The sequence below is a fragment of the Hyperolius riggenbachi genome, chromosome 2 (genome assembly GCF_040937935.1).
Source record: "Hyperolius riggenbachi isolate aHypRig1 chromosome 2, aHypRig1.pri, whole genome shotgun sequence".
NCBI lineage: Eukaryota > Metazoa > Chordata > Amphibia > Anura > Hyperoliidae > Hyperolius > Hyperolius riggenbachi.
The window spans coordinates 537,667,088-537,732,756 of NC_090647.1; the positions used below are offsets into that span (position 1 = coordinate 537,667,088).

The 65,669-nt window shown below is 43.3% G+C and overlaps 1 protein-coding gene across 1 annotated transcript; it reads right to left on the reverse strand.

Annotated features, from left to right (window-relative positions):
* Nucleotides 1-3,956: 3,956 nt before the first annotated feature.
* On the reverse strand, nucleotides 3,957-60,339 carry TRPV1 (transient receptor potential cation channel subfamily V member 1). Its single transcript, XM_068266391.1, has 15 exons — nucleotides 60,023-60,339; nucleotides 53,615-53,784; nucleotides 52,801-52,953; nucleotides 47,123-47,263; nucleotides 44,630-44,928; nucleotides 41,839-42,015; nucleotides 38,985-39,143; nucleotides 38,807-38,890; nucleotides 32,938-33,008; nucleotides 22,891-23,056; nucleotides 20,541-20,607; nucleotides 13,535-13,848; nucleotides 6,822-6,949; nucleotides 5,007-5,122; nucleotides 3,957-4,114 (listed from the first exon to the last, which is right to left on the reverse strand). The coding sequence occupies exons 1-15, from the start codon at nucleotides 60,337-60,339 to the stop codon at nucleotides 3,957-3,959; spliced, it is 2,520 nt and encodes an 839-aa protein (XP_068122492.1).
* Between the last annotated feature and the right edge of the window lie 5,330 nt (nucleotides 60,340-65,669).

Consider the following 65,669-nt stretch of genomic DNA (forward strand, 5'->3'; position numbering starts at 1 on the left):
TTAGTTTAATATATTAAAAAACAGCTTTTATTTTCATGAAAAAACAAAAAAATACAACATGTTTCGCGGGCAAGCCCGCTTCCTCAGGCATATTGTTTAGAGTATCTTTTTCCAAACCTTGGTACCTCCATCCAGTTTGCCTGAGGAAGCAGGCTTGCTCATCTCACATTTTGGAGTTTTTTTTAAATGAAAATAAAACCTATTTTTTTTAATATTAGTCTAATCGAGTCCAACTTCTTGGAGAGAAGTCCACCACTACCTCCCTTTTAACCTGATACTAATATAGTTTATGCTGGTGCCTCTGTTACACTGTTTCATCTCAACTTTGTTATCCACCCTTGGTGGAGGGTCGATGTCCCCTTTCCTACACTACAGAGAGTGACTTCTTATTAACCCAAGAGGGATCAGGTTTATTCTCCCCACTGCCATTTACAGTGGTTACCTTGGAAGTAACCTACGCTTGTGAGTATTATTCTCCACAGTTCTACAAATACAGTACGTGTTACATTACATGCTACACCAAACTGGCCTCTCAGTGTCCCTTGTGCCCCTTGTTTGTTTTCTTTTTTGAAAGTGTTCCTTCCTGAAAGAAGTGCCTTCTGCTAAATTTGACCTTTTTAACCAGCTTGGTGCTGAATTTCAGAAAATGCCCTATAGATGCAGACTGCGAGCTGGGAGGTAAGGGTCAGGAAATGGATAAGGAAAGTGACATAGGGAGGACACTGTGGCTGAATGGTTGAGGGTGAATAGTTGAGGGTCAGGAGAGGGGTAAGGGAGGTGACATAGGGAGGACGCTGTGGCTGAATGGTTGAGGGTGGAGTAGTTGAGGGCCAGGAGATGATTAAGGGAAATGACATAGGGAGGAGGCTGTAGTAGTATTGATAGTTGAGGGGTGGGTGAGGGAGGTGATATGGGGAGGACACTGTGGCTGGATAGACAAAGTGGTGGGTGAACAGTCACCCTGGAACGAAAAAACAGAGACACCGGAAGCCCAAACGGTGCAGAACGTCACAAATGATAGCAAAACAATATAAACAGGGTACTCACAAAGGGAGGTTGCAAGGGGGCAACCACCCACTGCAGGCAGGTAGAGATCAATAAACCGGACTCCACTTGGGGTCCAGGCTAGCCAGAGATGGTCACACTTTTTGAGATAAAGGCCCTACGGGCCATAAATGGGTTCCAAGTGTATCCCCTACACTAAGCTGGGGGGTATACAATGCACAAACAGAATACAAAAGTGCCCAGAAAATGATTAAATGAATTTAAAACAATAAAATAAATAAAGTTTGAGGTGGCTTACCTCAATGAAGACAAATTCATATAAAAAATGAACTTTAATAGCAGTTTAGTAGCACTGGCAATGCATTTCATGGTTCCCACTTCCTCAGGCCAAGTCAAGTGCCTCACTGTGTTAAGAGCCAAGATTTGAGTGCCTTTGAAGCCTTGTCTTCATTGAGGTAAGCCACCTCAAACTTTATTTATTTTATTGTTTTTAATTCATTTTATCATTTTCTGGACACCTTTTCATCCTGTTTATGCACTGTGGCTGGATGGTTGAGGGGTGGGTAGTTGAGGGTCAGGAGAGGGGTAAGGGAAGTGACATGGGGAGGACGCTGTGTCTGGATGGTTGAGGGGTGGGTAGTTGAGGGTCAGGAGAGGGATGAGGGAGGTGACATGGGGAGGACACTGTGGCTGGATGGTTGAGGGGTGGGTAGTTGAGGGTCAGGAGAGGGATGAGGGAGGTGACATGGGGAGGACACTGTGGCTGGATGGTTGAGGGGTGGGTAGTTGAGGGTCAGGAGAGGGATGAGGGAGGTGACATAGGGAGGACACTGTGGCTTGATGGATGGTTGAGAGATGGTAGGGTTTAACTCCGTGTCTAGTTACCTTTATCTCTGTGGTCTGGAAGATTAGAACAGGAAAGTTGAAACTTCGAGAACTCCTTTAATAAATTATTATTTCAAATTTTTAAGACACTTTTTGACAACAAAACAGACAATGTCATCTTTGAGGTGTTGTTTCTACCTTGAATTCAGGACTTAAAGTTAATCTTCTTGATTTATTTTAATTATTTTCATCTTCCTGGGAGGTGAAAGGTATTACGCTGAAAAAGTGAAAAATAGAAAAGGCACATGGAAAGTTTTGTGTATCGCAGTTCATTAAATGTAATGATTCTCTTTGGCACTCCTGGAAACTAAACTTCAAGAAAACCTGGATCACTAACAGAAGAGATAAATAATTATATCCATAGTTTTGATCCTAAATATGACTTTCCTAAAATCCAATAGTCTTACTTTGGATTGAAATGTTTAAACTTCCTCTGGGGAACTGCATGAATTTTCTACTAATGTCCTTTCAGCTCCCATGCTAATCCATTAAGAAGGTTTTTTTTTTAATTCCAGCCACTCTACAGATTTATGAGCTTTATGACCTCTAATTAGTTATTAATAAGAGTTGTTCGGCTGGATTCTTAACCCTTACAGTGAGAAAAAAAGAAAAAGGCGCACAGTCTAGTTTTAGGGAGGATTTGGACTCTACATTCACAGTGCTTATCTCACCATGATACATGTCACTTCAGAGTCACATTCAGTGTCTCGTCCCTTGGACTTAGTACCTTGAGGACTATCTGTGATGTGGAGTAGAAGTAGTGAAACTAGGTGCCAGATGGTAATGGATCAGGCTCTAGATGCCAGCTTGGTATGCAAAGTTTATGAAATGTAAATTAAAAGTATATGTTGTCTTTGAACACAACAACAATGAAACATTTGTAAAGTACTTTTCTCCCGTAGGACCCAAAGCGCATACGCTTGCCTCAGATCAGTACATAGTGATGTGAACAGGGGAAAAGGTTATGTGATCAATATTTCCCACCTTCATTACAGTTGAAAGCCTTTTGTGCAGGACAGAAGTTGCAAAGTACCCCCTGTTAAGGATTATCTCACCTTAAGTACCTCTTGACACTAATGTATTTGAATGCATGCATATAGATGCTTTACAAACATTCCCTTAAGTTTTTAATGAACTTAAATAGCTACTCAGGTTCATTTAAAGATAATGGCTTTTTTTAAATCTGTGAATTGTGATTGGCCTCTTGCAGATTTGGTGATTGAATGCATGTAGGTATGGTGACTGGACTCTTGTAAGTATGGTGATTAGACTCTTGCAGGTGTGGTGATTGGACTCTTGCAGGTATGGTGATATAACTTTTGTAAAAATGGTGATTGGACTCTTGTAGGTATGGTGATTAGGTGTGGTGATTGGACTCTTGTAGGTATGGTGATTGGACTCTTGTAGGTGCGGTGATTGGACTCTTGTAGGTATGGTGATTGGACTCTTGTAGGTGCAGTGATTGGACTCTTGTAGGTATGGTGATTGGACTCTTGTAGGTGCAGTGATTGGACTCTTGTAGGTATGGTGATTGGACTCTTGTAGGTATGGTGATTGGACTCTTGTAGGTGCGGTGATTGGACTCTTGTAGGTATAGTGAATGGACTCTTGTAGGTATGGTGATTGGACTCTTGTAGGTGCAGTGATTGGACTCTTGTAGGTGTGGTGATTGCACTCTTGTAGGTGTGGTGATTGGAATCTTGTAGGTATGGTGATTGCACTCTTGTAGGTACTGTATGGTGATTGGAGTCTTTTAGGTAAGGTGATTGGACTCTTGTAGGTGTGGTGATTGGATTCTTGTAGGTATGGTGATTAAAATATTCCAAATAAGTTTGATATTATGTTTTCACCTTTTCAACCCCTTTTGAATAGTGCTGAAATAGATAAAAATGCAAAGTGCTCAAATAGATAAAATGAAAAATATTCTCATGGGAGAAACCTTAGGTAAAAGTTCATTCAATAAAGACCTGAGTCTGGCATATAGCCAAATTAATTATAATACATTTAGGTACATCATATTTTATAGGGTGGTGTAGCTAGACACATGACACATTGGTCTGGCTGGTCTACACAGGCTTAGGTCTCTCATCTTCATTGGTCTCCTGTTCGGTCACACTCTCAGAGATTGGTTGAAGCTGCACGTTGGTCTCCCCGGGTTCCTTCACCCTCTTTCCTTTGATGCTGAACTCTCTGATGTGCGGAACTAAAGTCTTCCATGTCTTTCCTGTAACAGAAATGTGTTACTAGAGCTAAGGTTAAAGTGAATATGCAACAAACTAGTCCAACCTCACTATTGGCTCATTAGAGGGAACAAGCACAACTTTATTTCCTGGTTTCAAATAGCTACTATTCAGGTGCAGAACTCTCAAGGCGACGTGACCGCGACGGGAGCGTGCGTAGCCGGGCCGCACATGCGCAGTTGGCTCCGGACTGGATGACTTTCCAGGGCCAATTGCGGAGAAACGGAGAGCGTGGACGCCATAGGAGCGATCAGGCCGGAGGGGGCAGGAGGAAGCCCCAGGTATGTAAATTTTATGGCAGGGGCTGCAAATCAGGTTCCCTTTAACCAGTATACTATCCAGCCACTGAGCCTGTCAGTTACATCTTAGTTACTATTTAAGGCGTGGATTCATCCTATAGGTAGTAAGCAATTTGCTAATATTGATACAAGTATGTCCTTAGCAGTGAGTAGACAGAAGTGACCAGTAGGGATGATCAATGCAATGCAAATATTTCCCAGTTCATCTAGGGTTATGTAAGTTTTTATGCAAATATATGCAGCTTGCAAATGGACCAATCAATTTAAACCTTGATGGGACTTGATTGGTCTATTTTCAAGCATAAAAATTGACAATCCTGCATGAACTCAGAAATGTTTAGATCTCATTGATCGTCCCTAGTGAGTAGTGACCACTCTCTCTGAATACACTTTACCCAGTATTCTGTTCAGAGTACTTTACGTTCTTTTGAACAATGTGTAAATAATGCACACAATGCACCTGCTGTTCTGTGTGCCTTCAGGAAGTACATAATAGTAATCATACAGTTATTAGGTTATTAGTCATACTACAGGTCACATTGCATGGTATGACACATAGTTACAGGCTGTTCCTCACCTCTGGTTATTCTAATTGAAGAATTGAAGGAACTTTTCATTAGTCCGGAGTTCCCAGGATCCTCGTTGATTATCCCCAAGTTTGAATTCCACTTAGTCCAATTAACCTCATCTACTCTGCAAAAAAACAAAACAAAAAATAATACATTACTACAACTGATAAATGAAAAACACCTTGATGATTTATAAAAAAATGTTTTAACCGCTTTCAGATGGCAGTTATTGAAATCTATTTGGAGGCTGTTATTCCTGAATAACCTTGCATGCGAGGAACGCAAAGAAGGCTAAAACATAACTTTTAATTAATATATTAACCGCTTCGCATCCAGACCTTGTTTCCCACTTATGGACCAGAGCAGTTTTGACAGTTTAGCTGTGTCCTTATTTAATCAAAAATAACTTTATCCCTACTTATGACACAGAAATGAAATATATATAGTTTTTTTCAAGACAAACTAGACTTTCATTGTGTGCCATTTTTCCCTCAAACTATTTTGTTTTCTATGAATTTTAATGGGAAAACCAGGAAATAAAAATAGAAAAAAACACATTATTTCTCAGTTTTACCAAATCCAGTTTAAAAATAAAAAGTGCTACTGTAGATAAAAAAACACACATTTTGTTTGGCTATTCTTACCGCTTATCACAAAACTTAGATTATGTTCCTGTCACAATTTATGGTGAAGATATTTGATTCTGAAATAATGCTACGGAATGTACTTTTCACTATGAACTGAGAAAATAAAATAATTTTTAATGGTAAAAATCAATCTCATTAGCTCAGGAAACATATATTCCCATTCACCAATTAGTGCTGCATCAGATAGTGCCAGAAATGTGCACAGGAGCAAGCTCAATCCTGCACAGCACTGCTTCTGCTACAAGACGTATATCTACTGACTGGTGGCTTAGATGAAGTCACAGAGGACGTAGATATACTGTAGTGGTGGATAAAGTGGTTAAAAAGTACCCAAGATGACACTGTAGTGCTGCTAACAAACAAAAAAATAGTAAAGTAGTATGGAGGAGAAGAACCCTGTTTTTTGAGGGTTCGAAACATGTAGGGTTGTATACAAGGGGGCATTTTGTATTTACTATGCATTGCGAAAGGTTAGCCTAATCCCAATTGACAATATAGTGGATTAGTCCAAACAGCTCTCTCCTCCATACTGCTTCACTATTTACAATGTTGTATGTTAGCAGCACTACTTGTCATGGTCCTCTCGAGTACTTTTTAATATATTAATTAAAAGTTACTGTATGTTTTAGCCTTCATCGTATTCCTCGCATGCAAGGTTATTCAGTTTATTTTGAATTCAGGTGTGTGTAATTTATTTTTTTTAGGCTGTTATTCCTGCCAGGGCATAGATTTCATTCACTAACCGCCGCCACACGCTTTCACTGCTTTCATCGCTCCCAGCGATCGTGTCGCTGTCTCTCCACCGCAGCTACTCGCCGAGTCGCCCTGCTGTCTGTATAACAATGGAGCTCCGTGAGCCGGCTAGGAGCTGATTTAATTGGCTCCTGACTCTCTAATAAATGTGAGCCAATCTCATTTTTTCCTGCAGTTTGTCCTGGTTTCTAATAGCTGTAGAAGCTGGTGTGAATGTAATGAACTGTGACTCTCTAAACAGTTTGAAGCGCAGTGTCCTATCTCACCTACGTGTTAGTACCCGGTTGGTGAGTTGGGCGCAGGGCGAGCCAAATGATGGCTCACCCCGCTGCAGCTAAACTCCCCACCTCGGAGGAAGGTGTCATTTGGGGGTCCAGTGATTGACAGAGCCCCAAGCTGTTCATTATAATATTTAACACTTACCTGAAGCACCATCGGTAATCTTCCTTCCCATCCGGTGTCAGTCCCACCAGTACAGACTTTCCAGATCGGAATCTGTTCGTGAAGTAGGTTGACAAACTTTTTTCAATGTCCAGAATAGTGATTGCCCTCTGTGTGAATAAATAAATACAAATCATGTACCAGTCTGCATTGGGTACAAGTATAGGGAACTACGCATGCAGCAGTCTGCATCAGGGACAAGTATAGGGAACTACGCATGCACCAGTCTGCATCAGGGACAAGTATAGGGAACTACGCATGCACCAGTCTGCACTGGGGACAAGTATAGGGAACTACGCATGCACCAGTCTGCACTGGGGACAAGTATAGGGAACTACGCATGCAGCAGTCTGCATCAGGGACAAGTATAGGGAACTACGCATGCACCAGTCTGCATCAGGGACAAATATAGGGAACTACGCATGCACCAGTCTGCATCAGGGACAAGTATAGGGAACTACGCATGCAGCAGTCTGCATCAGGGACAAGTATAGGGAACTACGCATGCACCAGTCTGCATCAGGGACCAATATAGTGAACTATGCATGACCCAGTCTGCATCAGGGACAAGTATAGGGAACTATGCATGGACCAGTCTGCATCAGGGACAAGTATAGGGAATTACGCATGCACCAGTCTGCACTGGGGACAAGTATAGGGAACTACGCATGAACCAGTGTGCACTGGGGACAAGTATAGGGAACTACGCATGCACCAGTCTGCATCAGGGACAAGTATAGGGAACTACGTATGCACCAGTCTGCATCAGGGACAAGTATAGGGAACTACGCATGCAGCAGTCTGCATCAGGGACAAGTAAAGGGAACTATTCATGCACCAGTGTGCACTGGGGACAAGTATAGGGAATTACGTATGCAGCAGTCTGCATCAGGGACAAGTATAGGGAATTACGCATGCACCAGTCTGCACTGGGGACAAGTATAGGGAACTACGCATGAACCAGTGTGCACTGGGGACAAGTATAGGGAACTACGCATGCACCAGTCTGCATCAGGGACAAGTATAGGGAACTACGCATGCACCAGTCTGCATCAGGGACAAGTAAAGGGAACTACTCATGCACCAGTCTGCATCAGGGACAAGTATAGGGAACTACGCATGCAGCAGTCTGCACTGGGGACAAGTATAGGGAATTACGTATGCAGCAGTCTGCATCAGGGACAAGTAAAGGGAACTACTCATGCACCAGTGTGCACTGGGGACAAGTAAAGGGAACTACTCATGCACCAGTGTGCACTGGGGACAAGTATAGGGAATTACGTATGCAGCAGTCTGCACTGGGGACAAGTATAGGGAATTACGTATGCACCAGTCTGCATCAGGGACAAGTATAGGGAACTACGCATGCACCAGTCTGCACTGGGGACAAGTATAGGGAACTACGCATGCACCAGTCTGCACTGGGGACAAGTATAGGGAACTACGCATGCAGCAGTCTGCATCAGGGACAAGTATAGGGAACTACGCATGCACCAGTCTGCATCAGGGACAAGTATAGGGAACTACGCATGCACCAGTCTGCATTGGGTACAAGTATAGGGAACTACGCATGCAGCAGTCTGCATCAGGGACAAGTATAGGGAACTACGCATGCACCAGTCTGCATCAGGGACAAGTATAGGGAACTACGCATGCACCAGTCTGCACTGGGGACAAGTATAGGGAACTACGCATGCACCAGTCTGCACTGGGGACAAGTATAGGGAACTACGCATGCAGCAGTCTGCATCAGGGACAAGTATAGGGAACTACGCATGCACCAGTCTGCATCAGGGACAAATATAGGGAACTACGCATGCACCAGTCTGCATCAGGGACAAGTATAGGGAACTACGCATGCAGCAGTCTGCATCAGGGACAAGTATAGGGAACTACGCATGCAGCAGTCTGCATCAGGGACAAGTATAGGGAACTACGCATGCACCAGTCTGCATCAGGGACCAATATAGTGAACTATGCATGACCCAGTCTGCATCAGGGACAAGTATAGGGAACTACGCATGGACCAGTCTGCATCAGGGACAAGTATAGGGAATTACGCATGCACCAGTCTGCACTGGGGACAAGTATAGGGAACTACGCATGAACCAGTGTGCACTGGGGACAAGTATAGGGAACTACGCATGCACCAGTCTGCATCAGGGACAAGTATAGGGAACTACGCATGCACCAGTCTGCATCAGGGACAAGTATAGGGAACTACGTATGCACCAGTCTGCATCAGGGACAAGTATAGGGAACTACGCATGCAGCAGTCTGCATCAGGGACAAGTAAAGGGAACTACTCATGCACCAGTGTGCACTGGGGACAAGTATAGGGAATTACGTATGCAGCAGTCTGCACTGGGGACAAGTATAGGGAATTACGTATGCAGCAGTCTGCATCAGGGACAAGTATAGGGAATTACGCATGCACCAGTCTGCACTGGGGACAAGTATAGGGAACTACGCATGAACCAGTGTGCACTGGGGACAAGTATAGGGAACTACGCATGCACCAGTCTGCATCAGGGACAAGTATAGGGAACTACGCATGCACCAGTCTGCATCAGGGACAAGTAAAGGGAACTACTCATGCACCAGTGTGCACTGGGGACAAGTATAGGGAATTACGTATGCAGCAGTCTGCATCAGGGACAAGTAAAGGGAACTACTCATGCACCAGTGTGCACTGGGGACAAGTAAAGGGAACTACTCATGCACCAGTGTGCACTGGGGACAAGTATAGGGAATTACGTATGCAGCAGTCTGCACTGGGGACAAGTATAGGGAATTACGTATGCACCAGTCTGCATCAGGGACAAGTATAGGGAACTACGCATGCACCAGTCTGCATCAGGGACTAGTATAGGGAACTACGCATGCACCAGTCTGCATCAGGGACAAGTATAGGGAACTACGCATGCACCAGTCTGCATCAGGGCAAGTATAGGGAACTACGCATGCACCAGTCTGCATCAGGGACAAGTATAGGGAACTACGCATGCACCAGTCTGCATCAGGGCAAGTATAGGGAACTACGCATGCACCAGTCTGCATCAGGGACAAGTATAGGGAACTACGCATGCACCAGTCTGCATCAGGGCAAGTATAGGGAACTACGCATGCACCAGTCTGCATCAGGGACAAGTATAGGGAACTACGCACGCACCAGTCTGCATCAGGGCAAGTATAGGGAACTACGCATGCACCAGTCTGCATCAGGGACAAGTATAGGGAACTACGCATGCACCAGTCTGCATCAGGGCAAGTATAGGGAACTACGCATGCACCAGTCTGCATCAGGGACTAGTATAGGGAACTACGCATGCACCAGTCTGCATCAGGGACAAGTATAGGGAACTATGCATGCACCAGTCTGCATCAGGGCAAGTATAGGGAACTACGCATGCACCAGTCTGCATCAGGGCAAGTATAGGGAACTACGCATGCACCAGTCTGCATCAGGGCAAGTATAGGGAACTACGCATGCACCAGTCTGCATCAGGGACAAGTATAGGGAACTACGCATGCACCAGTCTGCATCAGGACAAGTATAGGGAACTACACATGCACCAGTCTGCATCAGGACAAGTATAGGGAACTACGCATGCAGCAGTCTGCATCAGGGACAAGTATAGGGAACTACGTATGCACCAGTCTGCATCAGGGACAAATATAGGGAACTACGCATGCACCAGTCTGCATCAGGGACAAGTGTAGGGAACTACGCATGCAGCAGTCTGCACTGGGGACAAGTATAGGGAACTACGCATGCACCAGTCTGCATCAGGGACAAGTATAGGGAATTACGCACGCAGCAGTCTGCATCAGGGACAAGTATAGGGAACTACGCATGCACCAGTCTGCATCAGGGACAAGTATAGGGAACTACGCATGCACCAGTCTGCATCAGGGACCAGTATAGGGAACTACGCATGCACCAGTCTGCATCAGGGACAAGTATAGGGAATTACGCATGCAGCAGTCTGCATCAGGGACAAGTATAGGGAATTACGCATGCACCAGTCTGCACTGGGGACAAGTATAGGGAACTACGCATGCAGCAGTCTGCATAAGGGACAAGTATAGGGAACTATGCATGCACCAGTCTGCACTGGGGACAAGTATAGGAAATTACGCATGCACCAGTCTGCCGAGCGATTACGTTTAAAAAAAAAACGGTATTATACTTACCGGGTCTCTGCATTTCCTTCTTCTATCCGTAGCCCCACCCCCTAAAGGAAGAGGTCACAGGCGCTTTTCTGATTGGTTATAGAGAAGCACCTATGACCTCTTCCTTTAGGGGGTGGGACAACGGATGGAAGAAGGACGCCCGGTAAGTAAAATAAAGTAAAACAAACTCGAATCACTGATTGGAAGTGTTGTACAGTTTACTGCTTCCAAGCATGGGGGAATTGCTGTTTAAAATGCGATTTTAAAGCCCTGCGGCGATTCCTAGTGGGTTTCTAGCTAGGACAACTGAAGTGAGAGGCAGGGGTGCTTCTAGCCATTTTGTCACTCCAGGTGCCCCCCCCCCCCTCCACACCCCCCCCCCCCCCCCCCAGTGAAAATAATAATGCGGCAGCATTTCACCAGAAAATAATCATAATTCGGCAGCGTTTCGTTAGAAAATAATCCGAATGCGGCATAGTTTCACCAGAAAATACACGTATTGCGGAAGCATTTCACCACAAAATAATCATAATGCGGTAATGTATCACCAGAAAGTAACGTAATGCGGCAATGTATCACCCAAAAATAATCATAATGTGGCAGAGTTTCACCATTAAATAATCGTAATATGGGAGCATTTAACCAGAAAATAATTGTAATGCGGCAATGTTTCACCAGAAAATAAATGCAATGCCGCAGCGTTTCACCATAAATTACACTTATTGTGGCAGTGTTTCATCAGAAAATACACATAATGTGGGCAACATTTCAGCAGAAAATACACATAGGCAGGGCTCCCCCCCCCCTTCCCATTAGTTCCCTCTAATAGCTCTGGTGCTGCACCTGTAAAAAAAAAAAAAGCATGTACTCACCTGCGGAAGACTCCTCTCCCGCCGCACAGCTCCCCTGATGATCTTCCGTTAGCACTCCGGCTGCAAAACTCCCGCACTGACAGGCAGGAAGAGCAGGGCTACAGGAAGATGGCGCCGAAGCCTTGCACTGGAGACACAAATAGTCTCCTGTGCAGGGCTTTGAATAAAATTTTCCCATAGCCCTGCTCTGCCTGCCGGAAACCACAGACTCCGCAGGCTGGAGAGGTGAGCTGCGGCCTATTAGACGCTGCAAGCCATTTCACCACCTGGAGGGGGAGACCATCTGGTGGCGACCGCCTGGTCAGCCTTGTGCACCAGGGGCCTCTGGTGAGGAGAATATGGAGGTTGCCATATTTATTTCCTCTTAAACAATACCAGTTGCCTGGCAGCCCTGCTGAGCTATTTGCCTGCAGTAGTGTGAATAACACCAGAGACAAGCATGCAGCTAATCTTGTCAGATCTGACAATAACGTCAGAAACACCTGATCTGCTGCATGCTTGTTCAGGGTCTATGGCTTAAAGTATTAGAGGCAGAGGATCAGCAGGATAGCCAGGGAACTGGTATTGCTTAAAAGGAAATAAAATATGGCAGCCTCCATATTCCCCTCACTTCAGTTGTCCTTTAACCACTTGCCGACCGCGCACTCATACCGTGCGTCGGCAAAGTGGCAGCTGCAGGACCAGCGACGCACATCTGCGTCGCCGGCTGCAGGCTAATTAATCAGGTAACAGCTGCTCACGCGAGCGGCTGCTTCCTGTCAATTCACGGCGGGGGGCTCCGTAAATAGCCTGCGGGCTGCCGATCGTGGCTCGCAGGCTAAATGTAAACACAAGCGGAAATAATCCGCTTTGTTTACATTTGTACAACGCTGCTAACAGTAGCAGCATTGTACTAGATCAGCGATCCCCGGCCAATCAGCGGCCGGGGATCGCTGTCACATGACAGGCAGGAGCCTGTTAGAGGCTGCACAGGACAGATCCGTTTCTGTGCAGCCTCCGATCTCCGGGGCAGGGAGGGAGGAGAGGGAGAGGGGGAATCCTGTGGTGGAGGGGGCTTTGAGGTGCCCTCGCCAGCCACACGCAGGCAAGAGCAATCAGACCCCCCCCAGCACATCATCCCCCTAGTGGGGAAAAAAGGGGGGCGATCTGGTCGCTCTGCCTGTTGTTTGATCTGTGCTGGGGGCTGTAGAGCCCACCCAGCACAGATCTTGTAAATGAGCGCTGGTCCTTAAGGGCCCTTTTCCACTAGCGGCGTTTGCGATGCTGAATCGCAAAATCGCAAACCGCTAGTGATTTTGAAAACGCTACGGTTTGCTTTTTAACATAGGAATCGCAATAGGTAATTTCCACTACCGCGATTCGTTTTTGACTCAAACGCGATCGCACCGCGGAGCGATCTTTGCCGCGATTTTGCTATGCAGTGCATTGCATAGCAAAATCGTGAACGCAATCGCCGGGAAGTTTCCTGCACTGGCGATTCAGCAATCGCTAGCGTTTAGCGCGAACGCTCGCGATTGCTAGTGGAAAAGGGCCCTCAGGGGGGGTAAAGGCTGGGTCCTCAAGTGGTTAACAAAGTAAGCACAACATTTTCAGATGTTACGCAACTGTATTCAGATAAATGGCGTATTGTATGGAAATCTTCAGTACTTGCAGTTTCCAGATGCCTTTGCTCTCCTGAGCGATCTTGTTCACCGTCTCTCCCATCAGCGCTATCAGCATGTTCAGCAGCAGGATGTAGGTGAGTATGACATAGGTGATAAGCAGGAAGATGAAGATAGTCTTGTATCTGTAGTTCTCCGTGAACTCCAGGTCTCCCATGCCGATGGCAAACTTAAATAGCTCCTGGCTGGTGTAGTACAAATTGTTGTAAGAGGCAGAATCGGCTTTGCAGCCCCACCGCTTTGACATTGAGGTAGATGTTTCATTCCTGCTTTCACTATCTTCAATAAGAGTCACCAGTGCTGTTAGATAGAAATTGACACAGATCAACACAGAACTCAGTAAGGGCACTTAGCCAATGGTCTCCTAATTACAGTTTTATGTTCCATTATTGCCCGATGAAGCGGGATCAAACCTGCGAAACGTGTTGCACTTTGGAGCGGTTGATAAAACTTATTGTTGACCAGTAATGAACTTGTGCAGGGGTCTCAAACTCAATTTACCTGGGGGCCGCCGGAGGCAAAGTTAGGATGAGGCTGGGCCGCATAAGGGATTTCACAAGAAAAGTCAATCAGCAGCTCCCGCCAATGCCCCCCTCCCCCACACCCCCAGAATCCCCCCCCCCCCCCCGCTTCCCCTCCCTCTTGTCCCTTGCATTGATTTTTATTTCAAAATCAAATTCACACTGATGCAAACTATTTTGCCTAATTTACCTTATAGTTCGCTTCAGTGCTCCCATTACAAGTAATCCGCCGTGTCCCCGCCGCAAAACGAGGGCTGCAGAGCCCCCAAATTGCCCGGGGGGGGGGGAATCCGCCGGCATTTCCTGGAAGGGGCAGAGCTTTCAGCTTCAGCTTTGACCCTCCTGACGTCAATCGCGGCGCATCGCCGCCTCTCCCCGTTCCTCTCTGTGAAGGAAGAGTGAGAGGGGCGGGCAGAGGCGGCGATGCGCCGCGATTGACGTCAGGAGGGGCAAAGCTGAAGCTGAAAGCTCTGCCCCTTCCAGGAAATACCGGCGGATTGCCCCCCCCCCCCCCGGGCGATTTGGGGGCTCTGCAGCCCTCGTTTAGCGGCGGGGATGCGGCGGATTACTTGGGAGCAATGAAGCGAACTATAAGGAAGCTTTTGCCGGCGCGGGCCACAAAATATTGTATCGAGGGCCGCAAATGGCCCGCGGGCCGCGAGTTTGAGACCCCTGATCTTGTGTCTTCCTGGAAGAGGTAAGCCTGCCACTACCTCCTCTTTTTTAAATGGTTTTGAACTAATCTTATCCTTTTTGGCGCCTCTGTTACAAACGTCAGTATATTGTCTAATCCACCCTTGGTGGAGGGGTGTTACCACATTCTTCCTATCTACAGAGACTTCATCGGTGGGGTCTAATCTCCTCCTCCGCCATTACAGTGGCTGCCTATGTGGTGACCCTGGTTTGTGAGTATATTTGCATATACTTTCTATACGAATACTCTTGGTTTTCAAACATACTATACTATATTGGGCTCTCGCTGTCCCCCCTTTTGTGTTAGATAGAAATAGAGGTTAACTTAAGTGCTAATTGAGATAATGTCCAATAGGATGTATGGATAGAAACGTATGTTTGACCACCCCCATGTTCTTTGGGGCTTCTGGGAAATTAACAAGTTTATGATTCAGGGGCCAGATTTTCAGTCTCAGTCTCTTTTTAAACGATCTAATTTATAGCGAAAAATCGTTTGAGCAATCAGATAAATATGATCGGAGGTAAAATCGTTCACTACACCATTAACAAACCAATCTTTGCTTCCTATCTATCACCACCAACAAGAAAATCCAAATTTTTGTTTGGCGAAAATTCAATTTTTTTTATAATCACTTGTAATAGATTGTGCCCATCAATGGAAATTATTTACAACCAATCCAACCACAATTTTTGATCGCTCTAACGATTTTTCGGTAGAAATCGGACCGTTAGTGGCCACCTTTAGGTAACGATCCAATTTCTAGTGAAAAATCGTTCGAGTGATCAGAAATTCTGATTGAAAGAAAAATCGTTCACTACACCATCAACGATCCACTCCTTGCTTCCTATCTGTCACAACCAACAAGAAAATCCACATTTTGATTTGACAAAAATCCAATCGGACGACTATTTTTATTATCGTTCATAATCGATTGTGCCCATCAACAGAGATTGTTTACAACCAATCCGACCAGAATTTCTGATCGCTCAATGGATTTTTCACTAGAAATTGGACCGTTAGTGGCCACCATTAGCCCCTAAACTCTCCTAGTTGTTCTGGGTCACCATGAGCTATCTGGGTATTCTGTAGATCAGGTCTTCTAGTACCCACACCAATGAGCTCTGCTGAGACATATAATGCCTGGTACACACCATTAGGTTTAGTCAATCAGTTTCGCATTTCCAAACGGAAATCCGCATTTGTGCATCAGAATGCGGAAATACTAGTGCAGTAAGTGGATTTCCGCTGAAACTGCGGTAAAATACGTTTACTGATATGCGGTAATTTTATCTTCAATCAGAAGACTCAGAATGAATAAACCATTCAGAGAATGTGGATTTAGGCGAAAATTTTGGCAGAAAATCTGCATTAGTGATATTCGGTAATAAGACAATGGATGATATGCGTTATCCGCTTTTAACGATATTCGGTAATTTTAAGCCAACCAGAAGACTTTGAATGAATAACCCAATCAGAGAATAACACCAGAAACAAGCATGCGGCTAATCTTGTCAGATCTGACAATAATGTCAGAAACACCTGATCTGCTGCATGCTTGTTCAGGGTCTATGGCTAAAAGTATTAGAGGCAGAGGATCAACAGTATAGCCAGGCAACTGGTATCTGGGCAGTAGCAGCGGCTTTATAGCTACGCCTCGGGGGGAGAACTGTTCCCGTTCCAGGGGCATAGATACTCGGCTCAGGCTTTTCAAGCGCGGTGCTCGTGCATGCACACCCGTGCTTGCCCCCGTGACCGGCAGTAACAGGACAGATTGGTGAATGGGAACATCTAAGTGCCGGATTTATGAATAATCTCTGCTATAACAAACAGCAGAGGTTATTCATTAGAGAAATGTAAAACAACTTTTGAGCTCGTTTTAGAATGTTGACATCTAGTGGACATATATAATAGTGCACTAAACTATTATACAGTAGCAATAAAAAATATGTGAACCCTTTGGAATTATATGGATTTCTGCACAAACTGGTCATAAATTGTGATCTGATCTTCATCTAAGTCACAACAATAGACGTTCACAGTCTGCTTAAAGAGGAGCTGTTAGGTATAGGGTCTCAGAGAAAATAAACACATATATCAGTAGCTAAAGATTGGCTGTACTTACATTACATATGCATTTCACTGTCCACGTTTGGATTTCACAGAATTTGTATATAGTATATGCAGAGAATGATGCTCCTGACAGCTCATGGCAGGTTCCATGTTTGTGAAGCCAAATGTGTCGTCATGTCCTGCCTGCTTCTGATCACAGAGGAGCTCGTACAGAATAACACTAGTTTGCAGTGAATATTAATGAGCCATGTGGCTAGGAACAATAGCGGACTCCTGCAGTGTACGCTGCCCCGAGATTTATCTGTGCTGTGGCTGGACTGAGTTTTAGAAGCTGCTGAAACTTGATCCCGTCTTCTCCTTAGCAGCCGAGGGGAGGGCCCCAGAATGCTTTGCAGTATGTTATGCGGCTTGCGTCCTGCTTAGCTCTAAGCTTTGCTGATAAGCATACATCAAAGGTAAGAGAGATCTTTATCTTCAGTAATGTCTTTTTGGCTTCCTTCTAAACTGTTTAACACAGGAGACTAGAGGTTTAAATTAGCTTCTGCAGCCTGACAGTTACTCTTTAAACTAATACCACACAAACAATCAAATGTTTCCATGTTTTATTGAACACATCATGTAAACATTCACGGTGCAGGTGGAAAAGAGTATGTGAAACCCTAGACTAATGACATCTTCAAGAGCTAATTGGAGCAATGTGTCTGCCAACTGGAGTCCAATAAATGAGATGAGATTGGAGGTGTTGGTTACAGCTGCCCTGCCCTATAAAAACATACACCAGTGTCGGGTTTGCTTTTCCCAAGAAACATTGCCTGATGTGAATGATGCCTTGCACAAAAGAGCTTTTAGAAGACCTACGATTAAGAATTGTTGACTTGCATAAAGCTGGAAAGGGTTATAAAAGTATCTCTAAAAGTCTTGCTGTTCATCAGTCCATGGAAAGACACACTATATATGGAGAAAGTTCAGCTTTACTGCTACTCTCCCTAGGAGTGGCCATCCTGTAAAGATGACTGCAAGAGCATAGTGCAGAATGTTCAATGAGGTGAAGAAGAATCCTAGAGTGTCAGCTAAAGACTAACAAAAGTTACTGTCATATGCTAACATCCCTGTTAGCGAATCTATGATATGTACAACACTAAACAAGAAAGAAGTACGTGGGAGTATACCACAGAGAAAGCCACTGCTGTCCAAAGTTATTGCTGCCAAAGGAGGTTCAACCAGTTATTAAATCCAAGGGTTCACATACCTTTTCCACCTGCACTGTGAATGCTTACATGGTGTGTTCAATAAAAACATGGAAAAATTTCCTTATTTGTGTGGTATTAGTTTAAGCAGACTGTGATTGTCTATTGTTGTGACTTAGATGAAGATCCGATCCCATTTTATGACCAATTTGTGCAGAAATTCATATAATTCCAAAGGATTCACATACTTTGTATCCGGTTCAGCACCACAGTGTCGAAAACCTCATGCATCCGAGCCATGTTTACCTCCCATTCATTCGCCAATAACTTTATCACTACTTATCACAATGAATTGATCTATATCTCGTTTTTTCCGCCACTAATTAGGCTTTCTTTGGGTGGTACATTTTGCTAAGAATTATTTTTTTCAAAATCCATTTTAACAGAAAAATTAAGAAAGAAATGAAAAAAATAATTTTTTCTCAGTTTTTGGCCATTATAGCTTGAAATTAATATACGCTACCGTAATTAAAGATAATGTATTTTATTTGCCAATTTGTATCGCTTATTACACCATTTAACCACTTGCCGACCGCGCACTCATACCGCGCGTCGGCAAAGTGGCAGCTGCAGGACCAGCGACGCAGTTCTGCGTCGCCGGCTGCAGGCTAATTAATCAGGAAGCAGCCGCTCGCGCGAGGGGCTGCTTCCTGTCAATTCACGGCGGGGGGCTCCGTGAATAGCCTGCGGGCCGCCGATTGCGGCTCGCAGGCTAAATGTAAACACAAGCGGAAATAATCCGCTTTGTTTACATCCGTACAACGCTGCTAACAGTAGCAGCATTGTACCAGATCAGCGATCCCCGGCCAGGCAATCAGCGGCCGGGGATCGCTGTCACATGACAGGCAGGAGCCTGTTAGAGGCTGCACAGGACAGATCCGTTCCTGTGCAGCCTCGGATCTCCGGGGAAGGGAGGGAGGAGAGGGAGGGGGGGAATTTCGCCGCGGAGGGGGGCTTTGAGGTGCCCGCCCGCAACACCCAGGCAGGCAGGAGCGATCAGACCCCCCCAGCACATCATCCCCCTAGTGGGGAAAAAAGGGGGGCGATCTGGTCGCTCTGCCTGCACCCTGATCTGTGCTGGGGGCTGCACAGCCCACCCAGCACAGATCAGCTAAAACAGCGCTGGTCCTTAAGGGGGGGTAAAGGGTGGGTCCTCAAGTGGTTAAATTATGTCCCTATCACAGTTTATGGCGCCAATATTTTATTTAGAAATAAAGGTGCATTATTTCAATTTGCGTCCATCACTATTTACAAGCTTATAATTTAAAATAATATAATAATATACTCTCTTGGCATACATATTTAAAAAGTTCAGACCCTTAGGCAACTATTTATGTTGTTGTTTTTTATTGTAATTTTCTTTTTTTTTATTAAAAAATGTATTTTGGTAATTTTGGGTGTGGGAGGGAAACAGCTAATTTTAAATGAATAATAATGTAATTGTTTAATAAAAAATGTGTGTGCGTGCAGTTTACTATTTGGCCACAAGATGGCCACAGTCAAAAAAGTCCTGGATGCGAACGAGCTCGCATCCAGGAACTAAAAAGAAGACGGAGAAGTTTCCTGGGGGCAGAAATACCGCGCTCTCTGAATAGAAAGCGTCGGTTTTTCTGTGGGGAAGTTAGATCGGTGAATGGGAATTATATTCCCATTCGCTAACGGCGGGCGGCGTGAGCGGGCACGGGAGCGCGCTAGATCGCGCGCACCACGCGGGAACAGCAGCAGTGCCTGTCTGGACGAGCATAGTGGTCCAGATAGGATGAACTGGGTATTGTTACTGTATTTCTCCACTTAAAATAAAACCCTACACATATAAATAAAAATACAGTTAACCTCTTTCTGTCCCCAATAGTTAAAAAAAAAATGTAAAAAATGCCAAAGTGACAGAATTTAAAAGCGAATACATGAATTCTTATGTTAGAGACTCAGTTTTTTATATATGTATACCATAAGGGTATGCATGGGCATAGCAATCACCCCTGCAGCCCCTGCCATCAGCAGCCAGGGGGGCCAAGACGTTTTGGGCCCCTCCACCTCCCTCTCCCCAACCTTAAGGGCAGCCAATCAGAAAAGAAACCTCCCCACTCACTCACAACAACCGTGTGCCGGAGCGTGTGTAGTGATTTCCTGCTTCCAGAGGCTGCTTCACAGCAGAACACACTCTGCTGCTACTCCCCGGCACGAAACCAGTAGGGTTCAAGGTCAAAGGGGGCCCCATGCTATCATTTTTGCAGGGGGGGCCTTGTAAGTCTAGTTACGCCCCTGAGGGTATGTTACTGTTATTTTTGCAAGTACAGGCTCGTAATTATTGACCAGGTACAGTGAAAAAGCAAAAAAATAAAAATAAAATGTACCTTTATTTCCAAATAAACTAGTGGTTGAAAGAAAATAAATATGGCAGCCTCCGTATCCCTCTATCTTCAGTTGCCCTTGAATGATACAGTGTAATGAGCCTCCTACCTGCAGCAAATCCAATAAGGAACAGAATGTAGACAAACATGAAGCGAAGCAGATCCCTCATGATCATCTGCAAAGGCAAAATGTAACAGATGTTGACTTACCACACTTAGCCCGGTTAGCTTTAATCAAAAATTTTGTGACAATGCTTTTAAGTTTTAGGAAGCTCATTCCCCAGCACATAACACTTCACCTGACCCCACCCACATCCTCCCTCTGCTAAAAGATATTAACTCCTTGTGGCCAGAATTGCAGCTCAGCACTCTCATCTTTCTATACACCTCCACACTGCTCAAAACATGCTGTGTGGTCCTTAACAGTTAAAATGCTGCGCACTTCCTGCGCACAGCAACTTTACTGAAGCTTAATAAATATGGCCGAATGATTGGTGCATCAGAACTGACAGCACTACACATAGGCCCTCATTCACCAAACAAAGGGTGCTCAGGCATGCGCAGTACGGAGCGGCCCATCTTTGGAAGCCCTAGTGCTCCGAAGACTTCCAAAGACTCCCTTCGGCAGCGGAGACAGCAGCATTTGACCAAATTGGTCGAATGCTGCTACGGGGAAGCCAGCACTACAACGGGGACCAATAGAGGAGAGGGAAGGCTCTATAGCACCCAGAGCCGCCCTCTCCTTAGATAAGTATCTGGCTTTTTTTTTTTTTTTTTTAACCTGCCTGGCGTTCTATTAAGATCGCCAGGCAGGCTGCGGGAGGGTTTTTTTTTAATAAAAAAAAAACTATTTCATGCAGCCAACTGAAAGTTGGCTGCATGAAAGCCCACTAGAGGGCGCTCCGGAGGCGATCTTCCGATCGCCTCCGGCGCCCAGAATAAACAAGGAAGGCCGCAATGAGCGGCCTTCCTTGTTTTGCTTATATCGTCGCCATAGCGACGAGCGGAGTGACGTCATCGACGTCAGCCGACGTCGTGACGTCAGCCGCCTCCGATCCAGCCCTTAGCGCTGGCCGGAACTTTTTGTTCCGGCTGCGCAGGGCTCAGGCGGCTAGGGGGGCCCTCTTTCGCCGCTGCTCGCGGCGAATCGCCGCAGAGCGGCGGCGATCAGGCAGCACACGCGGCTGGCAAAGTGCCGGCTGCGTGTGCTGCTTTTTATTTCAGCCAAATCGGCCCAGCAGGGCCTGAGCGGCAGCCTCCGGCGGTACTGGACGAGCTGAGCTCGTCCAGACCGCCCAGCAGGTTAAAGGTCGGTTCATTCACTTTAGAGCCAAGGTGATCCCAGGGTGAAGAAATGATGGAAAGCTATAAACTGTGGTAGAAGACCAATACAGCATTTAATCACTTTCCTAGGACCCCCCCCCCCAAGAAAAGAATGTTACTGGATTTGGGCTTTAAAGGTAAATTTGAACCCAACCATAAGGGACTTTGTCAGAACTACATAGTTACACAGTTACATAGTTATTTTGGTTGAAAAAAGACATACGTCCATCGAGTTCAACCAGAGAACAAAGTACAACACCAGCCCACTCCCTCACATATCCCTGCTGATCCAGAGGAAGGCGGAAAAACCCTTACAAGGCATGGTCCAATTAGCCCCAAAAGGGAAAAATTCCTTCCTGACTCCAGATGGCAATCAGATAAATGTCCTGGATCAACATCATTAGGCATTACCTAGTAATTGTAGCCATGGATGTCTTTCAACGCAAGGAAAGCATCTAAGCCCCCTTTAAATGCAGGTATAGAGTTTGCCATAACGACTTCCTGTGGCAATGCATTCCACATCTTAATCACTCTTACTGTAAAGAACCCTTTCCTAAATAAATGGCTAAAACATTTTTTACTCCATGCGCAGATCATGTCCTCTAGTCCTTTGAGAAGGCCTAGGGACAAAAAGCTCATCCGCCAAGCTATTATATTGCCCTCTGATGTATTTATACATGTTAATTAGATCCCCTCTAAGGCATCTTTTCTCTAGACTAAATAAACCCAGTTTATCTAACCTTTCTTGGTAAGCGAGACCTTCCATCCCACGTATCAATTTTGCTGCTCGTCTCTGCACCTGCTCTAAAACTGCAATATCTTTTTTGTAATGTGGTGCCCAGAACTGAATTCCATATTTCAGATGTGGCCTTACTAGAGAGTTAAACAGGGGCAATATTATGCTCGCATCTCGAGTTTTTATTTCCCTTTTAATGCATCCCAAAATTTTGTTAGCTTTAGCTGCAGCGGCTTGGCATTGAGTACGATTATTTAACTTGTTGTCGATGAGTACTCCTAAGTCCTTCTCCAAGTTTGATGTCCCCAACTGTATCCCATTTATTTTATATGGTGCTAGACCATTGGTACGACCAAAATACGACTAAAATATGAAAACCAGATAAAATGACCTTACTGACCTTCTCAATCATCACGGAGTAGATCCCCATCTGCTGGAACCCCCTGGTGTAGTACAGTATATTGATCCAGCTCATGGCCAGACAGATGACCATTAAGGCCACATATTCACGTCTCCCAAGAAAGTACAGAATGGTGGAAATCAACACGAAGAGAGACTGGCAGAAGCTGGGGAGGTAAAATAGACATAATGAATGAGAATTCTATGGGGTTCAATTTCCAATGCAATATACAGTCTATACTGACTGATTTATAATCCTTCCTGATGTAGGCAAAACCCTGCTGGCGTTATTTACTATAGGATTGCATAAGGTTGCCTTCAGCATGGCGTTCACAGACCTGTGATGTTGCATCACATATAAACCATCCATTCACCAGCCACAGCTATGACTTGGTATACCCCAAGCAATGACCGGGTCACCAACAAATAACAGACAATGCTATTTTAGGGCTGTTGTATACTTAAAGTAGTAGGAAACTCAGCATTTCTTCTTTGCTCTGAAAGATTATTTACAGCCTTAAACCTACTACCACAAACAAAAATTGTAGCAGAACAGCATTCAAACAGTTAAACACAGCACTTTTGGGTTGATTTAGTGCAAGTTAATTTGAAGGAGCGCGAGTGAAAATCAGTGTGCGCATACTAATGGTCGCGTGGTCCTCTCTGTGTAGCGCGCAATCGTAACTTAATTTCCAGGCGATAGCATGTAGCTCAAACGCAAAATTCCACTAGCGCGGCCACTACGTTAATTAACATACCGGTAGTAGCGGCTGCACTAGTAAACTATTGTGAGAGGACCGCACGTAGCATGCGCATGCTAATTTTAACTCGTGCTTCTTCAAATTCACTCGCACTAACGGGCATGTTACTTTTAATGAGTCGACCCCTTTGTTTTTCAGTGGAAATCTCCTTGCTTCAGTGGGCAGCTTCTGGCCGCATCCCAAGAGGTAATAACATTATCTTTTGTTTACGTTCCTTTGTCAGATACATTTTGTAAACATTAGCAAAGTGCTGAAACTAAGCTCTCTCTGCTTCTAGTATGTGTGCAGTTGAGAAGTGATCACTAGATAGATAATATATAAATACAGCAGCTATGCAATAAAATGCAATGGCAGCTTTCAGAGCAGATAAACTGTACTTTGGGAACTTATAAATTGTAAACAGACAAAATGACTTGTGCACAAATGCAAATATGGCAGCTTTATGGGTAATAAAAAGTAGGAAAACACATTTTATAGCATGTTATGTCAGAGTATTATCCCACTTTAACTGTCCCTCAGAGGGGCTCACAATCCCTGCCCAGAGGAAATCCAAGCAGACATGGGGAGAACATACAAACTACATGCAGACGGTGTAGTATGGATACAGAGGCGCCAAAAGGAAAAAAGTATCTAAAAAGTTTAAAACATGAGGAGGCAGTGGTGGACTTACCTCCTCCAAGCAGGCACAAAAATTGCCAATGTGTTTGTCAAATACAAGTTTATTTACATACTTCGGGGGACAATGCAACGCGTTTTGCAGGTTTGATCCCGCTTCATCAGGCAATAACAAGTAACGGAGCAATAGCATATGTGGTCAGTAGAAGAGCCAGGCACCTCTGTGTCTAGTACCTTATATTGGGAGACAGTACTCTGGTTGGGATATGAACTGGGGACCCAGTGCTGCAATGCAAGAGTGCTAACCACTAAGGGTGCATACACACATCACACCATAGTTTTTGGAAAATGAAAGATCACAGACCAATCTTACCCCCTTCCATGTAGTATGAGAGCCAGACCTACACAGTCTATTCTATGGAGCTGAACTCCACATCAGATAGAAATCTTTGCAAGATGCTGCACACACAGATGCTGTACAGACACAAAAGATCAGTATCTGCAAAAGATCTGTTCCTGACAAAGATCCGTTCCTGCAAAATGCATTCATAGTCTATGAGATTTGCAGATCATCATACACACCTTGTTTAACTGACATTTGCAGATACTGATCTTTTGTGTCTGTACAGCATCTGTGTGTGCCGCATCTTGCAAAGATTTTATCTGATGGGGAGTTCAGCTCCATAGAATAGACTGTGTAGGTATGGCTCTCATACTACATAAAGGGTGGTAAGATTGGTCTGTGATCTTTCATTTTCCAAAGACTATGGTCTGATGTGTGTATGAGCCTTAAGCCACCATGCTGCTTGTATGTACAATATTGTAACAACAAAATAGCAATAACAAAAACAGTACTGTATAATTTGTTCATGGAGGCAACTTTGTTTGTATGTAAAGCTTAGTTTGTATGTATAAAACGTTGTTTTAAATTAGGCACTGCCTGTAATTTATAGTTATTTTTAATTTTTTTTATCTAAAAATGCCCTATATTGAATAGACTGTGAAAAGTTCATGCACCCCTGGGCCCCCAAGTAAATACCTCCCCAGGTACCCATAGTGCCGCGGAAGATGTCGCTAAATTAATCAATAATAATAATACTCTATGTTCAGAACCAATTTACAAAATGTTGTATCCAAGTAAACATTGTAAGCAGAAGAGAATGTAGAACTGTCGCCATCTGCTGGCTGAAAATAATATGGCCCTTATAATGTTTTATGCTGCTTTTTGCTTATAAGGAATGTGGGTTTTCTTTCTATTTTTTCCTTACCAAACTTTTTTCATTTATTTATTTCTTGCATTTAACACTAATACAAATAATCATCCTACCTAATAATTTCCCTGTGTCGCTGCGCCCAGCAGTTTTGCAGCGTCCCTGTGTCCCTGGTATTTTGTTACTGCGCATGTGCATCGCATAATGACGCAATAAGGAAAAGCCCCCTAGTGGCGGCGCCTCCTAATGCGTCATCATGCGACGCATGAGAAGCCGCCGGGGATCAGTGAACGGAGCGAGAGGACGGGCCGCGCAGCTTCCGGGCAGCACGATGGGAACTTCTACCACCGTGGAAGAGGTGAGATGTCCTCTATGTACCTTCCATTGCATTAAAAACGGGAGCAATGGTGGCTGTCCCAACTTAAGGACAGATTCAGGTTAAGAACGAGCCAACAGTCCCTATCTCGTTCGTTAACTGAGGACTACCTGTAGATTTCCTTTAAAAGGTTTACTTGGTAATAATATTGTACTTTTTGTCATGGTACACAGTGGTGTATGGATTTTAAGAAATACATTTTGTGGTCATTTCATGTTCACTTTTGAAATGCTCTCAACCAATCAATGAGGAGCAGGAATGTGGGAGGGGAGATGACACGCTTCCCTCTCTCTCTCTGTCTTTGGTGACAGTGAGGCAATAGGGCCTGGGTAACATTAATGCGCATGCACGTTTTTCTAACTCTGAACCGCACATGCGCAGTACTGTCACGCCGGCCGCCGTGATGGCATGTAGCGTCCGACATCCAGATCCAGGAATTGTCGCCGGTTACTGAGCCACTAGCGGGACACGGAGAGGAGCCAGGAGGATGCTAGGGGGACATTGCGGTCTACGGTGGGCTGGAGGAAGCCCCAGGTAAGTGAAATTTAAAGGGTCCCTTTAAAATGCATTTTATTAATAATGTGAAAATATCACCTTAGAAGAAAAAAAGTGAATATGGCCCATAGTGCTTTTATACCATATGTCCTAATCTTTGCCAGAATGCACCCTTTGCCATAAGCTGAACGCCTTAATTTGGAAACCTCAGTACAGCATACTTCAATGTAATTATTCATTATCTTTTTAAAATGCATACTCTCAAGGTGGAATCTTTTGGATCCGATCCCCTCTCTGCCCAGACTTCTTTTAAGACGGCAGGAAAAAAAAGGCACAGGAGCCGTGATTTACGGCAAAGGAGAGCAATTTGGTCGCACTGGGGTTGGCGCTCAAGTGCCTGTAGGCGCCTGATTAGCATCAAAAAAGGTACATTTTGGCTCCCATTTGTGCCTGATAGAATTGCGGGTGCCAAGGCATGTTGATATGCAAATTGCAGTATTGCATATGCCACAATTTGCATATCCGCATGCCTCCGGGTGCAAAATTGACATTGTTTGCCGCTAATCGTGGATTTGCGGTGCAATTTCCTGGCGCCCAAATTTACCTTCTTTTTTACAAATCACAGCTTTGCAGCAGGGGGTTTAAGGTTCAGGCAGGGGGCTTAGGGTTAGGTGCCACCGGGGGGAGGGTCTTAGGGTTAGAACTCACTCAGGGGGTCTTAGGATTAGGCACCCCCTGGAGTGGGGGGGGGGGTTATTATTATACATCACTGGGGGGGGGGGTCTTAGGGTTAGGCACCACCAGGGGGGATCTTAGGGTCAGGCACTAACGGAGTCTTAGAGGTTAGGCTTTGGTAGTGGAGGGTTCTGTGTGAGAGTAGGGTTAGGTTTAGCCATAGTAAAGTATCGGTAAAGATTACCGATATTTTACTATTGGAATCCAGTATTAGAATATCACTGTAGTCCTAGCCTACTAGCAGCCATTCCCTGCGCCCTTTTTTCCAGTGCACTTCACACTCCACCGCTTCAAACACCCCCGATGGACCCCTCACGTTCGCTTCTTTATCAGGCTCCTCCCTACTAGTTTCGTCAGTTTCATTGGGGATCCTTTCAGGCGTCACTGTTTGCGCATGTGTACGCATGTGAACGCACCATTACTTTTTGAATTGCTATTGCACTTTGTTGGTTTATTTCAGTCAAATTTAAATATTAACCGGTTCAGCACCACAGTGTCGAAAACCTCATGTATCCGAGAAAACGTTCACCTCCCATTCATTCGCCAATAACTTTATTGCTACTTATCACAATTAATTCATCTATATCTTGTTTTTTCCGCCACTAATTAGGTTTTCATCAATAAAGAGAGAGACAGACTGGCACTAGTTGCGGGTAGGGAGGTCAAGGGATAACCTGGATCACGTACTTCATCTTGCAGCGTGCTCCCGGGAACAAACAATGATGTATGGAATAGAGAGGAAGAAACGAGGCACTGAAGCAATGAAGGTGTACCTTTAATCCTAGGTTGTAGACACAGCGGGGTGTACAGTGGGGGTGAGGGGAAGGCCTGACAGCTGTTTCGCTTAGAAAAGCTTCTTCAGAGGCGCGTAGTAAAGAACAAACTGACCCAAGTATTATGCAGCCATAAATAGTTTCACTTACCGCCTCTCGGTGGTTAGCAACGCCCTCCGAGTCCTGGCCGCAGTGTCCGGCATATTGGCTCCGCCCCCGGAAGTGATGCGCACTATGCTTCGACCTGTAGGGAAGCGGCAAGTCTCCCTGCTTCCTGTGTCGCATCATACGTCGGGTTACGCGTCACAGCCTGCCTACTCGCTGGCCGCATCTCGGGTTTGTTGCCATAGTGATCATAAACAGTTGCTGCATAAATACAAGGGGACACAATCGTCATTTAAAAACATATAAATGGTGATCATAAACTTGTTCATTAGTAGCCAGATAACTCCTACAGACTAAGGAGGGGAAACTTAGAGAATTTAACAAGATAATCAATATTTAGATAGAAAGCAGTGAAGTTCGTTTCTTTCATTAAGTCCCAGGGGGCCGCACGCTCCAGTTTCAGAAATTAGCCTAGCTTCATTCTGGAGCAGTGCTTGCTCATGATTACCTCCTCTATGGGGTATGGGGATTTGTTTTAGACCCATAAACTGCAGTGAGGCTGCGCTACCATTATGACAATCTCGCATGTGTTTAATGAATCTGCCAGCTCCTATGCCTGTTACTATAGAATTGACATGTTCTTGGAATCTGGTGCAAATCATGCGAGTAGTCTGTCCTATAGAGAACCTATTGCATGAACATATGACTGCATATACTGTATTTTTAGATCGGCAATGCAGGAATTGATTAAATTTGATGAATTTAGCACCAAGATATGTGCTTTTGCCAGTTTTGAATTGTGCACAATGATTACAATTTCCGCATCTAAAATTGCCAACTGGGGTGTATTTTTGCAACCAATTTAATTCATGCAATTCTCTGAACTCACTGTTGGTGACAATGTCACCAATTGTGCGTGCCCTTCTGAATGAAACCAGAGGTTTGTGGCTGACAACTCCAGATGGACCCATGCCCATCTGGAGCTCACACCAATGTTTCTGAATTATTGCCTTGATTCTATCTGACATGGGCGAATAATCGAATACACAGGTAAAGGGCCGCCCACCAGATCTAGAGCTGTTGACAGCTCTCTTCCTGTATGTCAGAAGGTCCTCTCGATTACGGGCATCAGCCCTACGAAAGGCCTGGTTCAGATCGCTCATATCATATCCCCTAATGGACAATCTGATGGCCAGTTCTCTGCTCTGTTGGATGAAATCATCCCTTTTGGAATTATTCCTTTTTAGCCGAACGAACTGTCCATAGGGGATTGATTGGATCGTGTGAGGCGGATGATAGCTAGACTGGAGGAGCACGGAGTTGGTGGCTGTGGTTTTTCGATGTCCCCTACATTGTATGTGTCCCTCTTCAACATACAGTTCCAGGTCCAAAAAGTGCAGTGTAGGACTAGCCACTACACCTGTGAACTGCATGTTGAGGTCATTGCAATTAATGTATCTAAGGAATTCATCGAATTCACCCTCCGTGCCCCTCCAAGTCATCACCACATCGTCCACATATCGGTACCAATGGCCAATCTTGTTTTTAAAAGGGTTCACCGGTGGACATTTTCAATTGGAAAGTTTTGCAGGACATCCAGGCCCTAATATATCCAGAGGCCAATCCCAATATAACAAAGGAAGAAAAAACTGCCTTAGAGTGGCTAAAGAACAATCAACAAATAGTCTTGAAAAGGGCCGACAAGGGGGGAAACCTCGTAGTGATGTCCAAGGAATTTTATTTAGGGGAAGCTCTCAGACAGCTAGAGGGACCCGATGGCTTTTATGCCAAGTTAAAGGCTAATCCCATACCACAATATAAGACCCTATTACAGGGCTTGTTGAGACAGGGGGTGGAAAGGGGATTCATCACTAAACAGATGGGGGAGGGACTATTACCAGAATACCCGAGAAAACCTGTCTGGTATTTTCTCCCCAAGGTCCACAAGAATCCGACCTCTCCCCCGGGGCGTCCGATAGTGTCAGCTAGGGGTTCTCTTACAGAACCTTTATCCAAATTTTTGGACTTCAAACTACGACCTTTTTTGAGGATGGTACGCACCCACCTGGCTGACACCTTGGACACCCTGGGCAGAGTCGAGGGCGTGGAACTTGGGGAGAACGAAATCCTGGCCTCTATTGACGTGGTCAATCTCTACACCCGTATCCCCCAAGACCAGGGGGTTCGGGTGATAGGAGAGTTGCTACTTGAATGTGGGGAGGAACCCCAATGGGTTGACTATCTCGTGCAATGCCTTAAGTTTGTCATATCACACAATGTCTTTTTGTTTAATAACAAATGGTACCATCAGAGATCCGGAGTAGCCATGGGAACTCCGGTAGCCCCAACGTTCTCGAATCTTTTCCTCTGGTTCTGGGAGAAAAGGTATATACTAGGGACCACTAACCCTTTTAAAAACAAGATTGGCCATTGGTACCGATATGTGGACGATGTGGTGATGACTTGGAGGGGCACGGAGGGTGAATTCGATGAATTCCTTAGATACATTAATTGCAATGACCTCAACATGCAGTTCACAGGTGTAGTGGCTAGTCCTACACTGCACTTTTTGGACCTGGAACTGTATGTTGAAGAGGGACACATACAATGTAGGGGACATCGAAAAACCACAGCCACCAACTCCGTGCTCCTCCAGTCTAGCTATCATCCGCCTCACACGATCCAATCAATCCCCTATGGACAGTTCGTTCGGCTAAAAAGGAATAATTCCAAAAGGGATGATTTCATCCAACAGAGCAGAGAACTGGCCATCAGATTGTCCATTAGGGGATATGATATGAGCGATCTGAACCAGGCCTTTCGTAGGGCTGATGCCCGTAATCGAGAGGACCTTCTGACATACAGGAAGAGAGCTGTCAACAGCTCTAGATCTGGTGGGCGGCCCTTTACCTGTGTATTCGATTATTCGCCCATGTCAGATAGAATCAAGGCAATAATTCAGAAACATTGGTGTGAGCTCCAGATGGGCATGGGTCCATCTGGAGTTGTCAGCCACAAACCTCTGGTTTCATTCAGAAGGGCACGCACAATTGGTGACATTGTCACCAACAGTGAGTTCAGAGAATTGCATGAATTAAATTGGTTGCAAAAATACACCCCAGTTGGCAATTTTAGATGCGGAAATTGTAATCATTGTGCACAATTCAAAACTGGCAAAAGCACATATCTTGGTGCTAAATTCATCAAATTTAATCAATTCCTGCATTGCCGATCTAAAAATACAGTATATGCAGTCATATGTTCATGCAATAGGTTCTATATAGGACAGACTACTCGCATGATTTGCACCAGATTCCAAGAACATGTCAATTCTATAGTAACAGGCATAGGAGCTGGCAGATTCATTAAACACATGCGAGATTGTCATAATGGTAGCGCAGCCTCACTGCAGTTTATGGGTCTAAAACAAATCCCCATACCCCATAGAGGAGGTAATCATGAGCAAGCACTGCTCCAGAATGAAGCTAGGCTAATTTCTGAAACTGGAGCGTGCGGCCCCCTGGGACTTAATGAAAGAAACGAACTTCACTGCTTTCTATCTAAATATTGATTATCTTGTTAAATTCTCTAAGTTTCCCCTCCTTAGTCTGTAGGAGTTATCTGGCTACTAATGAACAAGTTTATGATCACCATTTATATGTTTTTAAATGACGATTGTGTCCCCTTGTATTTATGCAGCAACTGTTTATGATCACTATGGCAACAAACCCGAGATACGGCCAATGAGTAGGCAGGCTGTGACGCGTAACCCGACGTATGATGCGACACAGGAAGCAGGGAGACTTGCCGCTTCCCTACAGGTCGAAGCATAGTGCGCATCACTTCCGGGGGCGGAGCCAATATGCCGGACACTGCGGCCAGGACTCGGAGGGCGTTGCTAACCACCGAGAGGCGGTAAGTGAAACTATTTATGGCTGCATAATACTTGGGTCAGTTTGTTCTTTACTACGCGCCTCTGAAGAAGCTTTTCTAAGCGAAACAGCTGTCAGGCCTTCCCCTCACCCCCACTGTACACCCCGCTGTGTCTACAACCTAGGATTAAAGGTACACCTTCATTGCTTCAGTGCCTCGTTTCTTCCTCTCTATTCCACTAATTAGGTTTTCTTTGGGTAGTACATTTTGCTAAGAATTATTTTTTTCTAAATCCATTTTAACAGGGAGATTAAGAAAGAAATGAAAAAAATTCATTATTTCTCAGGTTTTGGCCATTATTGTTTGAAATTAATCTACGCTACCGTAATTAAAACTCATGTATTTTATTTGCCCATTTGTCCCGGTTATTACACCGTTTAAATGATGTCCCTATCACAATTTATGGCGCCGATATTTTATTTAGAAATAAATATGCATTTTTTTAATTTGCGTCCATCACTATTTATAAGCTTATAATTTAAAATAACTTACTCTCTTGACATGCATATTTCAAAAGTTCAGACCCTTGGGTAACTATTTATGTTTTGTTTTGTTTTTTATTGAATTTGTTTTCAATTTTTTTTTAAATAAAAAAATGTATTTGGGTAATTTTTGGTGTGGGAGGGAAACAGCTAATTGTTTAATAAAAAATGTATGTGGGTGCAGTTTACTATTTGGCCACAAGATGGCCGCAGTCAAAAAAGTCCTGGATGCGAACGATCTGGCATCCAGGAACTACAAAGAGGCTGGGAAACTTTTTTCCGTGCAGAAATACTGCGCTCTCTGAATAGTATTTCTCCGGGGGACTTAGATCGGTGAATGAGAATTACATTCCCATTCACTGATCGGAGGGCTAGCGGCGGGAGCGCGAGCGGGAGCGCGCCCGATCAAGCGCACCATGCGGCGGCAGCAGCAGCAGAGCCTATCTGGATGAATAAGTTTGTCCAGATAGGCTAAACTGGTTAAAAAATATATAAGTATATACTTATATTTATTATTGCTCCATACATTTTGATTAAGACATAAGTAAATGGCAGTACTTACAACAAGACTTCGCTGTGGCTGTCGGTGAGCAGCGCCTTTACAGTTGGACGTCTTTGCATGAAATACTGGATCTAGAAGAGCCAAAAACAAGCTTATTTCTGTTTAAACAGACTAACCAGCAAGCTCATGGTGACCCAGAACTCATTGGAGTGTGTAAGGGACTACAATGGTCCTAAAAGCCCCCTTACTAAGATGTTAAGAAAAACAAAAAAAATTGCTTTCCTAAAACAGAAAGAATTTGCGATAATTCAGGTTGGAGTGAGCTTGAGATGTCTCCCAGTGCATCACTGCTGAATATATGCAAATTAACCATTGTTTCCCTTAGAAGCTAAACACACCTCCAGAACTGCTGGAATGAAATGATGTGTCAGCTTGTTAAATTGTACAGAGCCATAATAATCCAACATGCATACAGACTGTTTCGGATTGTTTGATCCTCATCAGTGCATGGCATGGATTAATTTGGCTCTATGGAGTAGGGAGTTTTTTTTTTTTTTTTTTGTTTCTGTTTAAACATACATAGAGTTCGAAAATGTAATTATATACTCAGAGCTCTCTCTTTCCTCCCTCTCCTTCAACTAGAAGGAAGTATTATTTTATGACGTATTATAAGTCTGAAGGTGGCCACACACCACACAATTTTTAAAATATCTTTTAAATTCAAGAATTGTAATAAATTTTTCTGACTGATTGTAACATTTAAAAAATCTGACCAATGTACCACACACATGTGGTCAATTTATACCCAATTATGAAAAAATGATTGAAAACTGAGAAAATTGCTTGATCAGAAAAATCCACCACTCTTGATATACTTTTATCGAATAAAAACAGGAAATCTTATTATTATTATTTAGTATTTATATAGCGCCGACATCTTCCGCAGCGCTGTACATAGTATATTGTCTTATCACTTAACTGTCCCTCTGAGGGGCTCACAATCTAATCCCTACGATAGTCATATGTCTATGTATGTATTGGAAGATTTCTTGCTCGAATTAAAAAAAAAAAGCTTTTTATTTTTTGGAAAATCTGATCGTTTTTATCAAATTGTCGTAAAATCAGATAATTTTATTCTATCATGTGTGGCCACCTTAACATAGTTTCAAAGTACATTTTTACACTGATTTTCACTAAATAGGAAATTCTTCAAGATGAGACATGGTGGGAAGGGGAGGATTTGATTCCATAAAAACTGATAGTATAAGGTGATTGCATGAATTGCATGATTCAGAACAGCAGTTTTTGTCCCTTTTTCAGAAGGTGAAGATGGCAACCTTTTATAGTTGCCATCTTACAGAGGCATTTTAGGGTCCGTTCGTCCCCCTCTTAGAGGCACAGACATAAGTGTATATATAAGTGTATACTCAGGGCCCGTTTCCACTATAGCGTTACGAAATCGCCGGCGAATCACCGCAGGCAAATCGCATGCGGGTGCGATTCCGCATGCGTTTTTTGCCGCGATTTCGCATGCGATTTAGGGCCTTTTTCCACTAGCCTGCGATTTGCGATTTGCTTCTAATCGCAAATCGCAAGGTACATTAAACTAATGGAAACTGCAGCAGCATTTTCCATTAGTGCGATCCGATTGCGATGCGATTTTGGTCAAAGCGCAATCGTCGTCCTGCCGCGTTTTGTATGCGATTGAGCTGTACTATAATGAGTATAGTAGCTCAATCGCAATCGCAATCGCATGGTGGAAATTGAAACGCGATTGCGATCGCGATCGTAATCGCGATCGCAATCGCGATCGCATTTCATAGTGGAAAAGAGCCCTTAAGGCTGTATGCGATTTTAACCATGTCACTGCCTGTGTGAATTAACATGGGTACCTATGCGAAATCGCATGCGAAATCGCGGCAAAAAACGCATGGGGAAAACGCATGCGATTTCCCTATTAAATACATTGCGTGCGATTCGCCTGCATTCCACACGCAGGCGAATTCTGAGGCCCCTACCCTGCAGATTTTTTCTGCACAGAAAAACGTGCGGGGAAACGCACAAGTGGAAACAGTCCCATCCACTTGTACTGACTGTGCGAATCCGCATGCGTTGCCCGCATGCGGATTCGCGATAGTGGAAACGGGCCCTTACTGTCCCTTTATTTAGCTTTTATTTTTTAATGGATTCAGCAATCTATATTTACACTCTTTTGTTCATTATAATTTTTTTTGGCTTCTCTGGTTAGTGTTAGTTTAATCTCTTATTATTTATTTTTCTTTTTTACAAATATAGAATACGAAATAGGGACAGCAGCTGAGAGGAAATACATGTTGGCGGAGATATCTAACAATCGGGGTCCCAGATAAGAACAGGGAGTAATTTATCAGCAAAAATGCATAACATTTGGGTGGGATTAAAATGTCATCAAGAAAAATGTGGTAAATTCACTGGGCCAGATTTATCAACTCAGCAGATGTATTGATTACCTCAGCAAGAGCAATATCCCTCACTCACTGCACTGTCTGAGAAAATGTCCTAGCTCCTCCTAGTTTTAGAAGGTAATTGCACCTGGTGATTTCTGAATGTGTCTGAGACAGTTCTGCACAGATTTCTAAAAACCTACCAATATTTTGTAGGTTTTAATATGTTCCCCCACTGTTGTGTATTCTAATGATGCTTCTAACCAGTCATTTCATTTGACATTTTTTAAACTGCACCAAAAGAAATCCAATTGGCTGCTTTGAATTATTTCAGGACATCATTGCTGTTTTCATAGCCACATTTACCAGCAGATGTCCTCTTAAAGATAGCCATACATGGTACAATTTTTTTTTTCTGGTTAGATAATTTAGTTTGACTATTCCGTTAGATCGAATATAAAGATTTTTCCAGCATGTCCGATCAGATTATTCGCGAAAAAACAGGATAATGGTTCGAATTTCTTGATCGAAAAAAAAAATATTTTCAACTTTCATTCGATTCGATCATTTAAATCGAATAAACGGGATAATCAAACGTTTTTATTGTACCATGTATGGCCACCATAAAGCGGAATATAACCCTGCATTTCAACTTTGCTCTAAAACATTATTTGCAGCATATTATATGCAACCAGCATTTTTTTTTTTACTAGACCAGCATTGAAAGCATTACACACAGAGCTTTAAAGTTCCGTGCAGAGAAATTCTGCCGCAGCCGAAGTTGGATAATGATACATTTAAGTAAACACAAGATAACAAGTGAGGAATGTGACTCACTCTCTCTCTGTGTCTGGGAGCTCCTGCACAGTCAGAGAGTGTGTCACATTTCTCACTTGTTACATTGTGTTTACTTAAATGTGTCATTATCTAACTTCGGCTGCAGCAGCATTTCTCTGCACGGAACTTTAAAGCTCTGTGTGTAACCCTTCAAATGCTGGTCTAGTAAAAAAAATGCTGGTTGCATATAATATGCTGTAAATAATGTTTTAGAGCAAAGTTGAAATGCTGGTTTATATTCTGCTTTAATATACAGTATATGATCATTTGAATCTATGGTCGGGAATACTTGTATGAATTAAATTTATACCCCACAGTCTTCTTTTTTAGAGTGCAAGGATTATCCACTAAGTAAAAGCCATTTGCTTTTATGTGCCACACAAGGTCAGATTATCCTCTCCTTTACCTGTACCGTTTGTCATGTGACTACAGAATGGTGGTAACTGTTTGTTCAGCAGCATTAACATGAACCTCCCCCCCCCCCACCCCCAATCCTTCCAACCCATGGTGAGGAGTGTGATCCTGCTACAACAAAGGGATTGAAAACCATCTAAAAAGACATCCCGGGGGGTTAAAATAAAATAAAAAATAATTGATTAAATAAAAACGGCTGTTACTTTTTGAATGGCCCTGCACTTTGAAAACAACAATTTTCAATTGATTTTATTTATGCAAACCTGAACTGAAAGGAAACCTATGAATTATAATTTCTACTTTCAATTTAAGGGGTTACACTTTATCTCCGAAGTCAGCACTGCAGCCATTTCAGTGTAAGGTACTACCTGGTTCATTCAGCTGTTAACAAAAAAAAATAGTGATCAACATCTAAATTTTTCAGCTCTTCTTTTGTTATATCAGCAGTGTTTGCTCAGCCAGATAAAACGAATTGCCTGCGCTAGTAGGCTTAGTACTGTATGTACTGATGTTTATCTCATTATGTCACATTTCAGTTTAAGTGCGCTTTAAAGAGACACTGAAGTGGGAAAAAAATATGATATGATGATTTTTATGTGTAGTACAGCTTAGAAATAAAACATTAGGAGCAGAGACATATGTCTAATATTGTTTCCAGTACAGGAAGAGTTAAGAAACTCCAGTTATCTATGCAAAAGAGCCGTTGAGCTCCACGACTTTCAAAGTCGCAGAGAGCTCCGTCTTCTCAAGCTTGTTATCTCAACTGTCAGTCACTGTATTTTCTTTTTATTTGCAGAGAACAGTTCAATAGTTCAGAATGAGAATGAAGGAGGCACTCTACTGGTGATATTAAACTTGCGTTTAATGCAAATTAATTCTCATTCTGGACTATTACATGTGGAGGTGGTGACCCACAGAGGGATTGTGCACCGGTGGACCAGGCGGTTGTCCTGGGAGAGAGGTTGCTTTGGGGTTCTTTGCTGTTGGACAGTTCAATAGTTCGCTGGCCTGCTCTGTAAAATCATTTAGAATGCCGAGTAGTGTGTAAACTGCAAATATTAGAGAATGATGCAATGTTATAAAAACACTATATAACTGAAAATAAAAATATGAGAATATTTTCTTTGCTACTAATGTTCTAGTAATTATCCGTACTACACAACGAATTCATTATATCATCATTTTTCTTTTTCGCTTCAGTGTCTCCTTAAGCCTATAATTATATCACTTTAAAGGAAACCTGAAGCGAAGATTAACATGATATAATGAATTCTACGTGTAGTACAGATAAGAAATAGAACATACATAGCAAAGTAAAGAGTATACAGTACAGGAAGAATTAAAAAACTTCAATGGGTATATATGCAAAAGAGCGTCTCTGAGCTCATCCACTCACTGGGTGGAATACAGTCCTGTTTTCTGCAGCATTGAACAGTGAGAGGCAGCTTGAGATAAGGTTTTACTGCAGGAAAGGTCAAAGGGCCATTATGTCTGCTTTGTTTTATAGTATAAAAGACAGAGTGTGGTTTCTAAACTTCAACTGTGACAGAATGCTGAGATGTTATTAAAAATAAGCTATAAAACTGAAAATATGAGACTCTTTTCTTTGCTACTAATGTTCTATTCCTTATCCGTTCTACACATAAAACTAATTATTTTGGGGGTTTTTTCCGCTCCAGGTTTGCTTTAAAGCAGAGAAATCTGAGAGCAGAAGCTGATCATTCTCGGGAAGTACCAGATCATCCGCTGCATCATTTTGATCATAGAGGCTTGTTTAATACATTTAATTTAGGGCTCGCTCACACTAGGGGCATCTTTGCCCTTTTTTTCAAGTGCAGGGGATTTTCAAAATCGCCCATAAAAACCGCTTGTGCAATGCATCTCTATGAGAAGGTTCATATCAGCGCGTTGCATCCGTCGGCAAAGCACTGCCTGTACCATTTTTGGGGCGTTTTTGCAATAATGGAAGGTATAGGAAGAGTGCTAAAATCGCTTTGTGCAGCGATTGCGATCGTGTTTTTAAGAATAAATACATTGTATTTATTCTTTTCCGAGTCAAAGAGTTCACTTCTTGACTTGCATCAGGTAGTGAATTACAAAACCGCTCTGGAAAAGCACTTACAAAAGCGATTTTACCAGAAGCACAGCGCGCAGTGGAGCGCCGGGAGGGGGAAAAATTGCACAAAAACGCAAAATGCCTGCATTTGCGTTTTTCAATTTTAGGCGTGAATGAGGCCTTAGGCAAGGCGACTTACCCCTCTAATAAAGAAATAGACTCCACCTGCAACAGTGATCAGCTCCCCTGTGGTGCGAAGCGTGTTGTCTGCTGGAAAGGGGGGCTAAAAACAGATAGTATTAAAATGAATCCGACCTAACCACAGCGACATCAACCATAGTAATAACGTAATAAACATACATAAAGGATGGGCTTACCATTCCGTCCACCGGCCTGTGATAAGCAGCTATGGTGAAGATGATGACGTACGTCACATAGGCCAGGAAGTTGAAATAAAATACGCGTTTAACAAAGTGATCCCACTTGTCTTGTAACAGTTTGTTGAGCGGCTCCACTAGAAGCATGTCATGGCGGTTCTGTAGAGCATGAACATGAAATATATAGTAATGTATATACTATTATTATTATTTAGTACTTATATAGCACCAACATCTTCGGCAGGGCTGTACAGAGTATATTATCTTGTCAATGAACTGTCCCGCAGAGGGGCTCACAATCTAATCCCTGCCGGGCCGAGGCGAGAGAGGCTCCCGCCTCAGGGCGCAGTGTAGGAGGGGGCACACAACTCATTCAGCTAACATTCCCCTATTGTGTTAAAAGCAGAGATAAATAAGAAATGGGGATACATGGCAGTGACTGCAAGCCAGATAACTAGAGACTAAGGTGTTGGGTGCCTTGGGCCGCCTCTTAGTCTAATAGCAATCAGTGTGTGACGGCTGGGGTGGAAGGGATGGGGAGGAGCCTCTTAGTGTAATAGCAATCAGTGTGTGACGGCTGGGGTGGGAGGGATGGGGAGGAGCCTCTTAGTGTAATAGCAATCAGTGTGTGACGGCTGGGGTGGGAGGGATGGAGGGGCACAATTTGGTGTCTCACCACAGTCTTATGTCTATCAATGTATCGTGTAGTGTATGTATCATAGTCTTGGGCCAATTTAGAGGGAAGCCAATTAACTTATCTGTATGTTTTTGGGATGTGTGAGGAAACCGGAGTGCCCGGAGGAAACCCACACAGACACGGGGAGAACATACAAACTCCTTGCAGATGTTGGGATTCAAACCGGGGACCCAGCGTTGCAAGGTGAGAGCGCTAACAACTACGCCACCAGGCTGCCAATGCTACTATATTATTTTCTGATTCCAGTTGTAGTACAGACAATCAATAAGCCTCTACATTCAAACCACACACTTACAACAAGCTGGAATGCTGGTAGTGATCAAAACAACTAAGTTGCAAAATTGAATTGGGCTGCAGTGATTTTGTACTAAACCAATTCACTAGTGCTGAGATTCCCTCCTTAGAATTGATCTCTCCTCTACTGCACAATGGTAGTAGTACAGCACTCTTGCCTTCAAACGGAATGTACTGTGTTTTTCACACTTTTATTTTATTTTTGATAATTATTTAGTGCAAAAAAATATACTGTATTCTATTTGGAAAAATAATCTGGAGGTGCTTCTTCAGTCAAAACTTGTTCTTCAAAAGCAAGTAAAGCTTGCTTTCTGCTTACAAAACATGCTAGTGAAAAAGGCTAAAATGTTTCACCTTTTTCCCCTAACCAAAAATATATATATAATTTTAGTGGTAAAAAAAATCTAAATAAAAAAGATATACATATATATCCAACAGTTTATCAGCACCAAGGAAATAGAACATATGATCGCCGAGAATGAACAACTTCCAAAGTCCACCAAATTAGTATTAAGAAGTCAGCGCAGATCAAAGAGGAATGAATACAGTCAATAAAACTTCACCACGGTGATATTCCAACCTCACATTGTCTCGTGGCCAATCATTACCAGAAAAGAGTAAGAGGGGCTTACCATGTGCCCACATTCTAAGGTTGTATGTCTCGCATTCAGTGGTAATCCTAACGAACCTCAAGCAGCTATGGATCCAAACTTTGACCACTCCCTCACTCCGATATATGGTATGGTATCCAGGAAGGCCAATATATAAACACAACAAGAACGGCAACTCTAAGTGTAAACCGTTTATTGTAAAAACAATCGGTATAGACCGCAAAAAAAAAGATAAAAACAAAGACTTACATACGGGGCCCAGGAACTGGGAACCCCTAATAAAAACTTGTGCGTGTAAGCTGGTTCACAGCCAATAAGACATTAAAGGTGCCGCCTGTCTTCTTTCCGACCGGTTTCGCAATCTAGCGTCATCAGGGAATCTGGTCTATACCGATTGTTTTTACAATAAACGGTTTACACTTAGAGTTGCCGTTCTTGTTGTGTTTATATATTGGCCTTCCTGGATACCATACCATATATCGGAGTGAGGGAGTGGTGGAAGTTTGGATCCACATCTGCTCGAGGTTCGTTAAGATTACCACTGAATGAACCACTGAATGAATTTTCTGAATTAGAACTCCAGTCACCCAATGACCGTCTGTAGCAGGTTTGAGGCCTCTGCCGTTTACAGTGTAAGAATGGCAGCAATTGAAATATTCCCCTTAAAAATCAATAGGTGAATTTAGATTGGCTGCATCCTCTTTCCTGAATATTAATCCCAGTCTCCCAGTGACCAACTGAGCCAAGTTATAGAAACCTGCTATTAACAGTCTATGGCTGCAGTTTACATTTTCCCATTTAAAATGAATGGCTGAAATTTAAATGGATATTTTATGCTCCACCTACTTTACCTGAATTTTTAACCTCTGTCACCAAATGACCAACTGTGCCAAATTCTGTCTATTTCTGGGAGAGTGGAAGCCTTTTAAATTTTCCCATTGATTTCAATGGGAAAAATCTGATTGGCTGTTTTTGGTTCCGCCCACGTGTGTAGGGGTGCCAAAAGACCCACAGAACATATCTTCGAAGGTAGTAATGGTTCTGTATTGAAATTGGTCAAGGCGTTTTTGAGTGATGGAGGCACATACACACACACGTCCGATTTTATACATATAGATGTATATTCCATTGGCAGTTCGAAGTTGGGCAGTGAGCCTTTTTTTGTTTCCACGCATTACTGTGTTATATATGTATATATATCTCAGATATTCATTTTATAGGAAGGGCAGGAGCAAATTGAAGAATCACTCACTGGTGTTCCACTGCTGTAGGCAATTATCTCGAGGACTGAGTTACATTCGGTGGTGTCTACACCAGAGAGGTCATAAAGAGAAGAGTGGACCGGTCCGTAAGCCCATTCTGTGAACTTTCTAGAGAGATGTCGACACTCTGGATTTGTTATTTCCCTCCGAAGAATATAGGCAAAAACCTTCATAGGAGCAAATGAAAGAAAACACATGTAACTAATGGTAAATGAGTAATTGCATCTGGCCTCCTACTCCTAAATATGATTCTGTTAGGTTTTATTTTGTGTTTAAAAGCTAAAAAAATAGGTTTAATATTTAATTGTCTCAGCTGAGTGACACAGTCTTTAAGTGTTCTGTGAACTATTGACCTTTTTTTTAAATTTATGCCACGCAAGCAAAAGTTGTCCTTTGCTAGGTGAGAGTTTAATGGTTTTGTAATTATTTATCAGTAAGAATTACGCTGTAGTCTGACTAGCTCCAATTGAAGATAGTGACATTTACACATCTGAATTGTTAACCCTTACAGTGAGGGGGAAAAAAAGAATCATAGCCTCATTCTATGTAGGAATGACACTCTACATACACATGTTCATCTCGTCATGTCACATGTCAGTTCAGGTCCCTTTAAAATAAAAAATAAAAAAATATAAATTTTTTTAATTACTTCATTTTCCTATCTTCTGTCCTGACAGTTCACAAACTGCTTTTTTTCTCTTCATTTTGAGTTCAATCACTGGCTTTGGATAAAATAATATAACTTTAGTCTTTAGTTAACTTACATTTTCCATAAATTCAGATAGAACTGGTTACTGAAGAAATGACATACCTCTATTCTCAAAGCCTAGACAACACACATGATATACCTATAGAGGTAGTGGTGGTTGAGTGGGACAAACCCTGGCCTGCACTTGTCCCACTCACCCACCAGCACCTCTGTAATTAGTCTGGACTAGCGGTACTGCTCATCACTCTATGTGAACATGGAGGAAGTACCAAATTATTACGGCAGCAGGGCTGTTGCTTCTATAGGGTCAAACTGGGCAATATCCTGGGGCCCCAATCTCCTTAGGGTACCCACAAGTGTGCTATTGCAGAGCATTAGAACACTGTTAAAAGGCTACCTTAGTCCTAAATGAATCCTGTGAATTGATGCCCTGTGTGTGTGTGTGCGTGTGTGCGTGTGTGTGTGTGTGTGGGTGGGGGGGGGGGGGTGCGCACAGGCTTGCCACACCTCCCGTGACTCGGCATCTGCCTCTGTTTACTCTTAATTCCTGCCGTTGTTAGGGTCCTAGTTGTAGTGATGGGTCGTTCGCGTACGAGCCGGCTCTAAGAGACGGCTCTGTGCTGCGAACGACAAGAGCCGGTTCTCAGTTTTGAAAGAGCCGATGCCTCAGCCGCCCCACACAGCTCTGATTTGCTGTGTAATAAAGGGCGCTGAGGCATGCTGGGAGATGTAGTTCCTACTCTTGCAGCTTGTAGGAGTGTATGGGGCGGAGCAGAGCAGTAGCAGGAGGGATTGCCCCAGTCAGAGAAGCAGTCTGGAGTTGTCATGGAGACGGGGCGGGGCTTTTACTCCGATTCTGAGTGGTGTCCAGTGATATTTAATGAAGAGCCGATTCAGAGCCGTAAGAGCCGGATCTTTAATGGGAGCCGATTCAGAAGAGCCGATTCTCCAAGAAGAGCCGGAATTTCCATCACTAGTCGCGGACTTGCGGTCGGCACTCTCTGACCTCTTGGAACGTCATGGTGCGGGAGTGCTCATGAACAGCACTCTGGGTTTCCGGTGAGCATGGTCACAAGGCGCCCAAGAGGACATACTGCGCATGCACATCGCAGTATGTTTGAATCAGAGGATGCCATGTGAGCCGACCAGGACCCTCACAATGGGAGGAATTAGGAGCAAATGGAGGCAGATACCGGGTCATGGGAGGTGCGTAAAGCCTATACGCACCTCCTCACACACACAGGGCGTCAATTACAGGATTTATGTAAGCGTAAGTATGTTTCAGCCGTGCTGAGCGCATGGAGAGCTGAATGACAGATCACCCTGCTGCGGTTGAAAACCCCGGCGGCGTTAAATACTATTCCCCCTCCGAGTTGTAGCAACTTGGAAGGAGATGTAATTTGGTATCTAATTACCCTTATGCACTGGTGCTATGGCTGCACCCAGTTTCGGCGCTCAGCAATAAGTGCCGAAATGACCTGATTCATTATGTAAGGCTAAGGTATCCTTTACATGTCTGCATATACTGTATGTACAACATTTATATAACATGAGGTTTGTTCTGTTTTTAAATTTGATGAGACAAACATACGTTTAGGATGCTAATAAAAACTACTTTTTTAATGTTTTAAAGGACCACTATCGCGAAAAAAGTAGGCAGTTAAAAAATGTGGCAGATGACAGGTTTTGGGCCAGTCCATCTTTTTAAGGGGGATTCTCAGGGCTTTCTTTGTTTTCAACAGCATTTCCTGAACAACAGTTGCAAAATCTAACTGACATAATAGTGTGCAAGTGATTAGGGAAGCCGGCTGGTATCTTGCTATTTTGGCAGTTAAACTGCTGTTCAGGAAATGCTGTTGAAAACAAAGAAAGCCCTGAGAATCCCCCTTAAAAAGATGGACTGGCCCAAAACTTGTCATCTGTCACATTTTTTAACTGCCTACTTTTTTCGCGATAGTGGTCCTTTAAATCACTCCCTGTGGATCGTTGCCCATGTTGCTCTTTTTCCCTTCAAGACCCCTTTATTTACCTTCTAATAATCCACTCATCGTACAACCAGCAATGCCACTTACCCCAATCTTGCCAGTTTTTGCTGCTAAAGTTAAAGGCGTGAGACCCTTCTTATTTGCAATATCTTCCAGTCTCAGGGAAGGCATAATCTGCGCACCCAGCAATAGAATGTCCCCATACATTTTGGTTACAAACTTTGTGTTCTCTGCTGTGTTGTCCGCAATGTCAATCAAAGCGTGCAGCACCGTGTTTCCAAATGTGTCCCGGGCGGCGATGTTGGCTGGAGAGTACTGGTTCTGAAGCAGGTATTGGACTATCTGTATCTGGTTGGTGCAGGCTGCCAGAGACAGGGGCAGCTCCCCTACAGACAACAGAAAATTACATTGAAATGTACAGCTTTGACAATCTCTGCTAATTGGCAAATGTAATCATTGCCAGGCAGGGTAAGCTCTCTGTCTAGTCTCTTCATTCTGCTCTCCTTCCCCTTCTCTGCTGAATCGTGTCGATTGCTGTGGAAACTGTAAATCTCTTTAGCAAATGAGGGAGAGGAAGCAGAGTGAAGAGACCAAGCATTGAGCTTCTAATCGGCAATGATTACATTTGCCGATTAGCACAGCAGTATGAAACTTGTACTGTTCTATGCATTAAAAGTTAACATTTTACACACAGGGAATGCTTTCAAATATTCTTTTATGTACCTAAGAGTAGGTGCTTAAAGATAAACCATGACAAAGGATTGAACTTCATCCCAATCAGTAGCTGATACCCCCTTTCCCATGAGAAGTCTTTTCATTTTCTCAAATGAATAATCAGGGGGCTCTGTATGGCTGAGATTGTGTTGAAACCCCTCCCACAGCGTGATGTCAGGACCATGCTGCTGACATCACCCTGTGGGAGCCTTGTTGCATTGTGGGAAATAACAGCTGTTTCCAACTGCCAAAAAAGAAAGCAGCGGCTACTTCCACTGACGTCACCTGCCAGCAGTAAAAATGTCACCATATGATAAATGTCAGAATGTAAGACAGGAAGAGGAATGATTTTACAATTGGCAAACACTGACTAAATCATTTATAAATAATTATTGTAAAAAATAAGCACTTTTGTTCATTACATTATTTTCACTGGAGTCCCTCTTTAAATTTTAGTTTAGGGAGTTGAATCCCATTATACGAAGCCCAGATAAAAGTAAATGTAGAGTAAAAGTCATGTATGTTTTATGCATGTACATTTTTAAAGCCCCTTAGGCACTGATACTATTAGCTTATCTTATTTTGATGTGCATCCAGCATCTAAAAACAGGTCACGTGGACCCACAAAATACGCTGAGATGGGCATCTATATATAGTATATAGAAGAAAATAAAGAAGGTCTCAGTTGAATCCAAGAAAAAAAAACAATCAATGGGATTATCCAATACTCCTACCACTCCCAATACTCCCCTACCTTCCCAAACCATACAACTTAAAGCGGAATATAACCCTGCATTTCAACTTTGCTCTAAAACATTATTTACAGCATATTATATGCAACCAGAATTTTTTTTTTTACTAGACCAGCATTGGAAGGGTTAAACACAGAGGTTTAAAGTTCCGTGGAGAGATATGCAGAAGTTCAGATAGATACATTTAACTAAATAGAATGTAACAAGTGAGAAATGTTACACACTCTTTGGCTGTCCTCCAGCTCCTGCACAGTCAGAGAGAGTGAGTCACATTCCACACTTAGATACATTTATGTAAACAAAATGTATCTATGTAAGCTTCGGATGCGTCTGCAGTTCTCTCCAGGAACTTTAAAGCTCTGTGTAACCCTTCCAATGCTGATCTAGTAAAAAAAAATGCTGGTTGCATATAATATACTGTAAATAATGTTTTAGAGCAAAGTTGAAATGCAGGGTTATATTCCGCTTTAAGCCAAATGAAAACCACAAAAAGAGAATCCTCCTTTGATAACCATCTTGCTGATTTACCACGAAGGAGTAAAACCTCCTTTGTGTGCATTTTTTACCTCTTGTCCGAATATATTCATATTTCCTAACCCTGAGTCCGTGACTCTTGAAGAAGTGAACATGGAGTCACGAAACATATCAAGTTACTCATACATATAGCTGTGGCGCATATAGTGTACTGTAACTGATTAGGGTTAAGACACTCATTCATTGGCTGGAGAGTATCAAACTCAAAAGTCAATCAATGGAATTATCCAATACCTCTACAACTCCCAATGCTTCCTTACCTTTCACAACCAGACAACTTAACCCAAATTAAAAACCCAGAAAGAAAAGCTGTTATTTGATTAATAAGGTTTGAAATTAGCTCAGGAGACAAATTATCAGAATATGGGCCACTATGAGGAATGCTGAAAAAATGTTTATTTGTTAGGGACCTTAATATGGTAGAAATGAAGGAATGATGATCTTCTCTGGTAAGTTTTTTATTAATTTATTGTTTTATAGAAGTTACAACTTTCCTGGTTTTCCTGCCCATTCACATTTCACAGACTGACTTTGCTCATGTTATTTTGTACATCTAAAATACTACAATATCTTCTCTTACCAAAGTAAAATCCAGCCCTTCCTTTGGCCTTTCTAAAGAATTCTCCATCTGCCCTGGCGTGGACATCGGCCCCATGTTGTACCAGGAGCTCCACCAGGTTCATGTTCCTCCTTTCAATGGCGATGTGAAGAGCCGTCTGACCTTCCAGAAACAAAGAAACAAAGGAGGTCTCAGATTTACCAACCATATCCATACTTACATAAAAATGCATTTTTGGTACTGGTCTTAAATCAACAGATGCTGGTAAATTAACCACTTCAGCCTTCAGTGTTGTTTCACCTTATGCATCCGAGCAACTTTCACCCCCCATTCCTTTGCCAATAACTTTATCACTACTTATCACAATGAAATGATCAATATCTCGTTTTTTCCACCACCATTTAGGCTTTCTTTGGGTGGTACATTTTGCTAAGAATTAATTTATTATAAATCCATTTTAACAGGAAGATTAAGAAAAAAAATGGAAAAAAATAATTATTTCGGACATTATAGTTTTAAAATAATACATGCTACTGTAATTAAAACCCATGTATTTTATTTTCCCATTTGTCCCGGTTATTACACCATTTAAATGATGTCCCTATCACAATGTACGGTGCCGATCTTTTATTTGGAAATAAAGTTGCATTTTTTCAGTTTTGCGTCCATCGCTTATTATAATCCCATATGAAAAAAAAATAACAGTAATATACATTACTACATACATATTAAAAAAAGTTCAGTCCCAAAGGTAACTATTTATGTAATTTTTTTATTGTATATTTTTTATTTTTATAAAAAAAAAAAATGTGTACCTATCAGGGAGTGTGGGAGGTAAGGGGCTAATTTTAAAAGTAAAAAAATGCCACTATCTGGACATTTTTATTTCCAGATGTAATTTTACTATTCGGCCACAAGATGTCCTCGCAGCTCACTTCTAAATGCCTAGTATTACTACGCAATACGGAAGTAATGTGAAGATGTGACAGTAAAAACTTTGTGAAAGACGGAGCCATCTCTTTGACAGTGTCAGTCTTTCATACGGAGACTTAGATCAATAAATGGGAACTTTGTTCCCATTCAGTGATCTCTGGGCTAAAGGAAGGCGGCGGGAGCACGCATGAGAGTGCGAGCAGGAGTGTGCGCGATCGCACGCCCCAAGCAGAGGCAGCAGTGTAGCCTAACTGGATGGATATATCCGTCCAGATAGGATTAAGTGGTTAAGTTGTCTACTGTGTTCTGATATGATTTGGCGATATTGGGCCTTATTAAATTCATTTTTTCTCCTAAGTTGTCTCATAGCAGATCATTTTTGATCTTCTCTTTAAAATAATTTCCAGCATTCTACAATCAAAAAGGTACCAAAAAGTAGGTGAAAAATTACTAACAAAATTAAGCTATTTCCTTGCTTGTTGGTGGCTTAAAGTGATACTGAAGCCAAAACAAACTTATGATAGAATGAATTGCATGTATAGTACGGATAATGAATAGAACATTAGTAGCAAAGAAAAGAGTCTCATATTTTCATTTTCAGTTAGAGAGCTTTTTTTCTATAACATTTGCATCATTCTCTAATATTTGCAGTTTACAAATTACACTCTGTATTTTAAACTATAAAACAGTGCAGAGCTAATGACCCTTTGAACTTTCCTGCACAAGAAACAAACAAGAAACAGTGAGAGACAGGTTGAGATAAGTGCTGCAGAAAACAGCACTGAAGCTGACCAAGCTTGGTCAGAGAGCTCAGAGAAGCTCTTTTGCACAGATAACAACTGAAGTTTCTTAACTCTTTCTCTACTAGAAACAATATGAGACTCATATGTGTGCTGCTAATGTTCTTTTTCGTAGCTGTACTACACATACAATTCATTATATGATAAGTTTATTTTCACTTTAGAAAATACCCTATAAAGGGTATTTTATTGATAAGGTGTAAAAATATCATCTATGATAACTAAGGAGAAAAAGTGAATTTGATTGGCCACATAATATGTGCAAGATCTCCTACAGTCGTTTTCAAATAACCTTGTTATCCTTTTGGGCACCTACTTTCAGGGCCGGGCCGAGGCATAGGCTGGAGAGGCTCCAGCCTCAGGGCGCAGTGTAGGATGGGGCGCAGATTTCATTCAGCTGTCATTCCTAATTGTGTTTGAAGCAGAAATAAATAAGAAAAGGGGATACATGGCAGTGACTGCAAGCCAGATATTTAGATATTAAGGTGTTGGGGAGGTTGTGGGCCCTGTGGCGCCTCTTAGTCTAATAGCAATCAGTGTGTGATGGGTGGTGTGGGAGGGATGGAGGGGCGCACTTTGGTGTCTCAGCCTTGGGTGCTGGAGGACCTTCTCCCGGCTCTGCCTACTTTGATTTGGGCAACACAGAACATGACAGTGAGTATGGTGGGCTCTACAGCAAGAATTTGGGTGCTGCACTATCTTAGTACAATGAAGCCTCCTATTTCAAGTTGCATTGAAATAAGTACAGTGGTTTCCGGGATCACCCGGTTGAGTTAAAGGAATACTATCGATACCCAAGTATTCTAAAATGACAGTGTGCAAATAATGTCTAAGTACCTGTGTAAACATTTTCCTACTTTTTATGTTAAATATCAGAGGCAAAAGCTGTAATTTATTGAGGGTAGGATTTAGCTATATTGGGACAAATCAATTGCAGAAGGGGTGTCTGCTTCAATGCACATCCAGAGTTGCATATCAGACTACAGAAAGCAAATATCAAACATATCAAACTCTGAAAGCAAAAACAGTATGAAAAGCTGTGACAGTTACATTTCCTCTGCTCTCTTCAGACACTTCAGTCAGAAATACAGGACACAGAAGCTGCATCTGTCGGGAGCTTTCTCTCTGTCACACACAGAGCTACACAGAGTTAACTGATCAAGTGTGAGGGGAATTTCCCCTCTCCTCATGGGCTCAGTCTGGCGTCAGTTTTGGCGTCAGTAAAGTTTGAAAGTATTTTGATAACAGTAAACAAAGAGGTTGCTACTAAAACTCCTGTGTCAATTGAAAAAAATATGTGAATCGATAGTATTCCTTTAATGATAATATCAAAGTACATCTACTAGAACAAAGTGACAGATTTCCCAGAATTCCGAATTTCGACTTTTGGATCGGAATTTTGCACGTTTTGCCATTTTAATTCCAACATGTTACTTCCGTATTTTACCTAAAAGTATGTTTGTGTGATGTACGTACGTTTCTTCGCATAAATTGCTAAAAATGTTAAATGCATGCTGCAGGAACACGAAAATTCTAAACAGACCTGTAGCCCATTGTGAACATAGTTTTGCAATTATGCGCTAACATGGCTAATCTTTTGGTTAGCGCGAAAATATATTTACAATAAATGATAATATCATGATATTCCAATGCAAACTAGGAATCTGCAAAATTCTGAGTGAATTCGGACTTCCATGCAGATTGAGGACTTCCGGTGAACCGTGACACAGGTCATGTGTTTTCCCCCATAGGTGTGCAATGGAGTGCGTTAGCAGGTCGTCAATTTGAACAGTGTGAAAGGGACCAAAAGTTTTCTTCTTGTTTTTTGTTTTTTTTTGAGGGAGGGGTGGAGTTTTCGACTTAAAAGGCAATCCAGGTGTCACGTACCCCTATAATATGTGCAATCCAGGTGTCACGTACCCCTATAATATGTGCAATCCAGGTGCCACGTACCCCTATAATATGTGCAATCCAGGTGCCACATACCCCTATAATATGTGCAATCCAGGTGCCACGTACCCCTATAATATGTGCAATCCAGGTGCCACATACCCCTATAATATGTGCAATCCAGGTGCCAGGTACCCCTATAATATGTGCAATCCAGGTGCCACGTGCCCCTATAATATGTGCAATCCAGGTGCCACGTACCCCTATAATATGTGCAATCCAGTTGCCACATACCCCTATAATATGTGCAATCCATGTGCCACGTACCCCTATAATATGTGCAATCCAGGTGCCACATACCCCTATAATATGTGCAATCCAGGTGCCACGTACCCCTATAATATGTGCAATCCAGGTGCCACGTGCCCCTATAATATGTGCAATCCAGGTGCCACGCACCCCTATAATATGTGCAATCCAGGTGCCACGTACCCCTATAATATGTGCAATCCAGGTGCCACATTCCCCTATAATATGTGCAATCCAGGTGCCACGTACCCCTATAATATGTGCAATCCAGGTGCCACGTACCCCTATAATATGTGCAATCCAGGTGCCACGTACCCCTATAATATGTGCAATCCAGGTGCCACGTACCCCTATAATATGTGCAATCCAGGTGCCACGTACCCCTATAATATGTGCAATCCAGGTGCCACATACCCCTATAATATGTGCAATCCAGGTGCCACGTACCCCTATAATATGTGCAATCCAGGTGCCACGTACCCCTATAATATGTGCAATCCAGGTGCCACATTCCCCTATAATATGTGCAATCCAGGTGCCACGTACCCCTATAATATGTGCAATCCAGGTGCCACGTGCCCCTATAATATGTGCAATCCAGGTGCCACGTACCCCTATAATATGTGCAATCCAGGTGCCACGTACCCCTATAATATGTGCAATCCAGGTGCCACATACCCCTATAATATGTGCAATCCAGGTGCCACATACCCCTATAATATGTGCAATCCAGGTGCCACGTACCCCTATAATATGTGCAATCCAGGTGCCACGTGCCCCTATAATATGTGCAATCCAGGTGCCACGTACCCCTATAATATGTGCAATCCAGGTGCCACGTACCCCTATAATATGTGCAATCCAGGTGCCACGTACCCCTATAATATGTGCAATCCAGGTGCCACGTACCCCTATAATATGTGCAATCCAGGTGCCACGTACCCCTATAATATGTGCAATCCAGGTGCCACGTACCCCTATAATATGTGCAATCCATGTGCCACGTGCCCCTATAATATGTGCAATCCAGGTGCCACGTACCCCTATAATATTTGCAATCCAGGTGCCACGTACCCCTATAATATGTGCAATCCATGTGCCACGTGCCCCTATAATATGTGCAATCCAGGTGCCACATACCCCTATAATATGTGCAATCCAGGTGCCACGTACTCCTATAATATGTGCAATCCAGGTGCCACGTACCCCTATAATATGTGCAATCCAGGTGCCACATACCCCTATAATATGTGCAATCCAGGTGCCACGTACCCCTATAATATTTGCAATCCAGGTGCCACGTACCCCTATAATATGTGCAATCCATGTGCCACGTGCCCCTATAATATGTGCAATCAAGGTGCCACGTACCCCTATAATATGTGCAATCCAGGTGCCACGTACCCCTATAATATGTGCAATCCAGGTGCCACGTACCCCTATAATATGTGCAATCCAGGTGCCACGTGCCCCTATAATATGTGCAATCCAGGTGCCACGTACCCCTATAATATGTGCAATCCAGGTGCCACGTACCCCTATAATATGTGCAATCCATGTGCCACGTGCCCCTATAATATGTGCAATCCAGGTGCCACGTACCCCTATAATATTTGCAATCCAGGTGCCACGTACCCCTATAATATGTGCAATCCATGTGCTACGTGCCCCTATAATATGTGCAATCCAGGTGCCACGTACCCCTAAAATATGTGCAATCCATGTGCCAGGTACCCCTATAATATGTGCAATCCAGGTGCCACGTACCCCTATAATATGTGTCCCTGTATGCAGCATTTATGAACTCTTTCAGATTATCAGTCTTCTCAGCGATGTCTAGTAGGAGTTGAATTGTGTTATTTTTTCCGTGGCTCAGGTTCAAAATGGCCTTCAGTAGACACGTTTTCCCCGTCTCTGGTTCTGTGGAAGAGAGATTATAATAGATAAAATTCCATCTTTGACCACATGTATACAATAGGGATTCTTTCTTGAAGGATATATGTGAAGAGCAGTAACAACATCTGCATGTGCTCAACCATCCAATCAGATTCATATAATTATTGATGGTTAACCTCCATGGCGGTATGATTATTTCTGGATTTTAGGGTCTCAAAAAAATGTAGGGTCTTAAAAGTCTAAAAAAAATTTCCCAAGCTTTTAGACCCTAAAAGCAGGACAATATCACACCGCAGTGAGATCTGCGGCAGCCCCTTCACTTACCTCCCTGGGATCCAGTGCTGCAATTCTCCCTCCATCCTCCCTGTGGCACTGTACCCTTATAGTGATGACATATGGCGATCTCGCCTGAGGGATCCAGAGCCTCCGAGGACTGGAAGAAGAATGCCAGCGTCTGGAACCCGAGGGAGGTGAGTTGAAATGTCGCCACGCTGCACTGTCTTCTGCATATACCTCCCGGCAGCTACCTCGTGTTAGGCTCAGGATTACCGCTCCCGGTTTCTTTTTCCACCCTGAGCCTGATTCGGGGTTACCACCAAGGAGGTTAATAAACTTGATGTTTGAAGTGCGCATTGCATATCTTCCATAGTAAAATACCACCAATATGTCGATGCATCAGCATTACCTCTAAACTCTTCATTAGTGAGACGCTTCTGAGAACGGAGCAAATAAACCAGAAGATCGTCTAATTCGTCACAGTCCCCATAAGCCACAGCGTCGAAAATCCTTGTTCGGTCGTAAAGTTTAAACGTTCTGTCCTTACAACTGGCTGTGGATTCCACAGAGGAACTTTGCCTATTGTATTGGAGGAAAGAGCACATTAGATATTAGCTATCTGATCACATTTATATAAAAACGCGCTTGTCTAGGTTTGCACTATGCTAGGTTCCCTGACGTGGACAATCACAGTGGATCTGATGTACGAGCCACTGTGCCCATTGTGGTGTCCTTAGTGATGGAAGTGCAACATATAGTATGCTATCTATAATTATTATTATTAACTTTACTGTATAAAGTGCCCACATATTATCCAGCGCTAAACAATAAACAGAGGGGACAAGTCAACATTGAGTCATCAAGCCTGTTCAGTGGCTAAGTGGTAGAACATGGGGGATGAGGGCCCTGCCAAATGGGCTTACAGTCTAAGGGTGGGGGGAGGACACATAAGGCAGAAGGGATGGCATGTATATACAGAGGAGGGGTCTAGGATGAGGAAGATGGAGGGTAGCCAATGGTAAACAGATGGGTCTTTAACTAACATGTTACTTTCTTTGCTGCAGACAACGGTCCAAGCATGGGCGTAACAATCACCCCTGCAACCCCCGCCATCGCAGGGGGTCCCAAAGGCTTTGGAGGCTCCTCCTCCCTCTCACCAACCGCAAGTGCAGCCAATTAGCAAAAAACCCTCCCCGTTTACTCACTAAAACCGCCCCTGCCATTCCTCCCACCATGTAGAGCGTGTATATTTTTTCCTGCTTCCAGACGCTGCTTCACACAATCTGCTGCCATTCGCCGGGTCTCAATTACAAGACCTGCATGGGGTTTGGGGACCAATGCTATCATTTTTACAGGGGGGGGGGGGGCTATAAAAATCTAGTTACGCCCCTGGGTCCAAGTTTGCCTGTAGTGTAAATCTAATCTAACCGATGTTAGTAGAGAAATTAGCAGACTTTAGCAGAAAAGTCAAGTAAAATGGCTTGAAATTAATGAAATATGCAACGCACAATCCACTAGGCCTCTTGCACACTGCAAGTGATTCCGATTCAGATTCCGCTTTTTAATCAGTTTTTACATCCGATTCAGATTCAGATTTGCAGTTTGCTCCCTGCACACTGCAAATCTGAATCTGAATCGGAAAAGCGGAATCTGAATCGGAATCGTGTGCAGTGTGCAAGAGGCCTTAAGAAGATCCCACTTGTTTATTTCACCCTTCTACTTGCTTTTGTTCTTTATTAGTGCATAATGTTGACGGGCTAAGTCTAATACTTACCTGTATGCTCATTTGTCTTTGAACAGTTTAAGAGAGAAACTGTGACCAATGATTGAACTTCATCCCAATCAGTAGCTGATACCCCCTTTCCCATGAGAAATCTTTTCCTTTCCACAAACGGATCATCAGGGGGCTCTGTATGGCTGATATTGTGGTGAAACCCCTCCCACAGTGTAATGTCAGGACCATGGTGCTGATATCACACTGTGGGAGCATTGTTGCATTGTGGGAAATAACAGCTGTTTCCAACTGCCAAATAAGCAGCGTCTCCTTCCATAGACACCACCTGCCAGCAGTAAAGATGTCACCATATGATAAATGTCAGAATATAAATCAGGGAGAGGAAAGATTTTACAATGGGCAAACACTGACTAAATTATTTATACATAATTATTGTAAAAAGTAAGCACTTTTGTTCATTACGTTACTTTTATTGGAGTTCTTCTTTAAGTGAAAAAAACAGTATACTCTGTACAGCACTGTGAAAAATGTTGACGCTACAGTACATAAATAATAATAGTAATGCATAATATCATATCATAAATCCACCAGATCTCAATATTCCCTTCAGAATGTTAACAAGATTAAATTGGAGGTTAAAGATGAGATAATATACTATGGCGCCATGCTTAAAGTGAACCTCCTGACTAAAAATCTACTTAGCAGAACTGAAAAGGCTTGGTGTTTCTTTAACAGTTTCACAGCATCAGAACTTTGTTTTTCTTACCAAAGCATCATTTTTCGCTGCATTTTTAGCTAAGCTCCACCCATCAAAGAAAAAAAGCCCGGGCTTTTTTTCCCTGATGCTGTGCAAAGCATGATGGGATTTCCTATGTTGTTATTCACGTTGCCTAGCAACTGGGAGGGGTGATCAGGATACAGGACAGTTGGAACTTTGTCTCATGCTCCCTGTCACTTCCTTTCAACCAAAAAGATGGTTGCCATCATGAAATCAAACATTTGCCTGTTCTTTTAAAACAGTGTGGGTAAGAGATTATATTACCTATATATTTTAATTAACATAACTAATGTAACTTAATGACAGTATGTTTGTTTAGGCTGGAGTTCCTCTTTAAAGCGGTTTAAAACTCTGACAAAATTTTCAACAAAAATGTGTTTTCCTACTTTTTATAACCTATACAATTATCATATTTGCTTTTGTGCACAAGTATTATTATTCATTTAGACATTATAACTTCCCGAAGTTCAGTTAATTTATTTTTAAAGCTGCTGGTGCATTTTATTCATAACTGTTGTCATTCTGTTGTGAATGAAGACACCAGTGATTTCTGACCTGTGTTTCACCCCAGGACTCATCAGCTGAAGTCCTGCACAGCCAGAGAATGTTTACATAAATGTATCAAGTAAAGAATGTATACACAAGATAAGTTTAACAGCAGTTAGGCCTCGTTCACATCATTTAGCGCAGATGGCTGTGCGATTGGAACGCAACGCGTCCGATCGCACGCCATCTGCGCTCCTATGCGCTGCGCTGCAGATCCCATTCATTACAATGAATGGGATCTGCGCTGCGATTCCCAAAAATGCGTGCAGCACGCGATAGCGCAATCGTGCTGCCACGCAGCGCATATGATGGGAACGGTAGAAGGGCTGTCTATGCCCTTCTACCGTTCTTGCGTGTCGCACACTATACGCGCTGCCAAAATGCGGACGGCAGCGCGTATAGTCTGAACGAGGCCTTAGGATGCGGGTTCTCGCTGCAGAAGAAAGAGTAAGCCCTGTGATGTAACCCTTTGAATGCTGTTTTACAAAAAAAAAAACCTTGTGTTAGTATATTATATGCTGTAAATAATCTTTTAGAGCAAAGAAGAAATTCTGGGTTATATTCCGCTTTAAGGTTGTCACTCATAATTAAATAATCAAATCTCATCTCCATTAGTATGTTAGAAGGGCAATCTTTCCCTTCAAGTGTTAGTAAAGCTTGAATTAATCGCAGGAAGGTGCAGTGCCACATGCGGACACACAAGTCATCAGAACCCCATCTCCATTAATATGTTAGACGGGTAATTTTCCACATAAGAAATTGGCGAAGCTTCCATTACTTGCAGGATGAGAGCTACAAGCAAGATTGCAAGAAACAGGCATTTAGTTGTTATGGGAAAATCCCACTAATAAGCTGTTAGACCATCAATATATGGTAAGTATATAACTTGGGATATAATTTGTAATAACTGGGACAAATGGGCAAATAAAATGTGGGGGTTTTATTTATCGTAGCACATTTTGTTTAAAGTGATCCTGAGCAGAAGCTCGGGATCAAAATCAGATACTTAACTTAAGAGAGGGAAGCCTCAGGATCCTATTGAGGCTTCCCCCGCTACTCTGTTGTCCCCCGTCGCTGAACTCTAGATCAGGGCTCTGTTCCTCCTCTGTTACGAGCTCAGCCGTGCAGGAGCCACAAGAGCCCATCTGCGCATGAGTGGCTGTGGCTTACTGCACATGCGCAGGCGGGCAGGCTTGCGTGGCTACTGGGCAGCCACACTGCAGGAAGAGGAGCTGCGTGGCCCCGATATGATTAGCAACAATGCCTTCTCGCTCTTCATGGAGCCACACTCAGCAACAGAGGACATCAGAATACAGAGGGAAGCCTCAATAGCATCCTGAGGCTTCCCTCTCTTTAGGTAAGTATCTAATTTTGTACCCGAGCCTCGGCTCAGGTACACTTTAAAGAGGAACGCCAGTGAAAATAATGTAATAAAAAAAAGTGCTTCATTTTTACATTAATTATGTATAAATGATTAAGTCAGTATTTTCCCATTGTAAAATCTTTTAAATCCCTGATTTACATTCTGACATTTATCCCATGGTGACATTTTTACTGCTGGCAGGTGATGTAGCTGCTGCTTGCTGTTTTGGCAGTTGGAAACAGCTGTAAACAGCTATTTCCCACAATGCAACAAGGTTCACAGAAAGGAAACTGCCACGGTCCTCAGAGTTTCTTGTGGGAGGGGTTTCACCACAATATCAGCCATCCAGAGCCCCCTGATGAACCATTTGTGAAAGGGAAAAGATTTCTCATAGCAAAGGGGGTATCAGCTACTGATTGGGATGAAGTTCAATCGGTTTCTCTTTAAAAACTATAAAAGCTGAAAAGTAAGAGATTATACATTTATTTTTCTTTTCTTCCCTTTAAAATGCAAATAAAATAAAATAATTCTTGGCAAAAAAGTACCACTCAAAGAAAGCCTAATTTGTGGTGAAAAAACAACAACAAAACAATGTATAGATCAATTAGCTGTGATACTGCATGGCCCCGTTCACATCGGCCACTACGTCGGCCAATTTTTAATAGTGTCACTTCCGTTTGCGCACGCATTTTTTATTGGTCATCATTCAGTACTTTTTAGAAAAATCGTTCATGTGTGTACACGATCGTTCGTTACGAACGATTATTCACTTTTAATATCGTGCATACGTCACGAATCGTTCGTTTTGAACGATCTTTATCTGTGTATACGAACCTTTAGGGCTTGATTCACTAAACCATGATAACTCAAATATCACACCTTATCAAAGATATCACACCTTACCAAAGATATCACACCTTATCAAAGTAAACACGCCTTATAAGAGTAGCATAGTGAGCGCTACGAACCCGCAGGGGCTCAGGGCAGGACGAGAGGAGTTGCAAATTAGTAGCGCTCTCTATGCTACTCTGATAAGGCGTGATTACTTTGATAAGGTGTGATATCTTTGATAAGGTGTGATAACTTTGATAACGTGTGATATCTTTGATAAGGTGTGATATTTGAGTTATCATGACGGTTTAGTGAATCAAGCCCTAAATGTGTTGCGGTGGAAGTGCCCAATTGGCCGCCAAGCCATCGCAAACTCAACAGCATATTACTTTCGAACTTCCACGGTGACACAGCTGCAGCAATGTAAGTCAATGGGCGACGCAGGAAATGTAAACATGTTGGCGGCAGCAGTGAGGCCCACATGTGCGGAACGATGGGAATACGCCTAGGAATCCCAGTGACATTCTTCCTGTCCAGCAGTGAGTACATCACTGGGCGAGGAGTGGCGAGGGGCATGCTGGGGGTGTCTTGCACTCTGACGCAGGTTCATAGGATTGACATTTTGTGCGTTGCGGTGGAATGTGGCAGGGTATCGCACCGCAAATGCACCAGCCAGATGTAAAAATGGCCTAAAGGAACAAGACCGTCACATCAACTAGTGAAAAAAATGTCCTTAAAAGGAAGTAAGCAATCATGCCTGTGATATCTCTCTCCCTTCAGGTGTTCTTTAATATACATAGGCAGTGGCGTACCTACCATAGGGCTGCAGGTGCTCACAGCACCGGGTGTAGCCATGACTAGGGGTGCAGTTGTGGCACTCAGTCACTGTGTTCTTCCACCTGGGACCTTTTTTCATAGTTTGGGCAACATTCGGGGAAAATAGCAGCACGCAGTGTAGGGGACTGTACTACTTCCTGCACTAGATGTAGCACCCCTCCCCCTTCCTGTCCCGTGGGCAATGTGTCTCATCACTCTCTACACACAGCCTGCAGCGAGTGAATGTGCAGAGCAGCAGGGTGAGTAGAGAGAATGGTTGCTGTGCTGCAGCTGGGAAATTAGCAGGGAGAGGTGGCAGGATGTGTTTAGTGCTTCAGAAGTTGTCATTAGTAGCCATGTGCACTGGCTGCTGTAATACCAGAGTGCCCTAGACTATTGATTATTTACCCTGATCAGAGTAATTAATCAATAATGCAGGGTTTGCTGTTGCAGAAGCCAGTGGCACTGACATCTTCTGCAGCACTGTATAGAGTACAGAGTTTCATAATGGTTAGCTCCGTCCACAGCCCGATGACTCCTTTTCTCCAAAAATCCCCCAAAATTTGCAGCGACATGCTTAGCGCCCCAACTTGTCGACCCTCCCATTGGTTGTTTTTTTGGGGTGTCTGTAAATAGTCAGCACCGGGTGTCAAATTCCCTAGGTAGGCCACTGTACATAGGTAAGTAGTGACCCTTCAGCAATGCGGTGACCAAAGTGACAAATAGACAAATGCATAAAAAAACATACCTGGTCAGCTGGTTGCCTTGTTTACCTTTCTCAAAGTTGACGTGAAATTTAATAGTTGGAGATAAAATTTTGCTTTCTACTTGGTAGACGGAGTCCATGGGGGCCATTTCCCGCTCCGTGTCCGCTTTGCCGAATCGGCGACCCCGTGTTTTTGGCGAGCTGAAAATGGTGTACTTGCTGTGTTTGACTCTGATGTATTGGTTGGTGTCATGGATGCAGTGATTGCTGTCCTCACTGTGAGACTCGTCAGCGGAGGCGGTGGTCTCCTCCGTCTGGTCCGTTTCCTCAAGATCTGAGGAGCTCCCCATCTTCTTCATCTTGGTCAGCCTGTGGAGACGGAGAAAGATGTCCAATAAGGTACACTGGAAAATCCAACTCTCCTGAGCATGATTGGCTGTTTGAAGTGGTAATATTCTACGTAACTTCTCCACACATTCCCATTAGCAAATCATATGCAAGGTTTTGGGTTCTAGACTGCTCAATATAGAACAGAATTACTACTACTATAAATACATTTACAGTATATTTTACTCTGCTGTGTTGTACCTTTACATCTGTCTAAGGATCATAACTGTGAGTTGTATATAATTATTTATTTAAACATTTACCATATTTATTATTTATTTAAAGTGTACCAGAGACCAGTTACCGGGGCTTATCGCATCTGAATGGCAGACCGCGGGAGGACGGCAAGGGACACATCCGTGCTTATGGGGCTGGAGGAAGTCCCGGGTAAGTATAGATTCTTTAGATGTGTTGATCTCTGGTTTACTTTAAGTTTTGAGCGGTAAGCTCTTACTTGCAAAAAGTGGATTTTTACTTGTTCCACAACCCCTACCCCACATATTCTTTGAGGCCACAAAAACAAACAAATTGTCTTGCGCTCCCGTAGACAGTTCACACCGCTCAAATTAGTCTCATAGTTTATGGAGCTGCTCTCCCTTTAGGGTTTAGCAAGCAGTTAAAAAAATTTAAAATAAGAAAAATAGAGCGCTCCATAGTGTAAAACCAAAATGAAAGTTTAATGTGCGCAAGTAGATTCTACTTACGCGTTTCGGCATCACTGCCTTTGTCAGATCATCTGCCAAAACACATCATCATCACGCTAGAGGCACGCTAAGACAGAGGCCACGCCCCCCGGTAGTCACAGCACTTTCTCGACGAACGGACGCTTCGCTGCTGGCCACAGCCTGGCGGTGCCCACACCACCGGAGGGAGGACGTGTCCATTTACTACAATATATGTGTCATTTTAACTTCATTCCTGTAAGTAGAATCTACTTGCGCATATTAAACTTTCATTTTGGTTTTACACTATGGAGCGCTCTATTTTTCTTTTTTAGTATATTCTTTGAGGCCCCTATGTGTTTTCAGGGTTCCCTGTGTTGTGCCGCTGTCACCCCAATTAAAGTCTCCAAACCTGCTGGGTCACAAGCTACGGCACATGTCCCATAGTTGGGAGCATTTTGGGGATAAACCTTTATGAAACTGGGACACCCCATGTGCCACAGTGTGTGACCCAGCAAGGTCGGCGATGTTTATCAGGGTGAAAGCGACACGATAGAGGAGGATGCTGCGGAGCCTCAAAGGTTACTGGGGGCTGGAAAAAGCCCCTGGTAAGTACAAATCTATTTTTTCCTAGTTCCAATGTTCTTTAACGGGAACCTAAAGCCAAGTAAAAAAAAATGTATATGCATGTAACCTTCTAATCTAGAGGATCTACAAGTGTTTAAAAGGGGGCCCTGAAGAAAGAAATATAAGTGCTGGAATATAAGCATATATATGCGGCACAGGCACAGTGAAAACAAAAACTAGCTGGCGGAGGGGAATGGAGGATCGTTGAGGACTGGCGAGGACACAGGACAGCTGCAGGGGACTGGTAGAAGGTAAGTGAAACTCATTTTTTTTATTGCCTTTAGGTTTCCTTTAAAGGGTATATGAGGCAAGATAAAAGAAAAAAACAGTTTGACTCACCTGGCGGTTCTTCCATCCCCTCGTAGTCTCTGTGTCCCTTGGCGTGGCTACCCAGTCAGCCATTAGTCAGCTGTTCACTGTGTAATGGTTCACGACCCGGCCACGCAGAACACTCCCATCCACGGGGGCGTGGCTGTGAGTGGCTGGTATGCGCTCCCGCCTATACGCAGAAGAAGCCGACCCCTCTGGTGGTCTGTTATAGAGTGAACTGCTGACTACTGGCCGACTGCACAGCTGCGCCAAAATATGCTTCCACGTATGCGCGACACAAATGCGAGCAGTTTAACATATCTGCGCCACCATAGACTTACATGACTTCTGGTCACTGTACATCGCCACGGGTCATCACCGATAAGGCATGTTGTCGTTGCAGTAAATTCGGTACTTCCAGTAGGTCTGTTAGACCCCATAAATTTTCATTGCTTTGGCATTACCCTCCGGTAAAAAAAAAGTACAACGTACCGCAATGAAAACGTCCCAGCGTAAAAGGAGCCTAAAGAATAAAGTTTCTCATCATGGAAGGCAGTGTGCGGATCACCTTTTACTCTACAGGAAAATGTGCGCTTCCAGATCAATGGTTCCCCCTCACACTACCCAGAATCATTATTTTCCACATAGGGCGACAGTCCGACGTACAGATTCAGCTTATCTTGCAGATATGTACAGTAATGCATTCCATGATACGCTGTATGGGATTCCAGGAAGACTGCTTATTTGTTTTAGCATCACAAATAATAATAATAATAGCTCACAGCAGAGACGCATAGTATATCAGCTCTCTGTGAATATGACACCAGCATTAAATAAGATACTGAGGAGAAAAAAGCAGTGCTTTCTTCCTGCATTACCCATAATCCCACACTCCCTTCCTTGTACATAATGTACCACAGAAGAGTGAGGTTAACATGTAAGTGCGCTTTTCAGCTAATTGCAATGTGGTCACCAGAAAAGCACTTTAAATAGAAAAATGGCCGAAAAAGGCATGTAAAAACAAAAATGGAGGTGTCTAATTATATAAAGTGTCTAAGATGACGATTATCCTGAATACCAGATGTCCTCCAAACACAAGGGGTTTTAATCCATAAACAGAAAAAAAAGAAATGTTACTATTTAGTATTTGTATAGTGCATCTTCCACAGCGCTGTACAGAGTATATTGTCTTGTTACTTAAAGCAGACCTGAACTCAGAACATCATCTCTGCTCTAAAAGATAAGCAACACCATAAATACATTTTAAAAAAACATTTCTTTGTTACAGCTGATACAAAGCCTGCAATAAATCTGCAGAGTATCTACTTTTCTGCTTTCATGGCAGCAGACATATTTTAACATCCTGTGTTTACAAATTAGCTGCTCTGCCAAGGCAGACAGCTGATACAGCTGAGAGATCAAATTACACTAGTGATTAGTCACAGATTAGGGGGAAGTAGACAGGCTGGCCAAAAAAACCTATTGTTTCCACGTGCCATGTAGGGTCCCCTTCGTCAAGGTAAATAAATTCAGCCTTCATGTGTTTATCTTGACAAAGGGAACTCACATGGCCTCAAAATTGTTGTTTTTTGGCAGGTTTCTCTATGGATTAAAGTAGTCTGAAACTCTGAAATAACATTCAATACAAATGTGGTTTTCTTATTCATACAGTTATCATATTTGCTTTTGTGCACAAGTAATATTGTCTGTATACAAATTACAAGTTTCCAAAGTGTAGTTTTTCTTGCCCTGAAAGCTGCCACTGCATTTTACTCTAACTGCTTCTTATTATATATTAAAATCTTCTAATGAGTTTTTCTGAGCTCTTCTCAGAAAGTGTTTATTTACTTGTTACACACAAATGTATCAACATTGGAATGTAAACAAATAAACTGTTATCTCCAGTTTGTATGCGGATTTGAAGCTGAATAGCAGGACAAAGTGCTTTGTTTAACCATTTCAGTGATGTTCTGCTAAAAAAAATTCTGGGATAGTAGCTTTAAAGCTGTGAGGAATCTTCTAGAGCAAAGTAGAAACACTGACTTTCTGTAATGATCCGCTCAGCAGTCTGCACAGGCAGACAGCTGTTTGACCATTCTTTAGGTCTGAATGTTGCAGATCTCTGGAAAAGAGACCTGTCTTCGCTTTGCAACTTTCAGAGTTGCTCTGCTGGTGAGGAATTTGCATATACTTGTCATGCAAATTGTTTAGCTGCCTTTGATGGCTTGCAGTATAAATACCTTTTGCTCCCAGAATGCCTTGCTGGTCATGATGGTTTGTTCCTGCTAAACTCTCCTGGAATGTCAGCCTTGCTATTGTTTGCTAAAGATTATCTTAGAGTATTCCCTGGGACTGCACTAGGCATCCCTTCTAGTGCAGTCAGGTTGTATTATCTGTATTGCCTTGTTCTGTCTCTCTGTCTCGATTGTCTTGTCGCCAGCGGTGGTCGACAGGAAATCGTTCTGTCTGTCTGGGAGTGTAAGTCAGAGCTGCGGTTGCTAGTGGCTGCTCTATCTGTCTGGATTGCATTCGCCCTAGTGGTGGTGGCTCTGCTTCCTTCTGTATTCTGCTTTAGGGGTGCTAACCAGAGCAGCGGTTGCTACTGGTAGCCCCATCTGTTTGTCTGTCTGGATTGCATCCGCTCTAGCGGTAGCAGCGGTGGTTTCTTTCGTATCCTGCCTTAGGGGTGCTAGCCAGAGCAGCGGTTGCTACTGGTAATCCCATCTGTCTGTCTTGTCTGGTACGAACACTTGCTGTAGGCTCGGTGAGGTACCGTTTAGCAAGCGTTCGCATTCTCTATTTTATGTTTGTGTTTCATTGGTAGTTAGGGTGGCACGCTTATCACTGGGCGCCTAACGCGCGGTGATCATGTCTTAAACGCGTTCGCTGTTGCGAATGAGTGCGGTGTTCGCGTTTAGCTAGCGTTTGTTATTTTCCTTGTTGTTCTGATCGTTGTTTTGTGCATGTCTTTCTTGTTGCATTTGTGCTCTATTTGATTCAGTCTTGTGTCACTCTTGGCAATCGCCACACTTGCGATTGCATTCCCACTTCGTTTCCGTTGGTGTGTGTTCGCCGTCGCTGGGTAGCGACTAGATTGGTGGACACACATACATTCTGTCTCTGTGCTCTTTCTCTACACTTTTGCTCAGTCTAGTTCGGTCTTGTGTCTGTTGGCAATCGCTATGGAAGCATGAAGTGCTCCAAAATCTCCTAATAGCTAGCTGCATTGACCCTGCCCTTGATAAAACACAGTGGACCAACACCAGCAGCTGACATGGCACCCTAGACCATCACTGACTGTGGGTACTTGACACTGGACTTCAGGCATTTTAGCATTTCCCTCTCCCCAGTCTTCCTCCAGACTCTGGCTGCTGGCACCTTGATTTCCGAATGACATGTAAAAGTTGCTTTCATCCGAAAAACGTACTTTGGACCACTGAGCAACAGTCCAGTGCTGCTTCTCTGTAGCCCAGGTCAGGCGCGTCTGCAGCTGTTTCTGGTTCAAAAGTGGGTTCATGCTTCCATCTGCTGAAAAGCTTTATGGAGATGAAGATTTCATTTTTCAGCACGACCTGCCACCTGCTCACAGTGCCAAAACCAGTGGGAAATGGTTTACTGACCATGGTATTACTGTGCTCAATTGGCCTGCCAACTCTCCTGACCTGAACCCCATAGAGAATCTGTGGGATATTGTGAAGAGAAAG

Coding starts and splice junctions, on each gene's coding strand:
- TRPV1 (XM_068266391.1), bottom strand. CDS start 60,339: ATGAAGAAGATGGGGAGCTCCTCAGATCTTGAGGAAACGGACCAGACG. Junction 33,009..38,806: donor TCTATTTCTTTATTAGAGGG/GTAAGTCGCCTT, acceptor TGGCTCTTCTAG/ATCCAGTATTTCATGCAAAG. Junction 4,115..5,006: donor TTCAATTAGAATAACCAGAG/GTGAGGAACAGC, acceptor TTTCTGTTACAG/GAAAGACATGGAAGACTTTA.